The sequence below is a fragment of the Psittacula echo genome, assembly GCF_963264785.1.
Source record: "Psittacula echo genome assembly, chromosome: 14".
Lineage (NCBI taxonomy): Eukaryota > Metazoa > Chordata > Aves > Psittaciformes > Psittacidae > Psittacula > Psittacula echo.
In genome coordinates, this window is record NC_137750.1 from 13,270,628 (window position 1) to 13,342,101 (window position 71,474).

At 50.2% G+C, this 71,474-nt stretch overlaps 2 protein-coding genes across 2 annotated transcripts; both read right to left on the minus strand.

Moving 5' to 3' along the window:
• Window positions 1-995: 995 nt before the first annotated feature.
• Window positions 996-5,709, minus strand: MRPL38 (mitochondrial ribosomal protein L38). Its single transcript, XM_080629448.1, has 9 exons — window positions 5,529-5,709; window positions 5,133-5,312; window positions 4,448-4,576; window positions 4,156-4,364; window positions 3,710-3,782; window positions 3,118-3,163; window positions 2,578-2,736; window positions 1,833-1,969; window positions 996-1,456 (listed from the first exon to the last, which is right to left on the minus strand). The coding sequence occupies exons 1-9, from the start codon at window positions 5,602-5,604 to the stop codon at window positions 1,320-1,322; spliced, it is 1,146 nt and encodes a 381-aa protein (XP_080485574.1). The 5' UTR covers window positions 5,605-5,709; the 3' UTR covers window positions 996-1,319.
• A 649-nt stretch (window positions 5,710-6,358) lies between these two features.
• FBF1 (Fas binding factor 1) lies at window positions 6,359-23,547 on the minus strand (the record flags this gene model as incomplete). The annotated part of the gene is made up of 25 exons (XM_080629268.1): window positions 6,359-6,445; window positions 6,957-7,072; window positions 7,396-7,528; window positions 7,622-7,759; window positions 7,951-8,127; window positions 8,758-8,856; window positions 9,252-9,374; window positions 9,491-9,606; window positions 9,890-10,020; window positions 10,330-10,437; window positions 11,416-11,516; window positions 11,713-11,847; window positions 11,941-11,971; window positions 12,571-12,625; window positions 12,704-12,790; window positions 13,498-13,592; window positions 14,018-14,413; window positions 14,515-14,617; window positions 15,046-15,179; window positions 15,425-15,551; window positions 19,076-19,189; window positions 21,168-21,255; window positions 21,372-21,400; window positions 21,746-22,009; window positions 23,274-23,547. The coding sequence occupies 25 exons, from the start codon at window positions 23,545-23,547 to the stop codon at window positions 6,377-6,379; spliced, it is 3,243 nt and encodes a 1,080-aa protein (XP_080485394.1). The 3' UTR covers window positions 6,359-6,376.
• Window positions 23,548-71,474: the final 47,927 nt, after the last annotated feature.

The following is a 71,474-nucleotide window of genomic DNA, read 5'->3' on the forward strand; positions in this document are numbered from 1 at the left end:
TCTCTGGGCATCCTGTGCCAGCGCCTCAGCACCCTCACAGGGAAGAATTTTTCAGCACAATCTCAGTCGTTTGCTGGAAGCTCTTATTTCCTGATGAAGGGGGAAACTTCAGAAAAAGTTACTGTGAACCAGAGCTGGGAAGAGGCAGTTGCAGCAGCATGTTGGTATTTGAGGGTTTGAACATGTGACTGGAGGATCCAGAAAGAGCCCAGCAGAAAGCAGACCCTCTCCACAGCCTGGTGCTGGAAACATGAATCAGTAAGTAAAAATGCAAAAGCTCAAGGTGGGTGATGAGACCCAGGGTGACTGCAGCAGGCATGGAAACCAGATGAGGTCTGGTGGCTGGTGCTGCTGTGGCAGTGGGGAGCAACATGAAGCAGGGCACATGCTGCACAGCCCTGTTCTTCTGCTTGATATCAATGTTTTGTACACCTGCTACTAAGTACCGGGTCACCCGGTACCAAGAAATAAGCCGTACAACACAATAAGGAATGGAGGGTTTGAACACAGTCCGGCCCCCAGCACTTTGTACAATAATAGTTAACAAGGTATTCCAACTTTGTCCCTAAGTGGGGGGTGAAAATTTGCAACAATATCGCAGGGACAGATGGATGGGTTTGTACTCGTCACCCTCCCCAGAATGGACACCTTTTGGTAGGACTCATGTCCTTGGCTATGCCAAGTGTTTTGACTCAGGAAATTAAGGTTGTCATGCGATCGTATTGTTAGTCCACCCCTCTGAGAGCCTCAGCTCTGTGCCAGCTGGTCAAAATACTAAGCTCTTCCCAATAAAGACATCTCTTGCCAGCCTCACTCAGGGTGTTTAATCAAACTTGTTTCTAAGAGAACTGCACAAACAAAAGCCAAGATAGTCCTAAACTGCAGCGCTTCAAGAGAAGGAAATCCAGGCTGGCCTGGCTCTGTTTGTTCCATGAACAGGCAACAGTGGAACTGTGATCTTTGCAGAGAAGCAAAGCAGGGCATCTCTGGGGGGATTCTACCCTGACACCCATGCTGATCAGATCTCCTATACAACAAGTAGCAAGATTTCAGCCTGGCCATGGATTTGCTTTCATCCATCTTTACTTAAGTAGCCTTTTGATCATGCAGCTGCCAGCACTGCAAGCCCTGTTGCCCCCAGCTGTTCAGTTCCCAGCGCTGCCAGCACAGGGGAACCAGGAGTTGAGGGGCTGAGACTTTGTTGTCTCCCTCCAGAGGTGCAGATACTCCCAGCTGTGTGAATGCAGGAACACTGGCAGCTCCATCTGCCTGGCAGGCATGCAGCTTATGCCCGAGCGCTGCAAGAAGTGTCTGGGTCCCTAGTAAATGCCGTAGGTGGGCTCCTGAGTGCTTCGGTATCTGTCCAGGTACCTCAGAGGCTGGTGGCGCGGGAACTTCAACTGCAGAGGATGGTAAACGGGCGGCCGCACAAATTCAAACACAGGCTCTCTCATATCTAGAAAGGGGTAATGCAGAACGTCAGCAAGATGGCTCAGTCCCAAACCACAGACCTCCCCCTTCACCAGCAAGGGCCCCCATGTGCACACAGGACCAGGGCTGGTCAAGCATGTGCTGGTGAAGGCTCTGTCAGTGTTATTTTAAAATGCTCAATCAAAACGTTCTTTGAGAGGCTGTTTTAGGCTGCTGTTTGTTTGGGGCATGATGGCTCAGTAAGTACCCAGTCTGTGCTGTAACAGACCCTAGACAACTGCCAAGAGCAAGTGTGAGCCTCCAGTCACAGCTCGCTCAGCAATCCTGTGCGCTACTCACAGGACCATGTCTCAGTCCACCAACAGGCTCCCTCCAGCACCTCTGCACACTGCATTGCTTACTGAGAAGTTGATGGAAGACCCCAGTAACGGAGCTGTCCCACTGACACTGGAAAAATGCCAGCCCTGCTGGGGTCATTGCATCCTCGTGCTTTCTGTAGAAGTCAAATGTGCTAAAGGTTCGCATCTTGAGGCTGTGGCTGGAAACAAGACACAAGCACAACATCTGAGGTAAACTTCTTTTCCTGCAGCATCCTGGTAGGCAACTACGTCCCCAGATCACCCCAAAGCCTAAAAACCAGAGGTATATAACCTCTTTTCTTCCCTGTGAGGGTGCTGAGGCACTGGCACATGGTGCCCAGGGAAGCTGTGGCTGCCCCATCCCTGGCAGTGTTCAAGGCCAGGTTGGACACAGGGGCTTGGAGCAAGCTGCTCCAGTGGAAGGTGTCCCTGCCCGTGGCAGGGGTTGGAGCTGGGTGAGCTTTAAGGTCCCTTCCAACCCAACCCTTCTAGGGTTCTATGAAAAGGAAGTCACCAAAAGCAAATCTCATAGCTTCTCCAGCTCCATGCACATTCCTGCCCCATGCAGGACAAACCACTTTCTTAACAGCTTGTTTAAAGCAACAGGACACCACACTGCTTCCAGGGCTGGGATTGTGGCTTCAGGTGACACAAAACCTCAAAACAGCCTCAAACAACCCTGCAGATTGGAAGGAACTGCTCTCCTACAGCAGTAACAACCATGTGATCATAGCACTAATAACCAAGCCAACGGATTGCAAAACTGCCCAGTGAAAGCCTGAATTACCATGGCACTGGCCGAACATCCTCGCTGAAATCTATGGGGCAGTCTTGCTTGAAGAGGAGGAAGATGAAGCGATGGTAGCCAGTTCCCATGGCAGGGAAGGGCGGCAAGTAGTGGCAGATCTCCTTACCTGACTTAAAGTCATTGCCTGGGATATTCGTCCTGAACACAAAGAAGTTTTACTTCAATATACCCTTTCATTTCCCTCCATTAGAACCAGCAGACTCAACCCAGAATTGCAAATCACTCTGTGCTGCGTTTTGACGTGACTGGTGCCCTGTTTGACAAGTGAACAGATAGTAGAGGCTGCTTTCACTGGAAGAAAATTCATACCCAGTGATCTGAATGCCAAACAGCAACAACACCTGGAACTACTGCATGTTTAGCAGAACCCAGGTGCAAAAAAGCTAATGGCAAGAGCACCAAAGCAAGCCACTGCACTGCTGTATTAAATGTTTATTCCCCAGCTCTGCTGGAGGAGTTTCTATCTGCTCTGCCTGGGCTTTCCCTGGGCTAAACAGCACGTGCCTCTGATGTACTCACACCAGCCAGTGGAGGTACTCCGAGTCTGTGTCTCTTAGATGTCCATCTGCAAACACACAAAACAGAGAAAGGTGACTTAGGGACACCCTGGTGTTTGTATCAACCCCGAAGAGTAAATGCTTTGAACGGAGGGGGCAGCTTGAGACCTCCCAGCGTTTCTTTCCTATCACAAAATTAACTCCTTCTAATAGGACTGGGCTTAAAATGAGGAGCAAAAAACTCTACAGATGTAATTCCAAGACTAATAGAACTTCTTGGTCATCTGCTTCACTTCACTGTGCCTTGGTTTCAAACAATGTGAGCTAACCTGCCTCCCAGGCAGACTGCCAAAGGAGAGAGGAGTTTGGGGGTAAACAAAAGATGGGAGCCAGGGAATTGTTTCCTCTATACTGTGACAGAGGTTCTGTTGTGTCACTATTCATCTCTCAGCCAGAGATCTGGGGAGGCTACAGCCTTTTCTGCATATGTAATATGTCCCTGCTTAGCAGGTATCACATCACCTCTGGTTATTTCTCAAATGAAACAGAAGCTAACCAAAAGCAGAATGAAATAACCAGTTTAAACATGTTCTATTAAAGAACTCACTACTCACCTGGATTTGTGAGCAACAAGGTCCAGAGGGAGCCTTTATCTGCCTCATATGACACTTCAGGGGGACCAGAAGCCTAAAAGAACAACATAAAAAGAACATACATTGCTTCAACAGGTTCCATTAAGACCAGATCACAATTTCCAAGGCAAAGAACATGAACTTCTTGTGGGCAAGGCCAGGATGCAACACAGACTAGACACAGCCATGCCACCCAGCTCCACATGGAGAGCCCCCTGGAGCGTTAATAAACATCAGCCTGCTGGTAGACAGTGATCCTGTTGCAAAGCTGTGTCCTTCTCATGTCCAGGAAACAGATTTCCTTCATCACAGAGGAAATACCCTTTTAAAAGAAATCCCCTCAAACAAACAATGCCTGTTAGAAGCATCTGACAGAAACACAGAGGCTTTCCATGGGGTTGAGGTTGCTCCCCGCTCCCCTCACACACCTCTGATGGAGTCACCATGTTCCCATAGTATACTGGCATGATGTACTCATCTTCTTGGCTGTACTCCACCCTCAAGGTAACCCAAGGGATGAAAGTGGCTCCCTTGAACAAGTCACGAAATATCCCGCAGTGCTCTGCTACACGCTGCTTGTGGAATGGGCCACTGCTCTTCTCCCACTCAGCTCTGACTTCGTTGAGGGGAATCAGCACTGCAAGGAGACAGAAACGCTGCAGGAGGCAGCTGGGCACCCAGAGCAGCCAGGGCAGGGAGAGGAGGTGGTACAGCACAGACCAGTCCGGAGCCGGGCTGCTCTTTCCATCTCAGTATTCTGGTGGTTCTCCCTCAGGATCTTTTTTCTTTTCTTGATTTCTTTTGCTCGCAGCAGCTTATCACGCGGCAGACTGATGTCAGTCTTTGGCTCTTCAGAAAAGGATGAAAAAGTCATGTATGTAAAAATGCGAATACCTCAAACCCCCAAACACAAACCCCCTGCAACATGTTAGAGAGCGTGAGAGAGATGCAAACTTCAAGACACAGGGGACTCAATTCTACCACCTTCCCCCTCCATCTCCACACTTTTGCTCCTTCCTTCCCCAACTCATGGCATTCCCAGCCCTATGGGATGCCCAGATGGTGAGCAGGTCCGGTCTCTGGGGCTGCTCAGCAGAGCAGCCGAACTGTGCTACTTGCTGCAGGTCTAAAGCTCTAGGTCCTGGAGTTCCCAGGAATCACTTTGTTACTCTGATCAAAGTCTTCTGGGAGGTGCCCAGCCTTCCTCCTTTCAGAAAACTTAGCTCCTTTCCCCTGAAGACGTTTATGCACTGCAAACTTTGAAACAAAACAAACAAAACCATCAGAACAGGACTAGCCTCGTGCCAAAGCACCTCATCAGCTCTTTACACAGACACCCACAGTTTCCCTGACCTTTAGCAGCAAAACCATGTGGTGCAACTCCCTCCTGGAGTGCAACGAGTACCTGGCTGGGGACTGGTGTGCTGCAGGTACGTCTTCCACCACCGGGGCCTCCTGCTCTCCTTTTCCGCCAATTTGAAGTAGCGAGTGAAACTGCGGTATTTTTCCAGCGCTTCCAAGTTGCTGACGTCGATGTGCTCGTTGGGCATCGGTCCCAACGGGGCTGCCCGCTTGCACAGCGCGGCTGGAAGAGAAAAGAGTTCCCGTTTCTTCCAGAGAACGGGAAACGAGACCGAGGGAGCCCGCGGCGGGCGGAGAGCAGAAGCACGGGCCGGGCCGGTGCCACCCCAACCCCGCTTGGGAAACCAGGCGTCCGCGAGCTCTTCTGTCCCGCCTCCAGCCCCGAGCGGCTCCCGCTGCCCACCCGAACGGAACCGCGGCTCCCCGGCCCGTGTCTCACCGGCCGTGCCAAAGGGCCTTGCACCGCACCGCGCCGCCATCAGCAAGGGCGCCGCCATCAGCAAGGGCGCCGCCATGATGCGAGTCTCCCGCAGTGCAAGGCCCCCGTTACTATAGCGACAGCGGCTCCGCCGCGCAGGGTCTGCCTTGAAGGGCCCCCGCTGCCATAGCAACGGGGCTGTCGTAGCACAGCCTGGCTAGAAACGGCCCCACAGCCGCAGGGCGACGGGCTCTTCCCACCCCAGGGAAGCCCCTCCCCGTCCCCGCCTTTGCTCCTCGGTCCCCAGCGCTGGGACGCTGAGTGGAGTGAAGCGGCCCTGCTCTCATCCAGGGGCGGCTGGGAGGGAAGCAGGAGCCCAGCACAGCAGCCAGGTTTCTTCAGGAAAAGGCTCCCGAAGGAAAAGCTGAATGGCCTCGGGGTGCTGCGGCATGTCATGGAAGCCCCAGGGCAGAGCCACCACACAGCTCTACCTTGCCCAGCCTTGCAGCTCGACCAAACCTCCTCCATCCCCTCTAATAGCTTAGCTGTCACAGCCCGGCCCAAGAGCCAGCAGCACACCGACTGAATCCTGCCCACAAGGGCAATTGCCTCCCAGGCAGTGCCAGTGGCACTGGCCTGTGGGGTGGTGGCCAGACAAAGTGTGTCCTTGCAGCCTCAGGCAGGGATTTCACATTCAGAACATGCCAAGACTGTTTTTAAAGAAAAGGACAGTTCCTCTATGAAAACTGTGATTATTTAATGTTTGTCGTTCCCAGCCCATGGAGAAGGCATTGTGGCCTCCTGCAAGGACAGACACAGCCATCCACAGGGTAGTGCGTAGGGCTGCCACCTCCTCAGTATGACAGGGTTCAAGTTGTGTAGGGTGCTTTCTTCAGGCTGTCCAGGAAGAACTGCTCATTTTCTAAGAAACGGTGGTCCTGAGAAGGATGGATGGGATTGGTATCAGAGTGCCACAGGAACGGGGTCACAGTTCAAGGTGTCATTCATGAGTAAGGGAAGTGTCCCAAACCCTCTTTCATGTGGGCGTATGGTGTATGCCTCTGGGTGTATGCCCCACCTCACAAGCCCATAACTTCACACAGAGGAAGCCTCATAGAGCATCTCTGCCAGGAGAAGGACCCATTAGGGAGCTGACAGGAGAGGACGCGGGTACCACAAAGCCAGAGTCCAGCAGAACTAGCTTCTTCCACCCACGGATAGGGTGAGAAGAGGGGCAACCCCATAAAGTGAAGGATATTCTCCATGAACCCAAGGCAAGCTGTGAGGATCCACCCATCCTTGCTTCTGGTATTGCCCCTCAAGATACCAGCCCAGCAGCTCAGAAATGATCTCAGGAGACCCTCCAGCCTATCATTACCAGGCTTTACCTGGCCTGCTTTAGCCCAGCTGACTGAAGCTCCTTCCACCCGTAGTCTCCCACTACCTCACCTGCTGGGCCCTGTAGTTCAGCAGCAGCAGGTTGATGTAGCGGTCAGTGGGGCTGGCCATGGACAGGGCTTCCTGGATGGGAGGCAGAAAGCCTGGAACATTGTGTAGTGCCTGCGCTGTTAAGGAGACAACAGAGCACCCCTTTTCATTTTTTGCTGCCTGCATGTCCCTGCAGCAGGGTCCTCCCCAGCCTCCCAGTGCAAGCAGGAGGTTTAACCCATCTGCATCTCCCCTCCTTCCCCTTCCAGGGGATGCCCTCACTCAAGAGAGCTCAGCTGAGCTCCTTCAGAGGACAAGGAGGCCAAGCCACATCTGAGGTTTATATACAGGGGAACTAAAACAGCTCTCAGGAACACCTCAAGCCCCCTGAGAAGTGGAATGTAAGTGCAGCTGCCCCCTAGCATGTCCCTTCCCACCAGCAGCATGCAGGAAGCCTTACGCAGTGTGGCAGAAAGGCCTGTTATAGGGGCACCGAGGTCCTTGCCCATAGTCTGCAGCGTCACAGGGTTCCTGGGTAGCACCTCACGTAGCTGTTCAAGCTGTTTCCTCTGGCGAGCCATGCTCAGCCGCTCCTGCCCCATCCCCAAGAGAGAAGCTATTGGGAAAGGTCCAGGCCCCTGGCATGGCAGCCCCAAGCCAAGAAGGGAAGGTTTGGGGGTATTTGCCTGGTGCAGACGCTGTTCCTGCTGCTTTAGCTGCTCCAAGTGCTGCTGCATGACCTGCAGCCTGCTCTGGTGCTCGGACTCTACCCTGCGTGCCTCCCGCAGGGCTCGCTCCCCTTCTTCATACTTCTGGGATGAGAGCTGCAAGACAGAGCAGCTGGGGAGGCTGGGGACAGGGACTCTTGCTGCCCTGAGGCAGGGCTCCTTTGTGCATCCCCTTATCCCCCTCCCAGGACAGGATTAGGATTCACGACTTTGGGAGGGATGGGAAACCCCAGCTTTGTTGCTGGCCCCCGTACAGCTGTGAATTGCAGCGCAGATGCTCCACTTGCCTTGGTCGTGCTTTTAATCTCCTCCTCACGGTTTTGGATGCGCAGCGCGGCCCTGTTCACCTTCTCCTTCTCATGCCTCAGCTCCTGCCAGGCCTCTTCCAGCAGCTCCCTGTCCCTCAACAAGTGATTCTCCTTTGCTTTCAGCTCACGGCTCCAGATCTTCAGCTCTGCCTGCTCCTAGCATGGGCATGGGGAAAACTAGTGCATCACCAGCCCTGTTGAGCTTCTCATGTGTGCCAGTTTTGGGTGCAGAGCAGCGCCACCAGGTACCCAAGCAGTGTCCTCATGCACCCACCTTTGGGGGGCAGGGCTGGCACAGCTTGGTTTGTACAGATACACAAACACACTCCTTCCCCAGAAAGGACAGAGCCCCCCACCATGTTGCATACCCTAAAACATGCTCAAGGCATGGCACTTTGTCAGCAATGGAAATATTCAGCCTTAATGTGGTATTTTTCATCCTTGTAGTCCTTACAAATGCAGCTTTGCCTCAGTGCCTGTGCCACATATCCCCTCTGGACAGCCCCAGCGGGGAGCAGAACTGGCACTGGACACATCCCCATGGTACAGGGAGGTTTTGCTTTATCCAGCACAGGGGTTTCATCTTGCCAGACTTACAACAGGGGCAGCTACACCTGGTCTGGCTGCCCAACCTCCTCACAGGCATAGGGGGACAGAGACTGATGCTTAACTCCATCTCTAAAACAGGCTGGTGTAGCCTGTTCCTGGAACAGCTGGATTCTCAGCACCCTGAGTGAAGTCTTGGTCTTAAACACCAGGCCACAGGAAGGGGCTCTGCTGTGGTACCTTGGCCAGGCTCATGATGGTGCTCTCTCTGTGGGAGGCTGTCTGCAGGGTTCGGTCCACGTCGCGCTCCAGCTTCTGTCGCTCCTCCAGCAATGCACTCTGGAGAGCATCACAAGAGAGGAAAAGCACCAAGTCCCATTTGCCACAGTATTTTTCTCCTTTAACTCATCTCTGCCACCAAACACCACGCAATGTCTACAAGCTTGTTCAAGCCTAAGACTCCTGTCATGAACCCTGCATAGAGAGCTCTGGCCCCACGCTCCTTGAGAACCAGTGTGCATCATGCACACACACAGAAGCCTCTTGCATCTGTGTGCAAGAGAGTTGATCTGATTGCGATTCACTGTGAGACCAGGTGTGGGATTGAGGAGGCAGAGGGCAGAGAAAGGATGCTCCGGCCCAGTACCCAGATCTCTCTTCTACCACGCACTGCAGCCCTGGTCAGGCTCAAGGGACAATGCAGAAAGTATATGGAGATGTCTGCCCCACCTCACCTTCTCCCTCTCCAGCTCTGCTCGCTCCATGGAAAGCTGCTGGGTCATCCCTCGCCGCTGCTCCTCCAGTGAGTGCTGCAGCAATTCCACTTTGGATTGCTCTGCCACCAGCCTCCATCTCTCCTGGGTTCAGACACAGAGGAGAGACAGATGCCACTCACAGGCTTCAGGCTAGGGATCTCCAATGGGCAAGGTGTACACCCCAAAGCCAGACAGGAGGGCTGACCTGGGCAACAGACACAGTGCAGGATCACCTGCTCACTCAGCCTGGACTCCATTCTAGTGATCACCTCCTGGAATCGGCTCCGCTCCTCATCCATGTCCCTCTTCTGTTGTGACAGCCTCTCCTCGAGCACTGGTGAGAAGAAGCAGCAGGGCCATGAGCATCATGAGGTGGGAAGCCCTCCTCTGGCTGCACCACGTTCACAGAAAAGCTGCATGTGTTTATGCTCATCACCTTCTGTACATCCCCAGGACACTGTTTTTGAAAGGGGAGACCCGGAGGTGTCCAATGACCAAAACAGGCCTTGGCCCCCAGCTTCTGGCAGACTTGGGGCAACTGCTCCCTGTTTCCTGGGTGTCCCCAGCCCTGACAGGGATCCTGCAGACATTCTGGCACATAAGAACAGCAGAAGTACCTTTGAGCTGCTTGTCCCACTGCTGTGCCAGTTCCTGGGACGTGGTTTGGTGCATGGCCTCCACCTTGTGTGAGAGGTCATGCAGGTTGCTGGAAAACTTCTCCATCTGCTCAATGATACCATTCAAAGACCTGCAGAGAGGAGGGAGGGGAGGGCCACCCCTGTGGACACACTTGGTCTCACCATGATGGAGAAGGCAATGTGTGGTGGGCCAAAGGCTGGGCAGCCTTGCCCTGAACCTCTCTGGGTCATGACAGAGTGGTAGGAGGACAGAGCTGCTGCTTAGAGTACCAGAGGATTTTAAACAGATCAGCATCCCTGGAGGCAGTGGGTGGGAGAGGGGATGGCACCTCCTGCCATGGTTCCATGCTGGTTTTCCATAGAGCAGGGAACTCCATGGCCAGGGACTCATGTGGGGATATGGCACCAGCTGTCAGTACCTGGTATGTGAGGTGGCACTGGTCACTGCATCAATCTCCAGGTCTTTCAGCCGTTTCAGCCGCTGGAGCTGCTCTTCATAGTCTTTGCGCATCTCCTGGACCAATGTCCTGAGGGACACAGGGAAGGAGCCCACCATGGGCTGTTACAAACCAGTGCTCCCCATGACAGGCACTGTGGAAGAGGCTTGGTTGTGGGGCTGAGAACCAGGCCCCAGGAGCTGAGCTGGCATGGCAGTCTGGTATGGGGCATTCCACTGACAGGCACCCACATTTCGGTGAACCACATTTGGCGCTTATGGGGTTCTCTACCAAAACCTGATTTCTCATTGACCCAAACTATGTGGTCATCAGTGACTCACTGACCAGAATAAAAGTGATCTAGGGGAGGTAAAATGCTGCATTCAGCATCTTTCAAAGTTTAGAGCATTCACTTTAAAATAATGCGCCCAGCCAGATCCCCCATTTCCACCTACAAAGCAAATCCTCATTCCAAAAGCCACTGAGCTGCCCATAACCCAGCGTTTCAGGGCTCTGACTTCTCCATTCACTGTGTTCCCAAACTGCTCCCTGGTTCCTTTGGTAAGACTAGGACTACCAGCCCCACGTGTGCTGCTCATGCTGCTCTAACCCATCATCTTCACCCAGCTCTTGCCCAGTGAGGTCATAGCAAGGAACAAGTGTTACTTTCATGGCAATACCCAGCACCCTCCACCCAAAGTGTACACAGGGATTTAGGAGCAGACCAGCGTCACTGTGTGCCTGGGGAAACATGCAGATACCCTGCAGTCTGAGCCCTGAACCCCCATGCTACTGCCCAGTGTACTGTCCTGGTCGGCGATGTGCTGGCAATGGGACTGGCCCCTCCTTCTTGTCACCCATGGGACAGTGTTGGTGAGAGTGGACCCCCACCTCGGCTCACCCATGGGCTGCTCTCTGCTCCCACCAGGTCCACATCAACATGGTTTTGTGCCTGCACGCCCCAGGGATAGATCTGGGAAGTGCCCCAGCATTCCCAGCCTGGGGAGACTGATGAGGCTGCAGGCAAGGACTTGACAGAAAAGGGGAGCAGAGGTGAGAGCCTGATACCTGTATGTGCTCTCGAGATGAACCATGTCTGCCTGGTGCCGCTGCTGGAGACTCTCCAGCATCAGTTTGTACTGAGTCCGCTCCATCTCCAGCATCTGGACCTGTCGGGCACCCAGAGAAGGTCCTTGTGCTGCCGCAGGGACAGAGATCCATAGCAGCTTTTAGTGACCATAGACGTCCCTGGACAGGGAGGTTTCTCCTCTCTCCTGTCACCCTGATGTTATCTGGAGCAGATACAACCCCTTCTCCTTCCCCTGGGTCTCCTATGGTCCACATCCAGCAGGCTATGGGGTTCACCTGGCTCTCCAGCTCTGCCACATGGGCCTGGGCCCTGAGGAGCTCTGCGTGACAGCCTGATGCATCCTTGTAGAGCTGGGTTGTGGGAGCTCCCAGCCTCCTCTCATGTAGCAAGCCTGGGGCTGCAGAATCTGCCTAAGGAGATGAAGAAAGAAGATTAAGGCTCTTTGGAATCAGTGGCTTTGTGGTGGGGCCATCAGCCCCCAAAGGAAGGCACAAGCCTTTTACCTGCAACTGTGGGGCACTCTGCAGATGTGCCCTGGGTGCAGCAAAATGCAGGGACAGAGGGATGCTCTCAGGGAGGTAAAGCCCTGGGCATCTCCTCCCAGCATCGGAATGGCAATCTACCCCCTGCCTGCTGCTGTGCCTCCTCTACCCTTCTCCAGCCCAAGCCCATTGCTGCCCTTGGCCCTTTCTCTCCAGTTGACACCCAGCAAGCAGCCCCTAGCCCAGACACAAGCATGCTGGGCTCTTCCTTCTCTGGGTAGACACTCAAGGGTACAACCATGAGTCCCCTAGGAGAAGGCGTGTGTTCTGCCACGAGGGCAGGCACAGAGGCCAAGCTAAATGAGAAATGAAGGCTTCAAAGACCAAAACTCTAATTTCCCTTCCATTGTCTAGAAACAACCTCAGAGCATCTTCACCACCATATCGGGAAAAACAGCTGAAGAAAGTCTTCTATCAACTGGAACCTCTGTTGTCTGCTTAACATCCTCTCTATATATATGCCTGGGGAACTATGTAACACTGCTCAGGCGACATAGGGTTGTAAATGCATTGTGATTTACAAAGCATTCACAACACATGTGCTTTGGCCTGATAAACACAACTTGTGGCATCTCAGGGCTCTCCACATACTTTGCTTCCATGAACACAGGCTCCCAGAGAGGCAAAGTGGGGTATATCTTTCCTCCTGTTGAGGGAGCATGGACAGAGCTGGATGACAGCACGTCGGTGGGCAGGGCTCACGATCACTGCCCTGATCCTGCACCTCTTGGGGGCACAGCTCCAGCACCTACCTGAGTGAGCACAGCAGGGCCTGGCATCTTCTGCTCTTGTGGGATCGTGGTTGTAGGGACTGAAAATTGGACAGATCTGTGATTCAGATGTGGCAAAATGAACCATCCCCTCCCAGAAGGACGAGGGCCTCGTGGGCAGAGCAAGAAGGATCCTGCTCCCTCCCTCCAGAGGCTGCTGATGGGGATGGATGCTCAGACAGGCTTGTCCACATTTGCACCCCTACCCCACCTCATGCACAATAATGATGGGACTCTGCTCTGCAGAGTAAGTCTGGAGGCAAAGCATGGCTCCTCCTCCATCTCCATCACCTAGGGAAAAGGCTGGCTCCCCTAAGTCACTTTGAGTGGCCTATGAACTGCTGCACAGCCTCAGTCACAGCAGCAGGGGGTCTCCCAGCACACAGCACTAGTGGGATGAGCATGGTGACAGCAGGAGGGAAAGGGGAGAGACACAGGACAGCACAAACAGCCCACCCATTGCTCAGAGACAGCAAGTCCCTTGTAGCACTCTGAAACCCCAAAGGCAGAACTGCGGAGCTCAGTGTGCTCCAGTACCATGTCCCCACCACGTCACAAAATGGGAATGGTGGGATCCTGCAGCTTGGCAGCCCTCTCTGACAATGGCTGCTCAAAGCCTGGGCAGCATTCACATGGCCATGGGTGATGATGCTGTGGCTCCTGCCTTGTTTTGGGGTGTTTTTTTGCAGGGCAGGGGGAACTCTTCCTGCATACTGCTGCTCAAATTGTACAATCACATGAAACGCACCCAGGGCACTGTTGTCTCTGGTGGGATCCCCCTGCACAGACTCCGACGGGTGAGCTGAGTCTTGTTTTGCAGTGCTGAGCCAGGGGACCGGTTGCCTGCATGGGTACAGAGACACCAGTGATGCACAGCAGTGTCACAGCTCAGGGAGAGGCACATGGACATTATTCTGATTGGTATTTCTAGAAGCTTGAAGCTGGGCTGTCCCACTGTAATCAAACAAGCAAGAGCCTGACAGTCTTTCACAGCTTCCTTCCCACCCAGTGACAGAGTTCCCAGTGACCAAAGCAGGACCCAGGGCAGTGTGTGCAATCTTGGCCACAACTGGAAGGAGAGCCCAGAGGTTTCATGGGACTGCAGGCAGTATCAGCAGAATAAAGCCCTGCATTATTACCTCAAGCCAAGACAAGATAGTGCTTAAAATTACTTTCTTAAATTGGAACCAAGGCTTTCTGAGAGATCCTGGTGGAGCAGCTACATGTGGAGCAGATGTAAGAGCTGTGGCCACAAATCATGACCTTACCTGACAGGAGACAGGGGATCCAGCCCATTGTCTGGAGCTTCTGAGGGCTTGGCATTTCTCTCCTGGGTCTTTGCCTGTGCTTGGGCTTTCTTGCGAGCCAACAGGGCCATCAGCCAGTCCTCCCCCTCCTCTGGTGGGTCAGGTTGAGGCACTGCCTTCTCTGCTGCCAGAAGCTGGCTGGTGGAGTGGTGCTGCCTGGCTGTGGCAGGGCTGAGGTGGCTCACTGTGGGACTGGCTTTCACTGGGGATGACAGCTCTGAATCCATAAAAGCCTCATCTTTCAAACCCAGCCAGTCTCCTCTATTCCTGCTGCCCCACACAGGGTTCTGGCTGGCTGGAGGAGGTTTGTGGCAAGGCTCTGGTTTTGCTTCACTGCTGGTCTCAGCAGAAAACCTGCTGCAAGGACAAGCAGTTGCATACCTGCCTCCCAGGAGATCCCAGGGACTCTGCATGCTCTGTCACAGGGGAAGCAGCCATGCACTCATGGAGCACAATACCTCACAGATTGCCTCCTTCCTAGCTGGCCACGGGGCATTGTGGCCATCGTGGGCCGGTATGCTCCAAAGTCAAAATCCTCCTTGTCCCATCCATCTTCCTTCTCTGTTCAGATAAGCAGCCTTGAATCAGCACCCAGAGGAACAGCCATCTGCAAAGGCACCAGCCCTTTTCTTCCCCTGTAATTTCCACTAGGATTGCTGCCTCCGGGAAAACACAGCTGGAACCATCATCCCCAGGAACCCACGAGCAAGTGCCTCCTCAGTGTGGCTGGGAAAAGCTTCTTTGCTGGAAATCAGCCCATCTCTAAAGGCAATGGAGTTACAGCTACTGCGCAAATGCTCCCAGGCTGCCTCAAGGGCAAAGTACTACGCTTTTGCACTAGCCACCTTACCCTGCACTGCCTGACAGCCCGTTAGCATCCTTGCAAAGAAACGGTATTTCCCCTGCAAGGGCATCAGAAATCAATCTCACTCTCCCAAGCCAATGCTATCACCTCTGCAGACCTTCCCAGCATCCCTGGCTGTGCTCACCTGGCTGGTTTTGGGATTTCTTATCCAGTTTCAACTCCCTGTGCTCTCCCTTGCCTGGCTGTTTCAGGATTTTGTCCATGGAGCCTTGTCCCAGCAATTCATCTATCATGGAGTGGGCTGGCCAGAGCTCCTCTCTGTTAGGGATACAGTGGCAGATTGGTTTCTCTGAGGGGCAGGACTCGTTCTCAGCACACAGCCTTGCCAGAGGGCTCTGGCTCTTCTCTGACAAACAAAGCTGCTCTTGTCCCTTTCTGGAAGCCACAGGCAGAAGCTCCAGCACCCCCTGCCCAGCATGGTGGCACCATCTCAACACACAAGACATCCCCCTACTTTACCACTGCCTCTTCATTGCCCTTACTCTTGTGCCTTATTTCCTTACTTCTCATCTCCTTTTGGGTGACTCTCAAATCCCAGTGCATCCATCAGGTCATCATCATCATCATCTTCAAATGCGAGCTCCCCCCTCTGGACTGGTGCCATGGCGTGCAGGGGTGTTTGAGGTGGCTCTGCGGATGGGATCACACAAGGAAGGAGATTTGATCAGGGCTTTTTTTTTTTTTTTTTTTTGTTTAACAAGAGATCAAAGCATCTCTGACTGCTCTTATCACTCAGGACCATTTAAAAAGTCATTTTTAAATAACTCTTCCAAGTAACCACATCTCATAGTAAGTGACGAAGTGGCTATGTGCTACTGCCTGGTTTGTGGCCATGCATCCACATTGCTGGGTATCACTGGGTTTTCTCCTCTGGCTAACACCAGGGGCTCCTTTACCTTTGCAACTTTCCAATCAGATAATTCCTGCCCCTCGTCACCCAAAATCCTGCTCCATCAAGGTACTTTAGTCCTTGCCTTAACCTACTAGCTGCTACTTATCATAGAATCATAGAATAGTTAAGGTTGGAAAGGACCTTGAGATCATCTAGTTCCAACCCTCCTGCCATGGGCAGGGACACCCCACACTAAACCATGTCGCCCAAGGCCTCATCCAACCTGGCCTTGAACACCACCAAGGATGAAGCATTCACAACCTCCCTGGGCAACCCATTCCAGTGCCTCACCACCCTCTCAGTAAAGAACTTCTTCCTTAGATCCAATCTAAACTTCCCCTGTTTCAGTTTGAACCCGTTACCCCTTGTCCTGTCACTACAGTCCCTGATGAAGAGTCCCTCCCCAGCATCCTTGTAGGCCCCCTTCAGATACTGGAAGGCTGCTCTGAGGTCTCCACGCAGCCTTCTCTTCTCCAGGCTGAACAGCCCCAACTTTCTCAGCCTGTCTCCATACGGGAGGTGCTCCAGTCCCCTGATCATCCTCGTGGCCCTCCTCTGGACTTGTTCCAACAGTTCCACGTCCTTTTTGTGTTGAGGACACCAGAACTGCACACAGTACTCCAAGTGAGGTCTCACGAGAGCAGAGTAGAGGGGCAGGATCACCTCCTTCGACCTGCTGGTCACGCTCCTCTTGATGCAGCCCAGGACACGGTTGCTTTCTGGGCTGCGAGCGCACACTGAAGCCCGCTCATGTTCGTTTTTTCATCGACCAACACCCCCAAGTCCTTCTCTGCAGGGCTGCTCTGAATCTCTTCTCTGCCCAACCTGCAGCTGTGCCTGGGATTGCTCCGACCCAGGTGTAGGACCTTGCACTTGGCATGGTTAAACTTCATAAGGTTGGCATCAGCCCACCTCACAAGTGTGTCGAGGTCCCTCTGGATGGCATCCCTTCCCTCCGGCATATCAACCAAACCACACAGCTTGGTGTCATTGGCAAATTTGCTGAGGGCACACTCAATCCCACTGTCCATGTCACCGACAAAGATGTTGAACAAGACCGGTCCCAACACCGATCCCTGAGGGACACCACTCGTTACCGGTCTCCAGCCGGACATCGAGCCATTGACCACAACTCTTTGCTTGCGGCCATCCAGCCAGTTCTTTATCCACCGAGTGGTCCACCCATCAAATTGATGTCTCTCCAATTTAGAGACAAGGATGTCATGTGGGACAGTGTCAAAGGCTTTGCACAAGTCCAGATAGATGACGTCAACTGCTCTGCCCCTGTCCATCAGTTTCGTAGCCCCATCATAGAAGGCCACCAAATTGGTCAGGCAGGATTTCCCCTTAGTGAAGCCATGCTGGCTGTCACCAACCACCTCCTTGTTTTTCATGTGCCTTAGCATGTCTCTCAGGAGAATCTGCTCCAAGAGTTTGCCAGGCACAGAGGTGAGACTGACTGGTCTGTAATTCCCCAGGTCATCCATTTTCCCCTTCTTGAAAATGGGGGTTATATTTCCCTTTTTCCAGTCATCGGGAACTTCACCTGACTGCCATGATTTTTCAAATATAATGGCCAATGGCTTAGCAACTTCATTCGCCAGCTCCTTCAGGACCCGCGGATGGATTTCGTCAGGTCCCATGGACTTGTGTACGTTTAGGTTTTTAAGATGGTCTCGAACCAGATCCTCTCCTACAGTGGGCCTGGGGTCCTCATTCTCACAGTCCCTGCGTCCGCCTTCCAAGACTTGGGTGGTGCAGTCAGAGACTTTGCCAGTGAAGACTGAGGCAAAGAAGTCATTAAGAACCTCAGCCTTCTCCAAATCCAGGGTAGCCAGTTCTCCCGGTATCTTCCGGAAGGGGCCTACGTTGTCCCTAGTCTGTCTTTTACTCGCTACGTACCTACAGAATCCCTTCCTATTATCCTTAACATCCCTAGCCAAGTTCAATTCTAACTGGGCCTTAGCCTTCCTCACCTGGTCCCTAGCTTCCCGGACAACATCCCTGTATTCTTCCCAGGCCGCCTGTCCCTGCTTCCACCTTATATAAGCCTCTTTTTTCCTTTGAATTTTCCTGAGCAGCTCCTTATCCATCCAAGGAGGTCTCCTGGCCCTCTTGCTGCATTTCCTTCTAGTTGGGATGCAACATTCCTGAGATTGGAGCAGGTGATCCTTGAATAACAACCAAGAGTCTTGGGCCCCCCTGCCCTCTAGGGCTGTGTCCCATGGAACCTTACTAAGCAGGCTCATGAAGAGGCCAAAGTCTGCTCTCTTGAAGTCCAGGGCAGTGAGCTTGCTGCATGCTCTTCTCACTGTCCCAAGGATCTCAAATTCGACCATCTCGTGGTCACTGCAACCAAGGCTGCCCTGGAGGGTCACATATCTAACCAGCCCTTCCCTGTTGGTGAGCACGAGGTCAAGCATGGAACCTCTCCTTGTCGGCTCCTCTATTACTTGCAGAAGGAAGTTGTTTTCCACACAATCGAGGAACCTCCTGGATTGCTTGTGCCGGGCTGTACCTTCCACTACTTGTGTGCAGGGTGGATTTATCAGGGTGAAAGGTGATTTTTAGAGGACTATCAGACTGTTTAAGTTGAAAGAAGGGATATTTAGCTTCAGTATTAGAAAAAAAGTCTTCATTATGAGAGTGGTGAGGCCCTGGCACAGGGTGCCCTGAGAAGCCGTGGCTGCCCCATCCCTGACAGTGTTCCAAGGCCAGGTCGGACAGGGCTTGGAGCAACCTGCTGTAGTAGAAGGTGTCCCTGCCCGTGGCAGGGGGTTGGAACTGGATGAGCTTTAAGGTCCCTCCTAACTGAAAACGTTTTATGATTAGTGTCCCTGTTGCAGGAACAAGAGGGATGAGTGCCAGTAACACAGCCACAGTGCGGATGGATCCCACCAAGAGGTGCACCAACTACGGTTTGGCATGGACCAGTGATGCTCTCAGCAACCCAAATCCTGACCCAGAAAACTTCTTCTCATCTGACAACATGCACAAAAGGCTGGATGAGGTCAAATGTGAGATCTGAACCTCCATTCCCAGAAAGGAAAGGTCATTTCTGAAACCTGTGGCAAACTGAAAATATCAAGCACTCAGTGAGCTGCGTCACAGTTAACCCCATTACCAAGTTGTTCTATAAATGGTTAATAAGAGATGGACTAGGTGGCTTTCAATTCAATTCAATTAGTTTGGACCTCACACAAACCCAGCCAGCTGCTGATTCACTTAATACAAAGAAAATGCATCAAATGACTCTGCTTACCTTTTTCTTTGCTCTGTTCTGTGTTCTTTTCAGAGCTGCTTTTCGTGCCAGCTGAAGATGACTTTTTGGGAGCATCCTGCTCCTCATCAGATAAAAGCCCCGCCAAAAGATCATCTAAATTTGGAAATTATCCCATAGGAAAGGAGAATAATAAGAAAAACAAATAAACCCAATGTTATTTAGAAGAACAGTTCTGTGCTAAGCCAAGCTCTATCCCCTACCATGTGCATATGGGGACAGGAGATCGTATCTGCTCAAAGCCATGAAACGAGGTTCTGCAGGGACCTGGGACACCCTTGAGTCTCCCTGCACTTCACACACTCAAGAGTTACATTTATGTTCAGTTTTTCCATGTTTTCTTTCTCCTAGGAAAAAATAATGCAAACTTTGGGTGCTTTAATGCTTGAACATTGTTTAGGCAAAGCAAAAGGGGAGAAAAAAAGCTCACCTAAATCACCTAAAACCCATCTGTAATTTGAACAGATGCTAATCTTGGTTAAAGCACAGCCTTTGACAACCGGATCTCAGCTGTGCCAGAAAACAATTGCCCCTGTTTGGAAGCTGGACAGAATCCCTCCTGACACAAGGGCTGCATCTTTTTTTTTTCCTTTGGTCATCTCTGTAAGATTAGATTTGCATCAGCATCATAGGAGTGAAGGACTTAAATTTCACTGACCAGCCAGTCCTTCAGTTAACACACTAGGCAAACTATGGTGTCCCGGTTTAAGTAACTCAGAACCACAGAGCCACTCACTCAGAATCACAGAATCCCGAGGGTTGGAAGGGACCTCAAAAGATCATCTAGTCCAACCCCCCTGCAAGAGCAGGGTAACATAGAGTACCTCACACAGGAACTTGTCCAGCCGGGCCTTGAATATTTCCAACGTAGGAGACTCCACAACCCCCCTGGGCAACCTGTTCCAGTGCTCTGTCACTCTCACAGTAAAGAAGTTTTTCCTGATGTTCACATGGAACCTCTTATGCTCCAGTTTACACACAGTGCCCCTTGTCCTGTCACTGGACATCACTGAGAAAAGCCTAGCTCCATCATCCTGACACTCACCCTTTACATCTTTGTAACCATTGATGAGGTCACCCCTCAGTCTCCTCTTCTCCAAGCTAAAGAGACCCAGCTCCCTCAGCCTCTCCTCATAAGGGAGATGTTCCACTCCCTTAATCATATTCGTGGCTCTGCCCTGGACTCTTTCAAGCAATTCCCTGTCCTTCTTGAACTGAGGGGCCCAGAACTGGACACAATAGTCCAGATGTGGCCTCATCAAGGCAGAGTAGAGGGGGAGGAGAACTTCTCTTGATCTACTAACCACACCCTTTCTAATGCACCCTAGGATGCTATTGGCCTTCTTGGCCACAAGGGCACAGTGTTGGCTCATGGTCATCCTCCTATCCACCAGGACCCCCAGGTCCCTTTCCCCTTCACTACTTTCCAGCAGGTCAACCCCCAACCTGTACTGGTACATGGGGTTGTTCCTCCCCAGATGCAAGACTCTACACTTGCCCTTCCTCCCCCTGCTCCCAGAGGGATGGGGAGGAGAATCGGAAGAGCGTAACTCCCACAGGTTGAGATATGAACAATCCAGTAACTAAGGTATAACACAAATCACTGCTGCTACCACCAATAATAATAATAATGATAAGGGAAATAACAAGGGAAGAGAATACAACCGCTCACCACCTGCTGACTGATACCCAGCCCAACCCAAGCAGTGATCTAGCCCTTGTGGGTAACTTCCCCCAGTTTCTATACTGGGCATGACATGCTGTGGTATAGAATACCCCTGTGGCTAGTTTGGGTCAGGTGTCCTGTCTCTGCCTCCTCCTGGCTTCCCCTCCTCCCTGGCAGAGCACAAGACTGAGAAAGTCCTTGGTCAGAGTAAACATTACTGAGCAACAACTAAAACCATCGGTGTTATCAGCGTTGTTCCCAGCTGAAAGGCAAAAACACAGCACCGCACCAGCTACTAAGGAGAAAAATGACTGCTAGTGCTGAACCCAGGATATATGGGCAAAGAGCAAGAGCAGAATCCTCAGCTGCCCCCAAGCATCTATGTGCTGAAGTGAAGAGAGATCCTACCTTCAAAGTTCTTGTGCCACTGGCGAGCACAAGGGGATGAGAGTGCCTTCTTTTCCATAGCAGGCTTTTCTGGAAAGAGAGGCCACAGCTGTTAAGACAAGGTACTGCAGAAACGTCCCTGTTCCACCCTGACTGAAAGTCAGTTTTCTGGTGGCAGCCCCCTAAAAGCAGATGTTGTGACACATAGTTCACCCACAGCCCTACCAGATGGGAATCTTTCTGGAAGGGCCTCCCTGCAAGCAGAGAAGGAAAGGGCCCGGGGAAGAGAAGGACACTTTGGGGATCGGCATATCTTAAATGCAACCACTCTTGCTCTCCTTACACAGAGATTAAACAGATGCCAGCAGGAACACTTTGCAGAGGGAACAGCCAAATGGTGTCTGGTAGGAGGCAGCAGCATGGCTGTTCTTGCTGCTATTAGCGATGTAATCACACCCTGAAGAGGGGCCAGGGATTATCTATGGGACAACAGGTGGCCAGAAAAACACGTCCTCAAAAACGGAACAGGAAAAGGATTTTCGGGAACAAATAATTTTTTTGTTCCCCATACCAGATGAAAATATTCCCTGCTCATTTACAATAGGGCTGTGAAAAGAAAAGCAAAATCTCCTTTTTAACTTTCTCAGGAGTTAGCTGCTTTCCTGTGATTTTTACTCCTCCTCCCAAGGAGTCACATTTCCCAGGACATTGCACAGTTGTCTCCCCTGGTCCAGAACTGGATTTTGGCTTTCCCAGGAGATCAGCTGGCTGGTAAACTTCGGGAAATTTACCAGGAATTCTGTCTGGATGTTGTGGTTTGAACCGAGCTGGCAACTCAGCACCAGGCAGCTGCTTGCTCACCCCTGGGTGGGATGGGGAGGGGAATTGGAACAATGTAAAACCCATGGGTTGAGATAAGAACCGTTCAACAGCTAAAGTATAATATTCTACTACTAATATTACTAATAATAGTAGTAATAATAAGAGAAATAAGAAGGGGAGAGAGTAGGAAGAAGCAAAAGAGGAAATGGAAAAAACACTAACCAGCAGTGATGCACAATTGCTCAGCACCCGCTGACTAATACCCAGTCTGACCCGAGCAGCAATCTAGCCCTTCCAGGTGACTCCCCCCAGTTTATATACTGGGCACGACGTGCTGTGGTACAGAGTATTTCTTTGGCTAGTTTGGGTCTGGTGTCTCTGCTTCCTTCTGGCTTCCTGTGCCCCTTCTCACTGGCAGAGCATGAGACTGAAAAGTCCTTGATCAGGGTAAGTGCTACTGAGCAACTAAACCAGCAGTGTGTTACCAGCATTATTCTCAGCCTAAAGCCAAAACACAGCACTGTACCAGCTACTAAGAAGAAAATTCTCTCTATTCCAGCACACATAGCTGAAACCAGGACACTGGGAAAAAAAAACCAACAGGGAGAGATTAGGATGATAGACATGGGCATATTCCTGAGCTAAGCACTACAAAGGGGGATTTGTCCACCACACCCAGGGAGCACAGAAGCTTTCAGCAAGAGATGAAGTTCACTTGGCCTCCCCAGGCTGATGCCTACCCTATTCAATGGTCTCTGATTCTGGGCAACCCTGCCCTGTGCTCTGCTCCCTGCTGCATCCCCCCTCACAGCTGGAGCCCTCTCACAGATCAATGGCTCTTGTACCAACACCTCCTGCTCGTGGGAGGGGAGGAAGAGGATAAAGATGCTGCCCTTCCAGCTGCAAAGAAGGTCCATTTTACCATTCATCTCAGGAGGACACCAAACACGTCACCAGTGGAGCCCGAAATGAAACAAATTCAAAGTGTTGAGGAGGCAGGAGAGCCCACTCTGCTGCTCAACAGTCCAACTACCATCCGGCAGTGGTTAGATGCCTGAAAAGCGAAGGAAGCGTTAAACTGGAGCCACCTGCACTCGCTGACTTGTCCTGCAGGGCAGCTGCTGTGGAGGAGGCTGGCAAGGTGCAAGAAAAAGACATTCTATGTGCAAGAGCCGAGGAGAAAAAAAAGACAAGAGCCTTTCCCACATACCATGTCCTGACTCACAGGTGAAAGCCTGAGCTGCGGCAGAATTCAGTGGCTTCAGAAGGAGCAAAGACACCTCAAATTATTCATCAGAGCACTACCTGAAGCGAAAAGAGTTCCCGTTTCATACAAAGAACGGGAAACGAGACCGAGGGAGCCCGCGGCGGGCGGAGAGCAGAAGCACGGGCCGGGCCGGTGCCACCCCAACCCCGCTTGGGGAAACCAGGCGTCCGCGAGCTCTCCTGTCCCGCCTCCAGCCCCGAGCGGCTCCCGCTGCCCACCCGAACGGAACCGCGGCTCCCCGGCCCCTGTCTCACCGGCCGTACCAAAGGGCCTTGCACCGCACCGCGCCGCCATCAGCAAGGGCGCCGCCATGATGCGAGTCTCCCGCAGTGCAAGGCCCCCGTTACTATAGCGACAGCGGCTCCGCCGCGCAGGGTCTGCCTTGAAGGGCCCCCGCTGCCATAGCAACGGGGCTGTCGTAGCACAGCCTGGCTAGAAACGGCCCCACAGCCGCAGGGGGACGGGCTCTTCCCACCCCAGGGAAGCCCCTCCCCGTCCCCGCCTTTGCTCCTCGGTCCCCAGCGCTGGGACGCTGAGTGGAGTGAAGCGGCCCTGCTCTCATCCAGGGGCGGCTGGGAGGGAAGCAGGAGCCCAGCACAGCAGCCAGGTTTCTTCAGGAAAAGGCTCCCGAAGGAAAAGCTGAATGGCCTCGGGGTGCTGCGGCATGTCATGGAAGCCCCAGGGCAGAGCCACCACACAGCTCTACCTTGCCCAGCCTTGCAGCCAGACCAGGAGCAGCTGTCTCTCCTGGCTCTTCAGCTATGGGCCTTTTCTCTGCACACAGAGCTCCGCAATGGTGCCACCCGTATTGCTCTCGCTCCTGGCTTTCCCAGTCCAATTGCGTGCAACCTCTCTGGCGCCTGCTCCCGGCCGTCCTGCAGTGGAGAGTGCAGGGTACGAATGTCCGGCGTCTGCTCCCACAGCCGAAGAGCCAGGACAGAAAGCTGCTGCTGGGCCTCTTCTGCAGACACAGACCTTTGCAACGGTGCATACTACTCAGCTATAAAAATTCGAAGAGCCAACTTACGGTGGTACTGTGGAAATAAAAAACCCTAAGGTCTACAGTTCCTCCGAACTGGAAGGGATCCTGCGCAATTGTTCAATTGGCAATGGCATTTCAGAGGGAAACAAACTCCTCAAGGTGTAAAGAGAAGTATTTTAGGAACAGCCTTTGATGAAAGAATCTATATTGATTCAATTGGAGTCCCTTGAGGAGTTCTTGATGAACACAAAGCTAGGAACTTAGGAGCAACAGGGTTTGAATCTTTTGTGTGTGTGTGTTTTGGCAGGTTACAATCAATATAAATATAGATTGGATAAATTATATTTATTATAATCAACAGAAGTTTATATATCATGCCAGGGATGCCATAAAAGGAACTGGAAAACAATTAGATGCAGAATTGCATAGGAAAATAGAATAGGTTTAGATATATTAGCTGAAAAATGAGGAGTATGTGTAATGCTAGGTAATAGGTGTTGCACATTTATTCTAAATAATACAGCACCAAACAGAATCGTGACCAGAGCCTTACAAGGCCTCACTACCTTGGTAGAACAATTGGCTGAGAATTCGAGAATAGATAGTTCATTAACAGGATGGAAAATAGAGAGGAGTAGTGATATCAATTTTTACTTCTCTAATTGTAGTAGCAGTAATATTAATAGCTATATTATGCTACGTAATTCCATATACAGGAAGACTTGTACAACTTCATATTGAAACAACTTTGTCAAAACAAATGCTCATGGGACCACCTACTCTGATAAAATGCATAAAAGAAAAGAAAAGTGAAGATGATTCGGATGACTTATCTTCAGAAGAAAAATGTGAAATTATGTTATCCAGACTGGAAGCAACACACGGGACAATTCTTTAAAGAAGTGCAGAAAACCAGCAATAGTATAAATAAGAGAAAGGGGGAATTGTGAGAGAAACAGTGTTGTTTTCGTATAATTGAGGATGAGGCTTTGTAATATTAGGGCTTTACAATATTAGCACTCTAAGATCAATATTAAGGCTTTGCAATGTTAAGATTATTCAGTATGGATCTGCTGTCCTGGGTTCAGCAGCAGCAGTCAGTTTTTCTCCTTCGTAGTAGCTGGTGCAGCGCTGTGGTTTTGACTTTTGGCCTGGGAATAATACTGATAAAGCCGATGTTTTCAGTTGCTGGTCAGAATGTTTACCCTGACCAAGGACTTTGTGAGTCTCATGCTCTGCCAGGGAGGAGGAGAAGCCGGGAGGAAGCAAGGACAGGACACCTGACCCAAACTAGCCAAAGAGGTATTCCATACCACAGCACGTCATGCCGGGGGATGTAACTGGGAGCTACCCGGAAGGGCACGTCCTCTTTCTGTCGGGCTCGTTTCCGGCGGGCGGTATCGTATTCTCGTCCCTTGTTATTTCTCTTATCATTATTATTATTGGTGGCAGCAGTAGTGATTTGTGTTATACCTTAGTTACTGGCCTGTTTTTATCTCAACCCGTGGGAGTTACATTCTTTCGATTCTCCTCCCCATCCCTCTGGGGGGGGTGGGGGAGGAAGTAGACTGCGTGGTTCTAATTTACGGCCTGGGCTTAAACCACGACAATTGTCTCATTGTATTTTCACAGTATCACAGTATCACAGTATGTTAGAGATTGGAAGGGACCTCAAGAGATCATCTAGTCCAATCCCCCTGCCAGAGCAGGAACACCTAGATAAGGTTACACAGGAATGTGTCCAGGCGGGTTTTGAATGTCTCCAAAGAAGGAGACTCCACAACCTCCCTGGGCAGCCTGTTCCAGTGTTCTGTCACCCTCACTGAGAAGAAGTTTCTTCTCAAGTTTAAGTGGAACCTCTTGTGTTCCAGTTTATACCCATTACCCCTTGTCTTATCATAGTTTGCCATTGAGAAGAGCCTGGCTCCATCCTCATGACACTCCCCCTTTATATATTTATATACACTAATAAGGTCCCCCCGCAGTCTCCTCTTCTCCAAACTATAGAGACCCAGCTCCCTCAGCCTTTCCTCATAAGGGAGATGCTCCACTCCCTTAATCATCTTAGTTGCCCTGCGCTGGACTCTCTCCAGCAGGTCCCTGTCCTTCTTGAACTGAGGGGCCCAGAACTGGACACAATATTCCAGATGCGGTCTCACCAGGGCAGAGTAGAGGGGAAGGAGGACCTCTCTCGACCTACTGACCACCCCCCTTCTAATACACCCCAGGATGCCATTGGCCTTCCTGGCCACAAGGGCACAGTGTTGGCTCATGGTCATCCTGCTGTCCACTAGGACCCCCAGGTCCCTCTCCCCTACACTACTCTCTAACAGGTCGTTCCCCAACCTATACTGGAACCTGGGGTTGTTCCTGCCCAGATGCAGGACTCTACACTTTCCCTTGTTATATTTCATCAAGTTTCTCCCTGCCCAACTCTCCAGCCTGTCCAGGTCCCGCTGGATGGCAGCACAGCCTTCTGGCGTGTCAGCCACTCCTCCCAGCTTAGTGTCATCAGCAAACTTGCTGACAGTACACTCAATTCCCTCATCTAAATCATTGATGAATATATTAAATAATACTGGTCCCAATACTGACCCTTGAGGCACTCCACTAGATACAGGCCTCCAACTGGACTCCGCCCCATAGACTACAACTCTCTGGCTTCTGTCCTTCAGCCAGTTCGCAGTCCATCTCACTACCTGATCATCCAGGCCACACTTCCTCAATTTAGCTATGAGGATGCTGTGGGAGACTGTGTCAAATGCTTTGCTGAAGTCAAGGTAGACCACATCCACTGCTCTGCCATCATCCATCCACAATGTTATTTCCTCATAAAAGGCTAGGAGGTTGGTCAAGCATGACTTCCCCTTGGTAAAGCCATGTTGACTGCCCCTCATAACCCTCTTATCCTTGACATGCCTTAAGATGGCATCAAGGATAAGGTGTTCCATCACTTTCCCAGGGATGGAGGTGAGGCTGACCGGTCTATAGTTACCCGGGTCCTCCTTCTTGCCTTTTTTGAAGACTGGAGTGACATTTGCTTTCCTCCAGTCCTCAGGCACCTCTCCCGTTTCCCAAGACTTGGTAAAGATGATGGAGAGTGGTCTAGCAATGACTTCCGCCAGTTCCCTCAACACCCGCGGGTGCATCCCATCTGGACCCATGGATTTATGGATGTCCAGATTGCTCAACTGGTCCCTAACCCATTCCTCATGGACTAAGGCAAACCGCTCCAGTGACCTGACTTCATCTGAGGTCTCAGGAGTACAGGGTTCTTCAGGACTGCCTCCAACAGAGTAGACTGACACAAAGAAGGCATTCAATAACTCTGCCATCTCTGTATCTTCTGTCACCAGGGCACCCATCCCGTTCACCAGTGGGCCAACCTTGCCTCTGGTATTAGTTTTATCAGCTATGTATTTGAAAAAGCTCTTTCTGTTGTCCTTGACCCCTCTGGCCAGATTTAATTCTAAGGAGGCCTTAGCCATCCTAGCTGCCTTCCTACATCTTCTAGCAGCAGCCTTATATTCCTCCCAAGTGGCCAGCCCCTCCTTCCATGACCTATAAACTCTGCTCTTCCACTTGAGCATACCCAGCAGTTCCTTATTCAGCCACGCAGGTCTCCTGGCCCTCTTCCTTGACTTCCTACGTGTCGGGATGCTCAGCTCTTGAGCTTGGAATAAGCAATTCTTGAATGCCAACCAACTATCTTGGGCCCCTTTACCTTCAAGCAGCCTTGCCCATGGGACTTCCCCTAGCAATTGCTTGAAAAGGCCAAAGTTTGCCCTGCTGAAGTCCAGGGTTGCAATTCTACTTGCTATTGTACTGGTCCTACCACACAAGATCCTGAATTCCACCATCTCGTGGTCGCTGCAACCAAGGCAGCCCTCAACCCTTACTGCTTCGACCAGCCCCTCCTTGTTAGTGAGGATGAGATCCAGCAGCGCTCCTCTCCTGGTTGGCTCATCCACCATTTGCATGAGGAAGTTATCATCCATACACTGGAGGAACCTCCTGGACTGTGGCTGGGTTGCTGAGTAGTCCTTCCAGCAAACATCAGGGAAGTTAAAATCCCCCACGACGACCACGGCCTGTGACTGTGAGGCCGCTCTCAGCTGCTTGTAGAAGGCCTCATCAACTTCCTCACCCTGATCTGGTGGCCTGTAACAGACACCCACAACAGTATCGCCCCTGCCAGCCTGCCCCTTAATTCTCACCCACAGACTCTCAACTCGCTCATCCCCTGTTCCTGGACAGAGCTCAGTACATTGTAGCTGCTCTCGCACATAAAGAGCAACCCCACCACCCCGCCTGGCTGGCCTGTCTTTCCTGAAAAGGACATAGCCCTCCATGAGTATATTCCAGTCATGCGAGCTGTCCCACCACGTCTCTGTAATTGCCACCAGATCATAATCTCCTGACTTAACACAGGTCTCCAACTCCTCCTGCTTATTTCCCATGCTGCACGCATTGGTGTATAGGCATTTCAAGGAGGGAGCTGAGCTCACCAATTTCACCCTAGCATTATAGGAGGCCTCCCGGTCTTCATCAATCCTAGACTGCTGCCCCACTGGGGCAAGCCCAGTTACAACTCCATCCCCCTTCGAATCTAGTTTAAAGCTCTCCAAATGAGCCCTGCTAATTCATGCCCCAGCATCCTTTTGCCTCTGTGAGTTAAACCTTTCCCACATGCCATCATCCAGACTGGAGCCTTATAAAACCAGCTGTTATCAAAGAACCCAAAGCCCTGCCTAAAGCACCAGTCTCGTAGCCAATTGTTTACGGACTGAATTTTCCCATACAATCCCACATCATCACCGGAAGATGGAAGAACTGAGGAGAAGATCACTTGAGCCCCAGACTCTTTCACCATCCGCCCCAAGGCCCTGTAGTCTTTCTTCATCCCCCTCAGACTGCGGGAAGCAGCTTCCCCCCCACCTGTCTGGAAAACCAGCAGCGGGTAGTAGTCTGTCGGGTGCACCAGGCTGGGGAGCACCTTGGTGATATCCCTGATCCGGGCTCCAGGCAGACTACACACTTCCCTATGATGAGGGTCAACTCTGCATATCGGGCCCTCTGTTCCTCTCAGAAGGGAATCGCCTACGACAATGACTTTTCTTTCTTTCTTGTCAGAGGCAGTCTTGAGGTGCGAAGTCGACCGCCTTTTCCTATGTGACCTTGTAGTTTGGCCTTGCACCACATCCTCACTTACCTCTCCATCAAGATCCAGGGCCTCAAACCTATTACTGAGGGGCACCTGGGGAAGCAGGGCAGGAAGGGAGGAAGGTTGCCCACGGTTCCGAACTGGAACTCGCTTCCAGCCCTCATTGTCTTTTTGGTCCCTTACCTCTGCGCAACAGCTACAGAGCAGGGGCTGTCTCGGGTCATCCCCCTCTGTCTGAGAGGACAGGGGGTCCATCCCCTTTTGGGAGGTATCTCCCTGGAACCGTTCCTGCTGACATGCTAGGGAGTTACTCCACCAGTCGATCTCCCTTTCACAGTCCCTGATGGTCCTCAGCGTCTCGACCTCCTCCTTAAGTTCTGCCACCAATCTAAGCAGATCTTCTACCTGCTCACACCTCACACAGGTGGAGTGCTGGCCTCCCTCCCTCGGCAGCAGCAGGCTCTGGCACTCCCTGCAGCCAGAGACCTGAACAGCCACGGTTTGGGACGGGATCTCTGTCTGAGTTGCTACAGTCTCCTTACTGCAAGCTCTCCTTCTGGAGGCGACCATATTGGTCAGCAGTCTGGGACACCAGCAACAGAGTCCACAACACAACCTGCTTGTTCCTCCCTGCGCCCGGTGGGCAGTGACCGGTCGCTGCCCTCCCAAAGGCTCTTTCAAGGCAAGGGGCAGGGGTGCGGTCGCCGTTACCGCGGGAACGCCCCCTGCCACGTCAGCCGCTCTCTCGCAAGGGCTGCTGGGGCTTCGGGGATCGGGAGATGTCGGGAATCGCGATGTCTCTGCGCTGTCCCCTCTGATTTTCCTAATCTCTTCTGACCCTCGTAGTCTCTGAAGCGTGCCGGCTCCGGCTCTAGCTGTGCTAGCTCCGATCAGCTGACTGATTTTGTGGTAATGACTTGTAATACAATAGAATCATTGATCATGAAACTGATCTGGCTTATGTTCCCAGTGTGGTCACCACCTTTATACTTTGGGAAGTATATAATACAAGTGCTTAGCAATTACACATCATTTTTCTCCTTCCCGGGTGGTCAACCTGTGAAGGAGACATTCTCTTACCCTCCCAGTACCCCCCCCCCCAAGACCGTTTACAGCATCGTTTGAGAGTTTTGAAGTTTTTGAATGGCCTTTTAATACTGTTGAGACCTGTTTGCTGATTGTGATGGGGATCACCATGTTGGCACGCATACAGAGTGTGTTTTGTCCACAACCATTACGTCTGACCTCAAGAGTTAAGAAGAGTCAGGTTTGGGTCTTGTCTGGGGTTAGATGATGATATAGGGGAACCAAGAGATTTTCCCCGAGGCTGGACAGCCATGAGTGTCAGGGTGTGTGGGATAGTATGGATGACTATCTAGTCCACTGGGTCCCTCCTGTGCTTTGGAAGCTTCGGAGATAGAAGGCAGCTGTATGGAGTCCCCAGTGACAAGTTGCAGAAACTGCTGAAGGGGAGGGTGAATTATTTTGAGCCTGATGGGCCCGTGACACTTCAGGCTGTTAGTGCAGAGATGCAACACAGAGATGGACTCATGATCGAAGGGTGGACTTAGCAATAGACACTATGGCCCAAGTTATTCACGAGTGTGAACACTGCACACAGCCTCTCCTGCTCTGAAAGACTGTTACAAGAGATGGAGCCCAACATCATGGACTGAATGGACTCAGAAGCTTTATAGGGATTGGTCTGTGCACTAAGATAACAGTGCACTGAGATGAGAGTGAGGGTATATGGAAAATTTGGGATCTGAACATGATGTGAATGGTATGGAATAAGGGGTGGATACTGTCCTGGGTCCAGCAGCAGCAGTCAGGTTTCTCCTTCTTAGTAGATGGTGCAGTGCTGTGGTTTTGACTTTCGGCCTGGGAATAATACTGATAAAGCTGATGTTGTCAGTTGCTGGTCAGAATGTTTACCCTGACCAAGGACTTTGTGAGTCTCATGCTCTGCCAGGGAGGAGGAGAAGCCGGGAGGAAGCAAGGACAGGACACCTGACCCAAACTAGCCAAAGAGGTATTCCATACCACAGCACGTCATACCGGGGGATGTAACTGGGAGTTTCCTGGAATGCCACATTCTCTGCTCTGTCGGGCTCGTTTCCGGCGAGCGGTATTGTATTCTCGTCTCTTGTTATTTCTCTTATCATTATTATTATTGGTGGTAGCAGTAGTGATTTGTGTTATACCTTAGTTATTGGACTGTTTTTATCTCAACCCGTGGGAGTTACATTCTTTTGATTCTCCTCCCCATCCCTCGGGGGGAGCTGGGGGAAGGGGAGTAGAAAATGCGTGGCTGACTTGCCAACTGGCTTAAACGACAACAATCACCACTGTTTCCAGGCCAAAAGTCAAAAACACAGCGCTGCACCAGCTACTAAGGAGAAAAAATGACTGCTACTACTGAACCCAGGACAGCAGATCCATGCGGAGCTGGAAGAGCTGGGGGGGCTGGAGGCCATCGTCATGGAGCCTCCCAGTGTCGTGGTTTAAGCCCAGGCCGTAAATCAGAACCACGAAGTCCACTCCCCCCCCCCCCCCCTTTCTTCCCTCTGCTTCTGGAGGGACGGGGAGGAGAATCAAAAGAATGCAACTCCCACGGGTTGAGATAAGAACAGTTTAATAACTAAGGTATAACACAAATCACTACTGCTACCACCAATACTAATAATGATAAAGGAAATAACAAGCAAGAGAATACAACCGCTCACCAACTGGTACCTCGCCCCCACCCCGCAGCGATCCAGCCCTTCCGGGAACCCTCAGTTCTACATCCTGGGCATGACGTGCTGTGGTATGGAATACCTCTTTGGCTAGTTTGGGTCAGGTGTCCTGTCCCTGCTTCCTCCCGGCTTCTCCTCCTCCCTGGCAGAGCATGAGACTCACAAAGTCCTTGGTCAGTCTAAACATCTGTGTTATCAGCTCCGTTCCCAGGCTGAAAGTCAAAAACACAGTGCTGCAACAGCTACTAAGAAGAAGAAAAAATTACTGCTGCTGCTGAACCCAGGACAGCATCCACCCCTTATTCCATACCATTCACGTCATGCTCAGATCCCACATTTTCAATATACCATCACTTTCATCTCAGTGCACTCTTATCTTAGTGCATGGACCAATCCCTATAAAGCTGCTGAGTCCATTCGGTCCATGATGGTGGGCTCCATCCCTTGTAACAGTCTTTCAGAGCAGGAGAGGCCCATTGCAAAGTCCACCCCTCGATCATGAGTCCATCTCTATGTTGCATCTCTGCCCTGATGGCCTGAAGTGTCATGGGCCCATCAGGCTCAAAATAATTCACCCTCCCCTCCAGCAGTCTCTGCAACTTGTCGCTGGGGACTCCACACAGCTGCCTTCCATCTCCGATGCTTCCAAAGCACTGGAGGGGCCCAGTGGATTAGATACTCGCCCATACTGTCCCACACACCGTGACACTCACGACTGTCCAGCCTTGGGGAAAACCTCTTGGTCCCCCTGTATTGTCTAAACCCAGACAAGACCCAAACCTGACTCTGCTTAACTCTCGGGATCAGACAAAATGGCCGTGGGTAAAACACACTCTGTGTGTGTGCCAACATGGTGATCCCCATCACAATCAGCAGGCAGGTCCCAAGGGTACCCAAAGGCCATTCAAAACCTTCAGAACTCTCAAATGATGCTGCTGTGCTTGAAGGCTCTCTCACCACCAGCTTCACTTTTTCTGAGTCCAGATCTTCCTCCTCTGCCTTGCTGGAAAGTGCTGCGGGGTCTCCTGCATCCTCCTGCGGCTCAGGCTCATGGGGCTCGGCAGACGGCTGCTGGGGGATGCTCTCGGCCGCCGCGGGGCTGGGCTCGGCCGCGGGGCTCGGCTCCTCCGCCACCTCCTCCCGCTGCTCGGCAGCCGCCTCCTTCCCGGCCTCCGGCCCCGCTCCCGCCGCCGCTTGGTCCCCGGGGCCGCCCTCCCGGGCCGCTTTGGCTGCCGATGGATCCCGGGGCCGCTCCCCCTCGGCTCCCCGCAGCCTCACAAAGATGGAGGCGAGGACGAGGGCCAGGACAGCGAAGAGCAGCGGGACGGCCAGGTACAAGTCCACAGCCATGTCCATCCTGCCCTGCTGCCGGAGCCCGCCCGTATTACAAGCCATTACCATAAAGTACAATGAAACAAGAACCTTAGCCCAAGGCCCACACTTGATAAACACTAACACAGCAAATACCTGCTCTAAGTAAGCTACAGCACACTGAAACTGTGACATCAAGAGAAACAACTTTGAGAGCCCATAAATCAGCATTGTGCCTTGGTCAGATCTGTTGTTATCTCAACCCTTCAAGCCCCACGTTGGGCGCCAAAAGAACTGTCGTGGTTTAAGCCCAGGCCGTAAATCAGAACCACGAAGTCCACTTCCCCCCCCCCCCCTTTCTTCCCTCTGCTTCTGGAGGGACGGGGAGGAGAATCAAAAGAATGCAACTCCCACGGGTTGAGATAAGAACAGTTTAATAACTAAGGTATAACACAAATCACTACTGCTACCACCAATACTAATAATGATAAAGGAAATAACAAGCAAGAGAATACAACCGCTCACCAACTGGTACCTCGCCCCCACCCCGCAGCGATCCAGCCCTTCCGGGAACCCTCAGTTCTACATCCTGGGCATGACGTGCTATGGTATGGAATACCTCTTTGGCTAGTTTGGGTCAGGTGTCCTGTCTCTGCTTCCTCCTGGCTTCTCCTCCTCCCTGGCAGAGCATGAGACTCACAAAGTCCTTGGTCAGTCTAAACATCTGTGTTATCAGCTCCGTTTCCAGGCTGAAAGTCAAAAACACAGCGCTGCAACAGCTACTAAGAAGAATTAAAAATTACTGCTGCTGCTGAACCCAGGACACCCAGGTAGCCCATGAGCGATGACACTGTCCTGCACCTTGCCACCACCGAGGGGCTGGCCACGGTTAGGGGGGAGCATCCCAAAGGTATGGGGGTGGGGGGAACGGGAGAGCCAAAGAGGGGGCCCCAAATAGGGTTAAGCAGGAGATGGTGTCCTAAGGGATGGGGTACACAAATGGGGTCACCAAGGATGGGGTCCCAAAGGATGGCATCACCACGGGATGAGAGTCACAAGGGATGGGGTCCCCCAGGAATGAGGTACCCAAATGGGGTCACCAGGAGACAGGGTCCCAATTAATGGGGTCCTAAGGGATGAGGTCACCAGGAGATGGGGTACTCAAATGGGGTGACCAAGGGCTGGGGTCGCAAGGGATAGGGTCACCAGGGGATGGGGTCCCAAGGAAAGGAGTCCACAAGGGATGGGGTCCCAAAGGATTGGGTACCCAAGGGATGGGGTACCCAGGGATGGGGTACCCAAAGGGAGTCCCCAAATGCAGTTAAGTAGGAGATGGGGTCCCAAGGGATGGGATGCACAAGGGATGGGGTACCCAAAGATAGGGTACAAAGAGATGGGTTCCCATGGGATGGGGTACCCAAAGATGGGGTACAAAGAGATGGGTTCCCATGGGATGGGGTACGGGTACAAAGAGATGGGGTCCCAAGGGATGGGGTTCCCAGTGGATGAGGGTACCCAAATGGGGTCCTCAAGGGATGGGATGCACAAGGGATGGGGTCCCCAGGAGAGGGGGTCCCAAGGGAAGGGGTTCCCAAAGATGGGGTCCAAAGGGATGGGGTCACAAGAGATTGGGTCAAAAGAAGATGGAGTACCCAAATGGGGTTAAGTAGGGATGGGGTCCCAAGGGTTGGGGTAACCAAAGATGGGGTCCCCAGGAAATGGGGTCCACAAGGGATGGGGTCCCAAGGGGATGGGGTACCAAAATGGGGTTCTCAAGGGATGGGAGGGACAGGGGATGGCGTACTCAAGGGATGAGGTCCGCAGGAGATGGGGTCCACAAGGGATGGGGTCACAAGGAACGGGGTCCGCAGGAGATGGGGTCACAAGGGATGGGGTCCCCAGGAGATGGGGTCCCAAGGGATGGGGGTCACAAGAGATGAGGTCCCCAAGGATCGGGTACCCAATGATGGGGTCCAAAGGGATGAGGTCTCCAATGGATGGGGTCACCAGAAGATGGGGTACCCAAGGGATGCGGTCCCAAGGATGGGGTCAGCAGGGGGTGGGGTCTCAAGGGATGGGTTCCCTAAAGATGGGTCCCAAAGGATGGGGTTCCCAGGGGATGGGGTACCCAAATGGGGTCCTCAAGGGATGGAACGCACAGGGGATGGGGTACTCAAGGGATGGGGTCCCCAAGGGATGGGCTCCCAAGGGATGGGACACCAAGGGATGGTGTCCCCAGGAGATGAGGTCCCAAGGGATGGGGTCACCAGAAGATGGCGTACCCAAGGGATGGTGTCCCAAGGAATGAGGTCACCAGGAGATGGGGTACCCAAATGGAGTGACCAAGGGATGTTGTTGGAAGGAGATGTGGTCCCAAGAGAAGGGGTCCACAAGAGGTGGGGTCCCAAAGGATTGGGTACCCAAGAGATGGGGTCCCCAAAAATGGGGTCCCCAGGAGATGGGGTCCCAAGGGATGGGATACCCAAAGATGGGATCTGCAAGGGGTGGGATGCACAAGGGATGGGGTCCCCAGGAGATGAGGTCTCAAGGGATGGGGTCCCAAATGATTGGGTACCCAAGGGATGGGGTCCCAACAGATGGGGTCCCCAAGGATGGGGTCACCAGGAGATGAGGTCCGAAGGGATGGGGTACCCAAAGATGGGGTCCCAAGGGATGGGGTCACCAGGGGATGAGGGTACCCAAATGGGGTCCTCAAGGGATGGGATGCACAAGGGATGGGGTCCCCAGGAGGTGGGGTCCCAAGGGGTGGGGTCACAAGAGATGGGGTCACCAGAAGATGGGGTACCCAAATGGGGTTCCCAAATGGGGTTAAGTAGGAGATGGGGTCCCAAGGGATGGGATGCACAAGGGATGGGGTACCCAAAGATGGGGTACAAAGAGAAGGGTTCCCATGGGATGGGGTACCCAAGGGATGGGGTGCCCAAGGATGGGATCCCAAGAGATGGGGTAACAAGGGACAGGGTACCCAAATGGGGTTAAGCAGGAGATGAGGTCCCAATGGATGGGGTCCCCAGGAGAGGGGGTCCCAAGGGATAGTGTCCACAAGGGATGGGGTCACAAGGGATGGGGTCCCCAAGGCCCACGGCCCCACCACCCTCGAGGAGCAGGTACGGACCCCCCTCATCATGGCCCCCACCCCATATACATAACCCCCCCCCGTCATGGGCCCCCGTCCCCATATCGTTGACATCCCCATCATGGGGACCCCACATATCCCTGTCCCCACTCATCATGGAGACCTCCCCATATCTCTGACCCCCCCCCCACCATAGGGACCCCCCATATCCCTGACCACTCCCTCATGGGGAGCTCCCATATCTCTGACACCCCCATCATAAGGACCCCCCCATATCCCTGACACCCTGATGTGAAGGGTTAACCGATTTACAGGGGAGTTAGGATTAAGCCGCTTGCTTAACATGTTACTGCTTACTCATGCCTACTCAACAAATGCGTGCTCAACACTTACTGTGCTTGCTGGAACAGGGTGGGAGGACCAAGGCTATTGATAAGAGGAAGGAACAGTAACTCGTTCCTGTTCTCTGGACCCCTAAACCAGCTGAAATCAGCTTTGAGGTTTGGACAGTGGCTAAATCACCAGGGAACATGATCAATGACTAGAGGTGAAAAGTTCAAGGAAGACTCGGTTCCTTCATCTTGAGACCCTCGCCCATGACCACCAGGAGACACTATGCAAGCAAGGACCTTTTACCTCATCAGAGTACGAGAGGCGATAGGTCATGAATACGTATAAGTGTGTTGTGTAACCTCATGAACATGTGTAAATATGAAGGAGAACAACGCTGAGGCACTCATGCCTCTGGAGGAGTGATCCCCCATGTGCCTCAGTTCTGAATAAAGCATACCTACTTTACAACTTTAACGAGTTGTGGAGTCTACCCGCGTATCAATTTGGTGAGCCAGACCTCTGTTCGGCTGCAGGATCGGCTGAGGGGTGGACATCTGGGGTGTCCCAGGCTGTTTGCCTGGAGACCTCCGCTTCCCATCCACTCACTGCGGGGGCAGACAACAACCTGTGCCAGCTGCAGAAAAGGTGTGCTTGTAATTTAGGGGGCCTATAAATCGTACGTTTGGCCGGGGCTGCTGGTAAGCCGCGCAGAGACGTCTGGCACACAACGTAGTTCCCCTGGGAAGGTAGGGCTTGCAAGCAGTAGGCTGGGGACTCGTCAACCGATAGAGCGGCCGCTAGAGATCCTGGAGGTGGATTGGGCGAGTCTGGCTTGGGGACTCACCGACCGATAGGGCGACCGTTAGCAATCCTCAAGGTGGATCGGGTGAGTCCAGGGACTCATCGGCCGACACAGCAGCCGTGGACCAGGTGAGTCTGGGGTCTCCGCTGCATCCCAGGTTTTGGGAGCCAGGATGGACCTGCTAATGACTGTGTAGGAAGCAGGAGAAGGGTAAGCGGAACCATCGTGTGAGTGTGTCTGTGGGATCCCGTGTGGGGGTGAAAGTGTTTTGTGTGGCTGAGACCTGGCATAGCTACGAAGTGAGTGTGGAGTCCTGATCCGCGGTTCCGTGTTCTCTGCGAGGAGAGTGGCCAGAGACGGATGAAGCCTATTTGTTTTGTGTTGTGCCTAGTGTTTTGTGAGACTGAGACGTGGCATAGCTACAAAGCGTACTTGTGTTGTGTCTGTTTGTTCTTGTGTATATGTCTGTCGTTAGTGTTAAAGATTACAGTGTTTAAGCGGGGGGGGGGGGAGTAGACAAAAGTAAACTGTGGCTAATCGGGGGGTTAAGGAGAGTTCCCTCTCTGCACCCCAGGGGCTGTATAAGAGAAGTATAACCTCTAATATATGTGGTTCTGTCCTTGAGACCTGGACTTTACACTCAGAGAATCCTAGCCTCACATATGGGTGCATAATAACTTTTGAACAGTGGAACCTGCCGTGGAGACTAGGACAGTGTAAATTTTGTTGGAACCGAAACTATTACCTAACAGCAGAGGAGTTGATCTGTAGAACTCAGAGATATTTTTTTACTGAACCCTCTGAGAATATCATAAAACTTGTGTGTAGGGGCTCTCATATTATTTTTATAATTGCATCCAGGAGCTCTGGGAGAGAGAGGCTATAGAGATTTGTAAAAGATTGTTTGAAATGGGAACCAATCAAAGCAAGGAAATGTTGAAGAAGATCAGCTGAAGTCAAGAAAACACTCAATTTGAGTTGCATATCTTGCTTGCTTTATTGCTCGAAGCACCTATATTTATATAGATAGTTACAGTCCACGCGTACTTAGCTGTCTTTTCATTGGTTACATAGATCTGTTCACGCGCCTATCTATACACTGCCATTGGCTAAGCTAGTATCTTCAGGCAAGTCTTTGCATCAGCGGGGCACATTCCTTGTGGTAAGCAGTTTCTTCTACTTCACGCTTTTTGTTGCAAAGTTCCTAGCTTTATGTTGCAAAGTTCTTCCTTTATGCTGCATCAGGGATAGTTCACGGTTATTCAGCCATCTCCCGTCCTGGGTTGTGCAGCCTTTCATAAGACACAAGGCCTATATTGTTCAGTCTCTGATATTCCTCGTATCCACGTTCAGCTAACCACTGTTCCACAATTCCCCCTTTTTTCTTTTGCACAACCCAGGCCTCTTGTTGTGCAATCAAAATCTTGCTCATTGATCTATTAATCAAGCACTGTAAACATTGCAACAGTCAAGGCACAAGCAATAAAAATAAAACAAAAGCGATTAATCCATATATACATGTTTTAATCAAGCTACGTACCCATCTGGTTAGTCCCCAACCACCTAAGAGACCCTCTAACCAATCGCCAACGACATTTTCACTTTGCTTCAGAGCATGTAATCCCTCTTTCAATTGTTGTAGTTTTTTGTGAATAGATTCAGAATGGTCTGATAAATTCATGCAACACATTCCCTCAAAATCTTCACAGCCGTGACCTTGCGCTAGTAATAAAAAATCAATAGCTGCTCTATTCTGCAAAACGGCATGACGAACACTATCAACATCTGCTGATAAATCATCTAACATCTGTGATGTCAAATTTAACTCTTTACGGGCCCAACAAGCTAGTAGTCGCAATGATTTTAAGCTTTTAGCGGCAGCTACCCCAGGTGAAAAAAATGATGCTAGCCATATTGTGCCTTTGTTCCAAAAGGTAGGCTGCTGGTTTGGTGGGCATTCTAGCTTGTGAACACTTTGACGAGCTCTGTTGTAATTCTTCGCATGATTGGTAAGATTTAACCATTGATAAAGAGTAGGGTGAAAAAGGGTCAGTTTGCCTAAATAACACGGTCCCCCATGTGGACTTGCTGGAACTCCGTTCCATGCTCGGTCCCCACAAATCAAAAAGGTGCCATTGGGCAATTTTCGGGGTGGTTTCCCTGTTTCGTTAACTTTAGAATATATTTTAAAAGGGTCAGTTGCGAAGTTACTATGTGGGTCTACTGTGACCCATCTTTTGGAATTTTTATTAGGGTCATCAATGGTGGGGGGTTCAAACGTAATCCATCCTCCTGAGGTGTTAGTAGAGCCTAGCAAATCTAATTCTTCCGGAGGCCCTATTGTAACATTAAGTGCATGTATAACCTTTCCTTGCCAACAAGCATCCCATTGCTCCAGTTTTGTAGCAAAAGTAGTATTACTTTTTATACTGCATCAGGGATAGTTCACAGTTATTCAGCCATCTCCCGTCCTGGGTTGTGCAGCCTTTCATAAGACAAGGCCTATATTGTTCAGTCTCTGATATTCCTCGTGTCCACGTTTGGCTAACCACTGTTCCACAAGGAAATTCTGAAGAAAAGCCCATTGGGTTGCATTTTAGCACATTGGAAAGAACTGGGAGGGCCTCCTGGGAGCTCCGTAAACAAGAAAACAGTGGTAAAATATTTTCTTTTTTTTTTGGGGGGGTGGGGTGGGGTGGGGCTGGTAAGGGGTGCTTGCTTTTTTGGGGGGTTTGTTTTCTGTTTTCCTGACAATCCCCCTGAAACACCCTGCGGCTGGTGCTGGGGACCAGGCAGGCAGAGGTGGTGGGCTGGGTCCCAGCGCTCGCCAGAACTTTTTGTTCCGTGGGGGCTTGGAGTTTTCATTGTTTTTTTGGTTTCGCATGTCCGTCTTGATACGCGGTTTGACTCCACAACTCGCTGAAGTTGTAAAGTAGGTATGCTTTTGTTCAGCGCTGAGGTGCATCGGGATCGCTCCTCCAAAGTATGCACACCTCAGTGTCGTTTCCCTCTACATTTATCCTCTAATGTTACACGCCTATACATATTCATGACCTATCCCTGCTTCGTACTATAATGAGCTAAAAGGTCCTTTGTGCATGCACAGTGTCCCTCCCGTGGTCATGGGCGAGGGTCTCAGGATGAAGTAAACGAGTGTTCCTCTTCTTAAACTTTTCACCTTTGGCACAGTTGGACACCCCAGTAGTCACACAATTAGCTGAAACCAGGCATATCTGTAATTCTTCTGTTAACTAGCAAAGATTTAGAACAGGGTGACCTTCCTGCAAAATTTATTGCAGGATGGGCAGGCAAGGAGTATCCCAAGGTAGCAGATGTTTGGGAGGCTCTGTCTTTGAACTAACCAATAAGTGGAAGGATGGTGTGAAATGTTATGCTTTAGAAGGCTAGTGTGAAACAATTAACTCATGTTTAGTGGGGCCCCTAAATTCCACAGATTTATAACATAGTTTTCTTTCTACAACTTAAGTTAAGCTAAAAAGTACTTTAACTCTATATTTTCCAGGCACTAGCATTTCTTATATCAAGCCCCCTGTATCAGTCCCCCCTTTTTTATAAAGTGAGTAAATTCTTTTACTATTCTATGATTATTATTTATGACAGAGCTATCCATGTTCCTTCTATCGATTTATGAAATAGTTTCGATATATATTGTATTACACAAGGTACAATCATTGAAATGAGTAGTACTTTCACTAAGATTAGAAGGCCTTGTTTAAGTATGTCCCTGAACCATCCAGTAATTCCTAGGCTATTTAGCCATTTGTCCAATCCACCTCCAACAATTCTCAATGTTTCGTTTGTCTCTGCGGAGGCTGCCTTTTATGTCTTGGACTAAATATCTTTTGGAGGTTGCAAATAGGGACAATTTACCTAGATAACATGGTCCTCCAAAAGGTTTGGAAGGAATTCCTGGCCATGCACGGTCTCCACATATCAAGAAATATCCTGGGGGTAGAGCTTTGGGTATCTTATCATTGTATCGTAACACTGGAGATGATCCTGAGCAGTAAGCGGTTATATTATGATGCCATGTCTTCCCGCTAGTTACCTTAGTCTCAGGGACTTTGTTTGACCATATACTAAAAGTTACGCAGCTGTGATTGGTTCTGTCAGATCCCAGGAGTTGGAATTCTTGCATCGCGATAGTGGAATGGTTTCCACCCATTTGGGCTGATGCAATTATCCAACTGGTTCCTCGAGCCCTCTTGACCATTTCGGTCACTGTGGTAAAATTTAGAACCGAGTCGTTCCTTACCTATCTCTGAAAATCAAAGGGGCTCAAGTATGGTATACCAATTAAGCACGTTTGAAAAGGATTTCCCACCCGTGCCAAGGTCAAACAGAAATCACTAACCCCAGCCTTGTTTGCCCATGTGAGCCAGATATTAGTGTTAGACCCCAGTATTGATGCTGCTTTTTCTATGGCTTGGACCATGGTATAGATATAAGGGGTTAATATAAATAGCAGTTTCAATTTAACTAGCTATGTTACTTATATATAAGTCTATAATAATTGGGTCAAGCTTCGTGCAATATGTGCAGCACTTGCACTACCTTTATCTCATATCCAGGTAGTAAGTGATACCTGGACGTGTATTCTGATTACAACTGTAACATTGTGTTAACATCCATGGAATACTCTATCTTTCGCGAGCTAGTTTTAATTTCAGTCCGTTATTACCGCTTGATGTGATTTTCCAGGGAGCCTTTGGAGCCTTCTTGAGTCGAGTATGATGAATCCAGGCATTTTGTTCTCTAATTTTGATAGCTGTGAAAGCTGTGAGTAGTACTTGGAATGGCCCTTTCCACCTTGGTTCGAGATCTTCTTCTTTTCCTGTGGGTCTGAAAGATTTTATATACACATAATCTCCAGGTTGTATATTACGTATGGGACTATCCAGTCCTCTGCTTCGAGTTCCAGCCACGTTTTCAATTTTTCTGAGTTGTTTTCCTAACTCTATTATCATAGTTTCTTCTCCCACTTGGGGAGACGTTCCTTGCTGGATCCCATATGGTCTTCCATACAGAATTTCGAAAGGACTCGACCCTTCTCGAGTTCTTGGTTTAGTTCAAATTCTCAACAGAGCTAATGAAAGTGCCTGGGGCCAAGGTAGACTGGTCTCCTGACCCAATTTCACTATTTGTTGTTTAATTAAATGGTTCATTTTCTCCACCTGACCACTTGACTGAGGGTGGTAAGGAGTATGAAGTTGCCAAGCCTAAATGTTTGTTAATTTGTTGTACCACATTTGAAATAAAATATGGTCCTCTGACTGAAGATATAGTGGCTGGAACTCCGTATCGTGGTATTATCTCCTGTAACAATATCTTCATTACCTTCCGGGCCTTTGCACTTGCAGTTGGAAAGGCTTCTGGCCAACCTGAAAAGGTGTCTGTTAGGACTAACAAATGTCTATACCCCCCTTTTCTTGGCAGTTCCGTGAAGTCAATCTGCCATTGTTGGCCTGGTCCATTACCTCTTCCAATTTGGCCTATTTTAAGTTTGGGAGTATTTTGGGGGTTTGTTTGAAGGCACTTGTTGAATGGTACTTATGTAAGGCATCCACTCCCCAGTGTGTTTTCTGATGCTCATTTCTTACTAGGGCCCATAACAAAGAGGAGGGGACAATTATTTTCCCTTGCATTGTGTGAGCCCACCCCTCGTTATTTAGTATTCCATCCTGATCTGTAATTAGTTTCTGATCTTCCTTATTGTAATTTGGCTTACCTTCCAAAGGAATGTTCCCATCAGAAATTAGGGCTCCTTCAATAATTACCTCTCCTTTTGCTGCTTCTTTTGCCTCTCTGTTCGCCAGCTCATTTCCTTCTTTCTGCTTTAAACTCACTCTCTGGTGTGCCTTAATGTGCATAATTGCTACCTTTTCAGGTAGTTGGACTGCTTCCAACAATCTCACTACCTCTTGTGCATGTTTGATGTTTTTTCCTTGCAAATTCAATAGTCCTCTTTCTTTCCAGATGGCACCATGTGCATGCACAACTCCAAACGCATATCTTGAGTCTGTATAGATGTTTATATCTTTTCCCTTTGCTAGTTCCAGAGCTCTAGTTAGTGCGATCAGTTCCGCCTTCTGTGCGGAAGTGTTTGTTGGTAGTGGTCCAGATTCTATTACTTCTCTGCAAGTGGTGATCGCATATCCAGCATGTTGTTTTCCACTGATGACATAGCTGCTTCCATCAGTAAACCAGGTTTCTGCGTTGTCCAAAGGGGTATCTTTCAGGTCTGGACGGCTGGAGTATGTGTCCTCACTGGTTTTCAGGCTCTCTTTCATTTCCGCTGAGGACAGAAGCTGGATTGGCAATGTTAATTGTTACTATTTCTATATCATCTTGTTCCACCATGATGGCTTGATATCTCGGGAACCTCTGATGGGAAAGCCAATGTCCACCTTTTACTTCCAGTACTGTGGACATTGTATGGGACACTAGCACTGTTATTTTCTGGCCCAGAGTGAATTTGCATGCTTCTTGAATATTCAGCATGACTGCCGCCACGGCTCTAAGGCACCCAGGCCATCCTTTAGCCGTGGAGTCCAATTGCGTAGAAAAATAAGCAACTGCTCGCCGATATGGGCCCAAGTCCTGAGCTAATGTTCCCAAGGCAATCCCCTGTTTCTCATGAGGAAACAAAAAGAATGGTTTACTCATGTCTGGAAGTCCTAGGGCCGGAGCTGACATGAGAGCATTCTTTAGTTGGTTGAAGGCTTGAGTAGCCTCTTTTGTCCACTGAAGATCTCTGCTTCCATCAGCAATGAGTGCATATAGAGGCTTTACACGCAACCCATCATTGTAAATCCACAGCCTACACCATCCTGTCATTCCCAGGACGGTTCGTAGTTGTCTGAGGCTTTGGGGTTTGGCATATTGCCTCTTTACAGCTCCGTACCAAAGTTCGTTGTCTGGCACTTGTCTCATAGCCCAAGTAAATTACTTTTTGTTTCACTATTTGGGCCTTTTTCTTGGATACTCTGTATCCCTGAAGTCCCAAAAAGTTTAAAAGGCTTACAGTCCAGGCTACACAAGCTTCTTCTGTCTGGGTAGCGATTAAGATGTCATCTACGTACTGCAATAGTTTTCCTTCTTCAGGTGGGGCCTCTCAGGATTCTAAATCTTTTGCCAGTTGTTCTCCAAACTGGGTGGGACTGGTTTTGAATCCCTGAGGCAGCACCGTCCATGTGAGATGAGTTCTGCGTCCACTCCTAGGGTTTTCTCATTCAAATGCAAAGATTTTCTGGCTGGCTTCGTGGAGAGGGAGGCAAAAGAAGGCATCTTTCAAATCTAAAACAGTAAACCAAGTTAGCTCTGGTGTTAGGCATGTTATCAGGGTATATGGATTTGCTACCACAGGGTAGAGATCCTCAGTTACTTTGTTGACAGCTCCTGAGTCCTGTACTATCCGATATGTCCTGTCAGGTTTACGGACTGGTAAAATAGGGGTGTTAAAATCAGACTGGCACTCCTTTAATAGCCCTAACTGCAAGAAGTTTCCAATTATCGGGCAGATTCCTTCTCTGTCTTCCTAGTTCAAAGGGTATTGTTTGACCCTGACTGACTGTTTTCCTTCCTTGAGCTTGATCTGTATCGGGGGTGCACTTTTGGCTTTTCCGGGTATATCTGTAGCCCATACTCCTGGAAATATTTGGTCTAATACATCCTCTCTAATCTTTTCCCCTGTTTGGTGTGTGATTAAAATTAAACTTAGCACTTCTATGTATTGCTGGTCATTTACCTTTAAGGTGATCTCGCCTTCATTGAAGGTGATGACTGCCCCCAATTGTTCTAATAAATCCCTTCACAAGAGGGCCTTTGGGGAGTTGGGCATATATAAAAATTTGTGAACATCCCATTGGTTCCCTAATTGGTATTTTAATGGTTTACAAAAATATGCCTTTTCACCTTGGCCAGTTGCTCGTTTTACAGTAATATATTCATCCCCTAAAGGTATCAGGGCTTTATTTAAAACTGAATATGTTGTGCCCATGTCGACCAAAAATTCCACTTCCTCTTTATCCCCTAGCTTCATTATAACCAGTGAATCTGCTAGGAAAGGTTCCCCTGGTCCCCGTCAGTCTAGTTCCAATTCAGTCACCCGAGCCACCCCATGGCACTTCCCCCCAGGGCAGTCTCACTTCCAACGTCCGAACTCCCCGATCCCGTTCCACAGAAAAAGAGCCCGCTCCCCCACTTCCGCCTGACCCAGCACTCATCCTAGGCTTAAACACAGGAGCTCTCTGAGCTCCCCTCCTTTCTCCCTTTGCTTTCTTTTTTTTTTTTTTTCTTTCTCACAGTTGCTCACCCTGCTTTGCAGGGGCTCCAGATGCCTGCCTCTGCAACAGCACTTCTGGTTTAACCCCTTCTTAACTCTGAATGTGAATCTGCTGCTTGTTGCCAGTGACAGCAATCTCTTCCTCCTTATCAATATCTGATAGGACAGATACAGAGGCTGCTCCTCTTGGAGGTACTTATGATACATAATTTTCCTATCTATCTACCTGATTACTGATTTTTAACTTTAAACATCATTCCCCCAGTATCACAACCTGAACAACATCTCTCCATCTTAACTTTCCATTTCTCCCTGTCGTTTTCCAAAGCCCAATTTAAGGGATCTGGCAGAGCTATATTAATTTTGCATTGCATCTGTCACTCCGGGTGGTTTCTTAAAGTGAAAAACATATCTGCATACTTCATACTTCATCCCACTTCCCTTCCCTTCTTAAAAATAACATTAGTTGTAAAATAGTATTATAATCCAATGTCCCATTAAGCGGCCACTTCGCCCCATCTTTTAATTTATAGAGAGGCCACCATTGATTACAGTACTTAATCAGGGTTCTCTTGTTTTCTGTGCCCCCGGGTCCTGTAATTTCTTTCCAGTGTACGAAAATACACCCTAAGGGGCTCTTTCTTAATATTTCTTTACGTTGGTTTGTTCCCATTTTATTTTCTTCTTTGTAATCATGTCTCCTCAAATTTTCTTTGATACTTTTTACAAACCCTTTCCCAGTTTTCCTTTCTAACTTCCTGGAGGTCCTCCTGGACTTTGTGGCTTTCCCCACAAAGTAATCATTTTATTTCTGGTCCCAGAGAATAACCGATTGGGAGACTATAATTTCTTGCCCGCCAGTGTTTCGTAAGACACCCCGAGCAATATCTGGCCCCCACTGGTACCCTGAGTGGCTGTAAAAGTGCAATCTACACCGAGAGCACTGCCACAATATCCACGCGAAATGCCACCCGTAATATACAGTTACACTCCCACAGGGCACACAGGGAATCCCCTCGTCCTTGTATCTAGATGCACATTCTGCGCATCTTATTAAGGGCTCGAGTGCTGCTATTTGGCGTAAAGCAATCCACTGCAGGAGGGGTAGCTGGACCCCCACTTTCTATGCCATTTAATGATTCCACACAGACAAGACACACAGGGCAGCTTCGGTAGCTCTGGCCTATGCTGACACACAGGGTAGCTCCGGCAGCTCCAGCTGCTATGCTGCTTACAGGACTGACACAGATAAGACACACAGGACAGAAAAACATAGACGCTTCGTCCGTCTCCGGCCACTCTCCTCGCGGAGACATGGAACTGCGGATTAGGACTCCACACTTGCTTCCTAGCTATGCTACGTCTCAATCACACACAAACACTTACACACGGGATCCTACACACTCACACTGTGGTTCCGCTTACCCTTCTGCTTCTATGGTAGCAGGTCCGTCCTGGCTCCCAGAATTTGAGATGCAGCGGAGACCTGGTGGATTCGCCTACCCTTCACCTGCTTCCCTTAGCAGGTCCGTCCTGGCTCCCAAAACTTGGGATGCAGCGAAAACCCGGACTCGCCCGATCCGCTCTCAGGATCGCCAGCAGCCGCTCTATCGGTCGACGCCCCTTGCTTGCAAGCCCTACCTGCCAAGGAGAACTTCGCTGTGCACCAGACGCCTCTGCACGCCTTACCAGCAGCCCTGGGCCACGCGTACGACTTATAGGCCCCCAAATTATGACCTATAGGCCCCAAAATTACAGATTCTAAGCATACTGTTTTCCGCAGCCTGCACAGGTTGTTGTCTGTTCCTGCAGTGAGCGGGCAAGAAGCGGAGCTTCTCCAGGCAAGTGGCCTTGGGCGCCTAGGATATCTGCCCCTCAACCGATCCTGCAGTCGAACAGACGATCTCCTGGCTGGCTCACCAAATTGATACGCGGTTTGACTCCACAACTCGTTGAAGTTGTAAAGTAGGTATGCTTTTATTCAACGCTGAGGTGCATCGGGATTGCTCCTCCAAAGTATGCACACCTCAGTGTTGTTTCCCGCTACATTTATCCTCCAAAGTTACAGCCTATACATATTCATGATCTATCCCTGCTTCGTACTATAATGAGCTAAAAGGTCCTTTGTGCATGCACAGTGTCCCTCCCGTGGTCATGGGCGAGGGTCTCAGGATGAAGTAAACGAATCTTCCTCTTCTTAAACTTTTCACCTTTGGCACAGTTGGACGCCCCAGTAGTCACACAATTAGCTGAAACCAGGCATATCTGTAATTCTTCTGTTAACTAGCAAAGATTTAGAACAGGGTGACCTTCCTGCAAAATTTATTGCAGGATGGGCAGGCAAGGAGTATCCCAAGGTAGCAGATGTTTGGGAGGCTCTGTCTTTGAACTAACCAATAAGTAGAAGGATGGTGTGAAATGTTATACTTTAGAAGGCTAGTGTGAAACAATTAACTCATGTTTAGTGGGGCCCCTAAATTCCACAGATTTATAACATAGTTTTCTTTCTACAACTTAAGTTAAGCTAAAAAGTACTTTATATTTTCCAGGCACTAGCGTTTCTTATATAAAGCCCCCTGTATCAGTCTGCTGACACAAGCCCACCACCCCCTCCCACTGCGAAACACGTCTCTGGCTGGTGAAGGGGGACCAGCACTGCACTGGCTACTCAGAAAAACGACTGTGACTGCTGAACCCAGGACGCGCTGAAATACACCAGCCAATGCACCCGGGGTTCTGAAGATGCCGCGGCGGCCCCCCCCCCCCGTCACCGCCCGTGCCCGTAGTAAAATTAAGACTGTCCTGCAAGCCCCTCTTAGGGAAGTAATGGGACCGGAGGGACGTACCAGGATAAAAGTGAATTTCTCCTCAGGAGATTTGGATAATTGGAAGCAGATTGCAAAAAATTATGGAAATGACCCTATAGGGGGTAGCTAAGAAATTTGAGATACTGGTAAAAAGTCAGGAGTGGTAATGGGAAAGGTAGCGGTGTAATAGCGGATGCATGAACAGAGACAGAAAAACAGTTGGCAATAAAACCTGTTTGTGCTCAAGCCAATGCTCAGATTACTGCAGGGACGATGGCAGGGAGGATTGAAGATCACATTCCCCTTACAAGCTCCCGTGTTTGAGCGTTGGATACACTCAAATACACTAGCTGACGCACCTGGGGTTCTGCAGACGCCACGGGCCCCGCCGCCTCCGCGGCGCCTCCTCCTCCGACCCCCCCCCGCGGTGCATACACACAGACACAGAGAGACAGAGAGAGCCCCGTGTGCGAACTACCCCCCCCGCCCCGGTCCGGACCCGCCGGGCGCTGGGTGCGGCCTCAGTCAGCGGACAGCGGCACCGCCCCGGAGCAGCTGGGCGGAAGGGCAGGGCTCGGCAGCCTGAACGCTCTGCGCAGGCAGGCGGGCAGGAGACAATGGTCGGTGAAGCAGGCGGGGAGCCTGGCGGACCCAGAGGTGGGCTGGGGATGGGGGTGATAGGCGGATAGACTCCACAACTCGTTGAAGTTGGAAGGTAGGTATGCTTTATTCAGCGCTGAGACGCATGGGGGATAGCTCCTCCAAAAGCATGCGTGCCTCAGTGTTATTTATCCTGTTTAGGAGTCCGGAGAACAGGAACCAGTTACTGTTCCTTCCTCTTATCAATAGCCTTGGTCCTCCCACCCTGTTCCATCAAGCACAGTAAGTGTTGCGCCCGCATTTGTTGAGTAATGCTTCCTCATGACATGCACCACAGTACCCACTGTGATAGCACCCACCGTGACACCCACCACAGCACCCATTGTGACAGCACCAACTGTAACACCCACCTCAGCACCTATTGTGGCGGCACCCACTGTGACACCCACCACAGCACCCACTGTGATAGCACCCACCGTGACACCCACCACAGCAGCCATTGTGACAGAACCCACTGTGACAACCACCACAGCTCCCATTTTGACAGCACTCAATGAGACACCCACAACAGCTCCCATTGTGACAGCACTCACTGCAACACCCACCATAGCACCCATTGTCACTGTGCGCACTGTGACACCCGAAACAGCACAAACTCTTACAGCACCCACTGTGATACCCACCACAGCACCCAGTGTGACAGCACCCACTGTGACACCCACCACAGCACCCACTGTGACAGCTGACACTCACTACAGCACCTATAATGACAGCAACCACTGTGACAGCCACCACTGCATCCATTATAATGGAACTGCTGGGGATGCTCAAGTGGAAGAGGAGAGTTTACAGGTCATGGAAGGAGGGGCTGGCCACTCGGGAGGAATATAAGGCTGCTGCTAGAGGATGTAGGAAGGCAGCTAGGATGGCTAAGGCCTCCTTAGAATTAAATCTGGCAAGAGGGGTCAAGGACAACAGAAAGAGCTTTTTCAAATACATAGCTGATAAAACTAACACCAGAGGCAAGGTTGGCCCACTGGTGAATGGGATGGGTGCCCTGGTGACAGAAGATACAGAGATGGCAGAGTTATTGAATGCCTTCTTTGTGTCAGTCTACTCTGCCGGAGGCAGTCCTGAAGAACCCTGTACTCCTGAGACCTCAGATGAAGTCAGGTCAAGGGAGCAGTTTGCCTTAGTCGACGAGGAATGGGTTAGGGACCAGTTGAGCAATCTGGACATCCATAAATCCATGCGTCCACATGGGATGCACCCACGGGTGCTGAGGGAACTGGTGGAAGTCATTGCTAGACCACTCTCCATCATCTTTACCAAGTCTTGGGAAACGGGAGAGGTGCCTGAGGACTGGAGGAAAGCAAATGTCACTCCAGTCTTCAAAAAGGGCAAGAAGGAGGACCCGGGTAACTATAGACCGGTCAGCCTCACCTCCATCCCTGGGAAAGTGATGGAACACCTTATCCTTGATGCCATCTTAAGGCATGTCAGGGATAAGAGAGTTATGAGGGGCAGTCAACATGGCTTTACCAAGGGGAAGTCATGCTTGACCAACCTCATAGCCTTTTATGAGGAAATAACATTGTGGATGGATGATGGCAGAGCGGTGGACGTGGTCTACCTTGACTTCAGCAAAGCATTTGGCACAGTCTCCCACACCATCCTCATAGCTAAATTGAGGAAGTGTGGCCTGGATGATCAGGTAGTGAGGTGGACTGCGAACTGGCTGAAGGAGAGAAGCCAGAGAGTTGTAGTCTATGGGGCGGAGTCCAGTTGGAGGCCTGTATCTAGTGGAGTGCCTCAAGGGTCAGTATTGGGACCAGTATTATTTAATATATTCATCAATGATTTAGATGAGGGAATTGAGTGTACTGTCAGCAAGTTTGCTGATGACACTAAGCTGGGAGGAGTGGCTGACACGCCAGAAGGCTGTGCTGCCATCCAGCGGGACCTGGATAGGCTGGAGAGTTGGGCAGGGAGAAACTTGATGAAATATAACAAGGGAAAGTGTAGAGTCCTGCATCTGGGCAGGAACAACCCCAGATTCCAGTATAGGTTGGGGAACGACCTGTTAGAGAGTAGTGTAGGGGAGAGGGACCTGGGGGTCCTAGTGGATGGCAGGATGACCATGAGCCAACACTGTGCCCTTGTGGCCAAGAAGGCCAATGGCATCCTAGGGTGTATTAGAAGGGGGGTGGTCAGTAGGTCGAGAGAGGTCCTCCTTCCCCTCTACTCTGCCCTGGTGAGACCGCATCTGGAATATTGTGTCCAGTTCTGGGCCCCTCAGTTCAAGAAGGACAGGGACCTGCTGGAGAGAGTCCAGCGCAGGGCAACTAAGATGATGAAGGGAGTGGAGCATCTCCCTTATGAGGAAAGGCTGAGGGAGCTGGGTCTCTATAGTTTGGAGAAGAGGAGACTGCGGGGGGACCTTATTAGTGTATATAAATATATAAAGGGGGAGTGTCATGAGGATGGAGCCAGGCTCTTCTCAGTGGCAAACAATGATAGGACAAGGGGTAATGGGTATAAACTGGAACACAAGAGGTTCCACTTAAACTTGAGAAGAAACTTCTTCTCAGTGAGGGTGACAGAACACTGGAACAGGCTGCCCAGGGAGGTTGTGGAGTCTCCTTCTCTGGAGACATTCAAAACCCGCCTGGACACATTCCTATGTAACCTTATTTAGGTGTTCCTGCTCTGGCAGGGGGATTGGACTAGATGATCTTTTGAGGTCCCTTCCAATCTCTAACATACTGTGATACTGTGATAATAGCACCCACTGTGACACCCATCACAGCACCCATTGTGATAGCACCCCTGGTGACAGCCACCACAGCAATCATTGTGACAGCACCCACTGTGACACCCATCACAGCACCCATTGTGATAGCACCCCTGGTGACACCCACCACAGCAATCATTGTGACAGCATCCACTGTGACAACCACCAGAGCACCCACTGCAACAGCACCCACTTTGACAACCACCACAGTACCCACTGTGACACCCACAACAGCACTCATTGTGACATCATCCACTGTAACACGCACCACAGCACCTGTTATGATAGCACCCACTGTGACATAAACCACAGCACCCATTGTGACAGCACCCATCATGACAAACACCACAGCACCCACTGTGACACCCTGCACAGCCCCAAGTCTGACAGCACCCACTGTGAAACCCACCACAGCACCCACTGTGACAACACCCACTGTGAAAACCTCCACAGCAAGCACTGTGACACCCACCACAGCACTCAGTGTGACAGTATCCACTGTGACAACCATCACAGCACCCACTATGACACCCACCACAGCACCCGTTGTAACATCACCCACCACGACACCCACCACAGCACCCACTGTGACAGGACCCACCATGACACCCACCACAACAGCCATTGTGACAGCACCCAATGTGACATCCACCACAGCACCCATTGTGACAGCACCCACTGTGACACCCACCAGAGCACCCATAGTAAAAGCACCCACCGTGACACCCACCACAAAACCCATCGTAACAGTACCCCCGGTGACACCCACCAGAGCACCCATTGTAACAGCACGCACTGTGACATCCACCACAGCACTCACTGAAACAGCTCCCATTGGGACACCCACCGCATCACCCATTGTGTCAGCATCCACTGTGACACCCACCACAGCACCCAGTGTGACAGCACCAACTGTGACACCCTCCACAGCACACACTGAGACAGTATCAACCGTGACAACCACCACAGCACCCGTTGTGACAGCACCCACTGTGACACCCATCATAGCATCCACACTGACAGCACACACAGTGACAACCACCACATCACCCACTGTGACAGAACCCACTGTGACACCCACCATAGCATCCACTGTGACACCTACCACAGCACTGTGGGTGCTGTCACAGTGGATGCTGTGGTGGGTGTCACGGTGGGTGCAGTTACAGTGCATTCTGTGGTGGGTGTCACGGTGGGTGTCACGGTGGGTGCTGTAACTGTGGGTGCTGTTGTTTGTGTAATAAACTTAAATGTTTAATTTGCTGATCGAGTAAAGTTTGTGTATTATATGGGTATAGGTTTTGTAATATTGATATTGAGTGAATGAATTTAAGTTTTGTGTAAGTGTCAAACTGATAAAGAGGGCTTGATATAAGAAACGCTAGTGCCTGGGAGAAATAGAGTTAAAGTACTTTAAGTCTGTGAAATTTAGGGCCCCCCCTAAATGTGAGTTAATTGTTTTTCTAAAGTATAGCGTTTCACACCATCCTTTCTACTTATCAGACAGAGCCTTCCAAACGTTTGCTACCTTGAGATACTCCTTGCCTGCCCTTTCCTGCAATAAATTTTGCAGGAAGGTCACTCTGTCCTAAATCTTTGTTAGTTAACAGAAGAATTATAGATATGGCTGGTTTCAGCTAATTGTGTAACCACTGGGGTGTCCAACTGTGCCAAAGGTGAAAAGTTTAAGAAGAGGAAGACTCGTTTACTTCATCTTGAAGACCCCTACTCACAAGAGGAAGACTCATTTACTTCATCCTGAGACCCTCTCCCATGACCACGGGGGGGGGGGGCACTGCACATGTGCAAAGGACCTTTTAGCTCATAATACGAAGTAGGGATAGATCATGAATATGTATAGGCATGTAACTTTAGAAGATAAATGTCGCGGGAAACAACACTGAGGTGTGCGTCTTTGGTGGAGTGGAGACTCCCCTGCGCACCCAGCGCTGCTTGCTTATTGCCTCTTACCCTTAAACAATCTAAATAAAATATTTGGAAATCAGTCGTGCCTAAGACTGAATTATTATAACATTTGTGTCAGGGCGGGTGCTGTGACAATGGGTGCTGTGGTGGGTGCCAGGTGAGAGCTGTCACAGTGGGTTTGGTGGTGGGTGTCACGGGGAGTGCTGTCACATTCAGAGGGTTGATGGGTTTCATGGTGGGTGCTGTCACAGTGGGTGCTTGTGGTGGGTGTCACAGTGGATGCTGACACAATGGGTGCTGTGGTGGGTGTCACATTGTGTACTGTCACAGTGGATGCTGTGGTGGGTCTCACGGTGGTTGCTGTGACAGAAGGTGCTGTGGTGTGTGTCACAGTGGGTGTTGACACAGTGGGTGCTGTGGTGGTTACCACTGTGCATGCTGTCACAATGGGTGCTGTGGTGGGTGTCACGGTGAGTGCTGTGGTGGGTGTCATGGTGGGTGCTCTCACAGTGGGTGCTGTGGTGCGTGTCAGAGGAGACTACGCTGTGTGCCAGACGTCTCTGCGCGGCTTACCAGCAGCCCCGGCCAAACGTACGATTTATAGGCCCCCTAAATTACAAGCACACCTTTTCTGCAGCTGGCACAGGTTGTTGTCTGCCCCCGCAGTGAGTGGATGGGAAGCGGAGGTCTCCAGGCAAACAGCCTGGGACACCCCAGATGTCCACCCCTCAGCCGATCCTGCAGCCGAACAGAGGTCTGGCTCACCAAATTGATACGCGGGTAGACTCCACAACTCGTTAAAGTTGTAAAGTAGGTATGCTTTATTCAGAACTGAGGCACATGGGGGATCACTCCTCCAGAGGCATGAGTGCCTCAGCGTTGTTCTCCTTCATATTTACACATGTTCATGAGGTTACACAACACACTTATACGTATTCATGACCTATCGCCTCTCGTACTCTGATGAGGTAAAAGGTCCTTGCTTGCATAGTGTCTCCTGGTGGTCATGGGCGAGGGTCTCAAGATGAAGGAACCGAGTCTTCCTTGAACTTTTCACCTCTAGTCATTGATCATGTTCCCTGGTGATTTAGCCACTGTCCAAACCTCAAAGCTGATTTCAGCTGGTTTAGGGGTCCAGAGAACAGGAACGAGTTACTGTTCCTTCCTCTTATCAATAGCCTTGGTCCTCCCACCCTGTTCCAGCAAGCACAGTAAGTGTTGAGCACGCATTTGTTGAGTAGGCATGAGTAAGCAGTAACATGTTAAGCAAGCGGCTTAATCCTAACTCCCCTGTAAATCGGTTAACCCTTCACATCAGGGTGTCAGGGATATGGGGGGGTCCTTATGATGGGGGTGTCAGAGATATGGGAGCTCCCCATGAGGGAGTGGTCAGGGATATGGGGGGTCCCTATGGTGGGGGGGGGGTCAGAGATATGGGGAGGTCTCCATGATGAGTGGGGACAGGGATATGTGGGGTCCCCATGATGGGGATGTCAACGATATGGGGACGGGGGCCCATGACGGGGGGGGGTTATGTATATGGGGTGGGGGCCATGATGAGGGGGGTCCGTACCTGCTCCTCGAGGGTGGTGGGGCCGTGGGCCTTGGGGACCCCATCCCTTGTGACCCCATCCCGTGTGGACACCATCCCTTGGGACCCCCTCTCCTGCGGACTGTGGATGATTTTCTGGCAAAGAACGGCCATGTGCCCAGATCAGCAAGTGCCTACGTGGAGTTCGACATGAACCAAGGAACAACAAAAGGTGAAGGAGGATGGGAGCGAGACACTGGGAGTGAGAATCCCAGCAAGATAAGAAAGAGCTGGAATTTACTGAGTTGCTAAATTGAGGACTGTTGGAAAACTTTGAAGGTCAGGTTCTCACACCTGTGCTTAACCAATTATATGTTAGTTGTTAAGGGCCTCACAGATATGTATCCAATCACAATGTGCCAAGTTAGTGAAAACAACTTTAAGAAATAGTATATAAAGAGTTAGTTTTCTAGAATAAATGGCTTTGTCTGATCACATTGATCTCCGACTGAGTCCATTTCCATGACAGCGGACCCCATCCACTGGGACCTCATCTTGTGCTTAACCCCATTTGGGTACCCTATCCCTTGTGACCCCATTCCTTGGGTAACCCATCCCTTGGGACCCCATCCTTGGGGACCCCATCCCATGGGAACCCTTCTCTTTGTACCCCATCTTTGGGTACCCCATCCCTTGTGCATCCCATCCCTTGGGACTCCATCTCCTACTTAACTCCATTTGGGGACTCCATTTGGGTACCCCATCTTCTGGTGACCCCATCCCCTGGTGACCCCATCCCTTGGGATGCCATCTCCTGGGGATCCCATCCCTTGTGCATCCCATCCCTTGAGGACCCCATTTGTGTACCCTCGTCTCCTGGTGACCCCATCCTTGGCAACCCCATCTTTGAGTAACCCATCCCTTCGGACTTCATCTCCTGTTGACCCCATCCTTGGGGACCCCATCTGTTGGGACCCCATCCCTTGGGTACCCAATCATTTGGGACCCCATCCCTTGTGGACCCCATCCCTTGTAACCTCATCTCCTGGGGACCCCATCCCTTGAGGATCCCATCTTTGGGTACCCCATCCCTTGGGTACCCAATCCTTTGGGACCCCATCCCTTGCGACCCCATCTTTGGGTATCCCATCCCTTGGTACCCCATCTCCTGGGGACCCCATCCTTGGGCACCCCATCCCTTGGGTACCCAATCCTTTGGGACCCCATCCCTTGTGGACCCCTTCTCTTGGGACCCCATCTGCTTGCAACCCCATCCCTTGGTCACCCCATTTGGGTACCAGATCTCCTCGTGACCTCATCCCTTGGGACCCCATCCCTTGAGACCCCATACCCTGGTGACCCCATCCTTGGGACACCATCCCTTGGGTACCCCATCTTCTGGTGACCCGATCCCTTGGGAGCCCATCCCTTGGGACCCCATCCCTTGAGTACCCCATCCCCTGTGCATTCCATCCGTTGAGGACCCCATTTGGGTACCCCATCCCCTGGGAACCCCATCCTTTGGGACCCCATCTTTAGGGAACCCATGCCTTGGGGACCACACGCCCGGGAGGTAACGGAGAGTTCCCGGAAGGGCTAGTTCACTGCTGGGTGGGGCTGAGTTATCAGCTGGCGGGTGCTGAGGTGTTGTATTCTCTTCCCTTGTTATTTCCTTTATCATTATTATTATTGGTGGTAGCAGTAGTGATTTGTGTTATACCTTAGTTACTAAACTGTTCTTATCTCAAACCATGGGAGTTACATTCTTTTGATTCTCCTCCCCATCTCTCCGGGGGTGGGGGGAGAAAGGGGGGGAGTGAGTGAACGAGCTGTGTGGCTGGGTTTAAACCACTACATCTGTGCTCCCGAGGTGCAGTATTCCCAGCACCCCCCCCCGTACCCCAGCGCGTTCCCCATCCCACTCAGGGCACCCTAATGAGGGAGGGAGGGGGGAAGAGGGGGTTTGGGGGGGGTACCAGCAATGGGACCCCCCCCCCCATGGGACACTCACTTCTCCATAGCAGCTGGGGATGCCCATCAGGATGGGGGCAAGGAGCCAGGAGCGCTTAAGGAGGAGGAGGAGATCTCATAGGATCCTGATGGGATCCATCCCAAAGGGACTTGGGGGGCAGCAAGGGGGGGGGCATGGAAGGAATATGGAGGGGGTGAGGGCGAAGGTGGATGGGAGGCACAAAGGGATGGGGAGGAGTGGGGGGGGGGCACCCAATGGGGTAATTCCAAAGGGGAATGGAAGGGATGGATGGGGGTACCCAAAGGAGCACGAAAACACGTGAGGGGCACCCAAAGGGACCTGAGGGGTACCCAAAAGTCAATGGAAGCAAAGGGGGGGCACCCAAAGATGGTTGGAGGGACCCAAAGGGCAATGGAAGCAAATGGGTGCACCCAAAGGTGGATGAGGGGACCCCCAAAGGGCAATGGAAGCAGATGGGTGGCACCTAAAGGTGGATGGGGGGACCCCAAAGGGCAATGGAAGCAGATGGGTGGCACCTAAAGGTGGATGGGGGGACCCCAAAGGGCAATGGAAGCAGATGGGGGGGCACTCAAAGGCTCAAACAGGCACATGGGAGCCCCCCAAAAGGACCAGGAAGGTGCCCAAGGAACCACAAGGATGGGGATGCAGGCAGCAGAAGCAGCATCCCCATGGAGCAAGGTCCCTGGTGAGGATTATCTCACATTGATCCCAAAACCGCTGCTTTTTGCCCCTCAAAAGCACCCAGAATCCTGGGTTTTGGTGGGCAAGGAGTGGTGAAGGGATCATGCTTAAATCCCAGAGCCTGGAAGTGGGACCCAGCAGCAGGAGCCTTTGCACAGGTCTGGATCCAAGGACAGGGCTGCTACCCCAGAAGCAGCTTCCCAGCCTCTGCTTTTGGACAAAAAGAGGTGGAATGGGGCCCAGGCTGTTGTTAAAAGCCAGTTTTTGGGGGGGTTGGGAGTTGAAATGGTGCCAAATCCATGGAATTCGGGTGGGGGGTTTGGGGAAAAGAATGGATTGGAAAGGGATTGGGGCAGAAGGAATGGGGTTTGTGGGGTGTTCCTGGAGGCAGGCATGGTTGGATGGGGCTTGGAGCATCCTGCTCTATGGAAGGTGCCCTTGCCCATGGCAGAGGTTGGAGCTGGATGAGCTTTAAGGTGCCTTCAACCCAACCCATTCCATGATTCCATGACTCCATGACTCCGTGATCCCACACCTCCGTACTGCAGTGTGTATGTTCCCTGTTGTAGGGATCTTAGTATGGAGCTGGTGGCACAAGGGAGCTCCAGAGCATTCCAAAAGCAAAGCATTCCATAGGGGTTCAGAGTGTTAGAGGAAGGTGAAATTTTCTGAAACCATTCTAGCAGTGATTATATTTGGAAAGTTTGCAGTTTGAGAAGAAAGCCTTTGTATATATGTCAAAATTTTGTAACTTTGCTGTTCTGTATTTTAGACACTATTCCAGTAGGTGATTGTGTTTAGAAATCATAAATCAATAGAGAAGCTTCATACACTGAATGCTGCAATTGTGCTGGTTTGTATCCTAGCTACTTTATAACTAAACACTACAATGGTGACTTTAGGAATAGAAACAAATATAACCTTGTAAAATAAAGGGAACGTAGAAAAGAATATACTGAGAAACTCCAACTTAGCAGAACCAAAGATTAAGCCTGAACCACATACCAAGGGAAGATAAAAGAATGCTGTATCCACATAATGGTTGGGACTTGTCCAAAGAACAGAAAGGTAAAAAGAGGACAGAGTGAGGAAGACTCCTTACTTCATCAGGACGACCACCAGACGACCACCAGAGGGGGCCGCGCAAGCGCAGGAGAGGCTGATGTCGTAAAGGACTGATGAAGCAATCCGTGATACCTATTGCGAAACTTCTAACTTATAAATTGCGAACGCGATGTGACGGGGTTAGAACCAGATTTGGGTGCGTACCCCTGGTTCTCGGCGCCTTAATAAAGCACCTCATATAACCATTCCGGTGGTTATGTGTTTGTCCTGACGCTAACATTTTGGTGACCCAGATGGCACCTCGCGGGCATTGCTGAGGCGGATCGCGTCTCGATCCTGCTCCAGGCGCCACCGAGGGATTCTCAAGGAGACATCGACCGCGACCGACCTCTGCTGCTCACGACGGACCTCTGATACGGTAAGAAAGGTGCTTTTAATTTGGTTACGGTACCGATTGTGGTATGGCATGGTAAATCCTGCCTGTTAGACGTGGCGAAAGCTGCGCTTGGTTGGGCTAAGGAGCTCTAGGGGTAAAAGCCTAGGCGCCATCCGTCAGACAGTGGCGAAAGCCCTGCAGGTTCGGCAAATTTGGTGTGGTAGTGGTTTACGCCGCAGGGGTTTGAATTTGAATAAGTGGCGTAATTTAGTGGTGTAAAGGAAACTTGATTCCTTTAGAACTTTCTTTGTACTCACAAAATGCTGTCGATTCCCAAATCATCCCCACTGGGCTGTCTTTTAAGCCATTGGAAGGAGGGGGGGTTTGGGCAGAGGGGTTTTGGACAAAAAAAAAAAAAAAAAAAAGGAGAAAAAAAGAAAGAAAAATATGCGGAAAAATAAGCTGATTGATTATTGTAAAGCTTGGTGGGCACAATATGAATTGGAAGGTCAGGAAAAATGGCCTGAAAATGGAACTTTACAGTATAATACTAGATTGCAATTAATGTTGTTTTGTAAAAGGGAAGGAAAATGGGATGAAGTGCCATATGTAGATCTTTTCTTTACTTTAAGAGATAAGAAGGAATGGCAAAAATTTGTGGAATTATGGTTGTTAAAACAAATGCAAATGAACAATGTAAGGGATGTGTTACTGAGAAAAAGTGTATTGCGTGTCTTGCTTTAGAAAACAGTTTGCAGCACCAGAAGGATGATGAAAATCTTTATTTGGTTGTAGCCCCATCAGCCCCGCCGGTAATAGAGGAAAGGGGGGGGGGAGGATGATAGTGAAAGTGATCTTGAGAGTGAGAGTGACAATGAATGCAAGGGGGATCAGAAGGTAGAACTCCCCGTTACTCCGTTCTCACATCGAACTCCTCAAAGGGAAGGACGGGGGAGAAAAGTGCAGGCTCAGACGCTTGGTGCAGTGCTTGCTCCTTTAAGACAGGGAGTCGGAACAAAAGTACCCTTCTCGCCTGGGGATTTAGTTATCTGGAAACAATCAGCAGGAACGTATAGAGAAAACCCTGATAAAGTAGCTCGTGTAATGAAAATGATTATGAAAACCCAAAATCCAGATTGGGATGATATACAGGTGCTTTTAGACACCCTCATGGATTCAACAGAGAAAGAAATGGTATTGCGAACTGCAAGAGAAAGAGTTCGGGAGGATTTAAGACAGGGATTGGTTGAGGGGAATGTAGATCAGAACTTCCCTATGGAAGATCCGATGTGGGACCCCTTGTGAAAATACAATTGGGAGGAAAAGAAGTGAAATTTCTGGTAGATACAGGGGCTACCTATTCAGTTTTAAATGACTTACACGGGAGGCTAGGAAAGAAAACTACGACAGTTATAGGAGCCACAGGGAAGGAGGAGACACGGCTGTTCCTGCAGACCCTAGACCTGCGATTTAGAGGGAAAGAATTGATACACGAATTTCTGTATGTACCTGAATGCCCTATTCCCCTTTTAGGACGAGATTCATTAGCTAAATTGGATGCAATGATTATCTTTGAAAATGGTGACTTAACAATGCAAATACCTGAATCAAAAACAGGACAAGTTTTGATTCTCAAAGATAAGCCCATTGCTCGGATCCCAGTAGAGGTAGAGCAGGCTGTGACACCGACAGTTTGGGAACAGAAATTCCGGGAAAATCAAAAACGGCTCAGCCAGTGATAGTGGAACTAAAAGATGGAGCTAGGCCAGTAAGAGTTAAACAATATCCCCTGAAATTAGAAGCAAGATATGGGATTATAAAAACAATTGATAAGTTTTTAAAATATCAAATCTTGGAAGAATGTGAATCAGAATATAACACACCAATTTTCCCTGTGAAGAAACCAAATGGTGAGTATAGGTTAGTACAGGATTTGAGGGCCATAAATGAAATAACAAAAGATATCCACCCAGTGGTAGCAAACCCCTATACATTGTTAACATCTGTGAAGGAAAAGTATAAATGGTTTACAGTGATTGATTTAAAAGATGCCTTCTTTTGCATTCCTCTTGACAAAAGTAGCAGGAAACTGTTTGCATTTGAATGGGAAAACCCACAGAATGGACGAAAGACACAGCTTACATGGACAGACTTCCACAAGGATTTAAGAACAGCCCAACTCTCTTTGGGAACCAGATAGCCAAGGAACTGGAAATATGGACTACCCAAGGAAAGGTACAGGTACCGAGGTCACAGTACCTCTTATTGCAATATGTAGATGACATCTTTATTGCAACAGAACAAGAGTCATTGTGTATAAAAGTAACTATTGAAATCTTGAACCAGCTAGGCCTGAATGGCTACAAGGTCTCGAAGGAAAAGGCCCAAATTGCATGCACAACTGTGTTGTATTTAGGATGTGAGATTTCGCAAGGGCAACGGAAGCTGGGGATAAATCGCATAGAGGAATTTTGTGCCATTTCAGAACCACGGAACCTACAGGAGCTAAGAACATTTTGGGTATGGCAGGGTGGTGCAGACTGTGGATAATGGACTATGGACTCATTGCTAAACCCCTGTATGAAGCCCAAAAATCACCTGCTTTTATTTGGGATAAACCACAGAAAGAGGCCTTTAGGAAACTGAAGGAGGCATTAATGAACTCCCCAGCATTGGGACTCCCAGATCTAACAAAAGACTTTCAGTTATTTGTCCATGAGAGACAGAGATTAGTGCTGAGAGTGTTAACTCAGAAGCTTGGAAGCTGGAAAAGACCAGTGGGATATTTTTCAAAACAACTGGATCCGGTAAGTGCAGGATGGCCTTCATGTTTAAGAGCAGTGGCAGCAACTATTGTTCTGATACAGGAGGCCAGAAAATTGACTCTGGGAAAACACATTGAAGTTTTTGTGCCACATATGGTAACAACTGTTTTGGAACAGAAAGGGGGGTATTGGTTATCCCCTAGCAGAATGATGAAGTATCAAGCAATTTTGACAGAACAAGATGATTTGAGTTTAAAAACTACTAACCTGTTGAATCCAGCAGCTTTCCTAGGAACGAACCCAGAGGAAGGAACTAGAACATAACTGCGTAGAGGTCATTGAGCATACATATGCAACCAGAACAGATTTGAAAGATGTACCTCTTGAACAACCTGATTGGGAACTTTTCACAGATGGAAGCAGCTTTGTGGAAAATGGGACACGGTATGCAGGATATGCTGTAACAACACAGCAAGAGGTAATTGAAGCAAAAGCATTATCTCCTGGGACATCAGCTCAATGGGCAGAACTGATAGCTCTTACAAGAGAGCTGGAACTGAGTGATGACAAAAAGGTAAATGTGTGGACAGATTCAAAGTATGCGTTTGGTGTAGTACATATACACGGAGCATTATGGAAGGAACGAGGACTGTTATCCTCACAAGGGACTCATATAAAATATCAAAAAGAGATCTTGGAATTAATAGTTGCTGTGCAAAAGCCTAAACAGGTGGCCATTATGCATTGCAAAGTGCACCAAGGAGGAACTTCAAAGATATCTGAAGGAAATACATTGGCAGACCAGACAGCTCGACAAGTAGCCCGGAAGGTATGGAACATGGTGGCTTTGATACCTCTTAAGGTAAGCCCACTTCATACCTATCTCTCACAAGAACCAAATTATTCAAAAGAAGATGAGAAATTGGCAGGACTCTTAAAAGCTCAAAAGAATTCTGAAGGGTGGTACATAACAACGACTGGACAAGTAATAGTGCCGCCAGCAAAAATGCGGAAAATTCTACAGACTGAACATCAGAAGTGTCGTTGGGGTGCAGAAACATTGGTAACCTATTTAAAACGAGGAATAATTTCCACACAGATGTTAACCATGGCGAAAACAGTAGGGTCAAAATGCGAAATTTGTTTGAAAAATAACCCAGTAGTAAGAAGACAAGTTGAGATGGGGAGAATCAGAGTAGGGGTAGAGCCAGGAGACTATTGGCAGGTTGACTTTGTGGAATTACCAAAGGTACAAGGGTACAAGTATCTACTGGTGGGGGTTGACACTTTTTCTGGATGGCCGGAGGCCCTTCCCTGTCGCACCAATCAGGCAAAGGAGACAGTAAAGTGGTTGCTTAAAGAAATCATTCCATGATTTGGAGTCCCTTTAGGAATATCATCGAATAGGGGCCCACATTTTGTTGCAGCTATAGTACAGGAAGTTAGTAAACTGTTAGGAATATCATGGAACTTACATACTCCCTGGAGACCCCAATCCAGTGGACAGGTAGAAAAAATGAATCAAACAATAAAAGGACAAATCAGTAAAATATGTCAGGAAGCCAAAATAAAATGGCCACAAGCTCTACCCTTAGCTCTACTACGAATCAGAATAAAGCCCAGAAGTGGGATGTCAGTAAGCCCCTATGAGATCCTCTATGGAAAACCATATGAGGCACCAGACCCCAAGCCTAATACCCACATTAAAGGGAATCAGGATGTTTATAATTATGTGCTGTCTCTTGGCAGAGCTTTAGCTCAACTTCGGAGCACTCTGGAGTGGAACAGACCACTACCCTTGGAAAATCCAGTACATGACATCCAACCAGGAGATCAAGTATATATCCGAAATTGGAATGAAGAACCATTGAAAGAACGGTGGGATGGGCCTTATCAAGTGCTGTTAACAACATTCACTGCAGTAAAGGTAGAAGGGGTGGATTCTTGGATACATTATACAAGAGTGAAAAAGGTCCCAAAGATCTGGGAAACACAGGTACTGAGTCCCACAAAACTTAAGCTGAAATGTAAGATGTTTGGGTTAGTTTATTAAACTTTCATTGTTGTCTGGTCATTGATACCATTGATGGTTGTTCCCTGTCTTGAAATTCCACAGAAAAGAGATACTTTGACATAATTTGTCGGACAGGATGCCACTCTGATTTGCAGGTTCACTAATACCATTCCAGTAAGATTAATGCCAATAAGGGTCATTTGGGAAAAGGTAAATGATCCTTTCAAAAACCCAGACCTTATCTTTGACAACAAATATGAGGCTCAATTGCAAGGCAAATGGAAGTTGAAAGGTAGACTTGAGAATAGATTCTGTGAACAAAACCAGAATGAAGGAAAAACAGAACTAAAACTATCAAACTTAACTTTTCAAGATCAGGGCAGGTACCGATGCATTGTAGAAATAAATGGAAGCACAGATTATGCAGAAAGAACATTATTTATCAAATCTGCTATCGGTTACAATGAAATCAAAGTTACAGGAAAGAGAGTTAAAAGATCGATTGATCCAACACAGACAGTCCAATTATATCGCCAAAATCCTGAGGAAAACTTAATGATAGGCCTAATCAAGGATTTTGCAAAAATGAAAAATACAAGCAGAATAACGACATGCTTGCCGATTCCAAAAGCAGCAGGAGAATCAATTGAATGGGGAATAATAACACTTTCACTTCCAGAAATTAACAAAACATTTGCTGGTCAAGAAAAAGAGGTGATGAAAAACGTAACAGTGACAGAATACCAGGAAGAAGGTGTTTATGGAGACCTTGCAGTTTTGGTATCAGAATCACTATGTAAAAAGAAACCAAATTCTCAGTTTACTCCGACAGGAGGGGCAGAGGGATGGGGAAAATGTATTTATAATAAAACAGTTAAGGTGGACAGACAAGAAAAAAACAAAATATGGAAATGCGAAAAGGTAAATAGTTGGGACACAGTCTGGTCAATGAGTATTCTGCAAAAGTTCCAATACATTGGAAACACATCTTGGTGTTTTAGATGGGCAGGAAAACAAAATATCTCAGGCAACATGAATGCTTTATTATCTAAAAATAAAGTTAGCTGAGAGATTGTTAAAAATGTTCCTTGGTGGAACTGCACAAAGATTTTAGACTGTGATACTGACCCTGGAGAAATTACAGTACTTCCAGTATAGATCGCTCTAATGGCCGGATGTGCGTGTCGGGGACTAAAAGTTAAAGGAAGAACGATTAATACCCCAGATGATCACATGGGCTGCAAATATCCTACAATTCATAGTATGGGACACTTTGTTTGGGCAACTAGTGATGGAACTTGGACTACCCATTTAGCCGTGGAAGGTCCAGTTAAAGAAATTACCTTAGGACTACCCACCCTTTGCCCAATTTAAGAAAAGTCTCCATTCAGAGACAAATTAGAGACCCTACAAATTCGAATGAAAAGGAATATAAATAATAATGATAGCGATGATGAAGACACTTGGCAGGAACCTTCTACAGGAGTCAAATTAGGGTGGGCTTTAGAATCCTTATTTTTTGCCCAGGTAACAACATATCAAAATAGAGAAATGGTTGATAAATTAATAGGACAAACAAAAAGGTTAGCTAGAATAACAAGGGATTCAGAGATTTAAATTTACAATTACAAGTGACAACCAAAATGACTTTGAAGAATAGAATAGCATTAGACATATTATTACTTAAGGAACATGGTGTCTATGGATATTTGAAAGATAGGGTGGATCATTGTTGTGTTCACATTCCCAATGTGACTGTAGACATAGAGCACGATATTTCTCAGTTGACCAAAATTGAACAAGAAACAGAAAAAGAAAGGAAAGAAATTGAACAAAATTGGATTGGGGCATTATTTGACAATTTGGGCTTTCATCTTACTGGATGGATTCATTCTCTCATACAAACTGTAATCACGATACTAATTGTGTTTTTAATGATATATCTGATGTATTTTTGCATTCGAAAGGAAATAACCCGCAATAAAGCATGGACTCATCGAATAATAGGAGCAGTGAAAAGAGAACATTCAGCTTATCCAACACCCCCACCTACATATCAGGAAACGACCACTTAAACTGAAAAGTGAAAATACTTGCTAAGATGAAGTATTTTCAAAGGGGGGAAATGTTAGAGGAAGGTGAAATTTTCTGAAACCATTCTAGCAGTGATTATATTTGAAAAGTTTGCAGTTTGCAAAGAAAGCCTTTGTATATATGTCAAAATTTTGTAACTTTGCTGTTCTGTATTTTAGACACTATTCCAGTAGGTGATTGTGTTTAGAAATCATAAATCAATAGAGAAGCTTCATACACTGAATGCTGCAATTGTGCTGGTTTGTATCCTAGCTACTTTATAACTAAACACTACAATGGTGACTTTAGGAATAGAAACAAATATAACCTTGTAAAATAAAGGGAACGTAGAAAAGAATATACTGAGAAACTCCAACTTAGCAGAACCAAAGATTAAGCCTGAACCACATACCAAGGGAAGATAAAAGAATGCTGTATCCACATAATGGTTGGGACTTGTCCAAAGAACAGAAAGGTAAAAAGAGGACAGAGTGAGGAAGACTCCTTACTTCATCAGGACGACCACCAGACGACCACCAGAGGGGGCCGCGCAAGCGCAGGAGAGGCTGATGTCGTAAAGGACTGATGAAGCAATCCCTGATACCTATTGCAAAACTTCTAACGTATAAATTGCGAACGCGATGTGACGGGGTTAGAACCAGATTTGGGTGCGTACCCCTGGTTCTCGGCGCCTTAATAAAGCACTTCATATAACCATTCCGATGGTTATGTGTTTGTCCTGATGCTAAGAGTGGTGAGCTCCATGGTTGGTGCTGTCACAATGGGTGGAGTGGTGGTTGTCACGGTGGGTGATGTCACAGTGTGTGCTATGGTGGGTGTCACACTGAGTGCTGCCACAATGGGTTCTGTACTGTGTTTCATAGTGGGTATTGTCACAGTGGGTGCTGTGGTGGGTGTCACAGTGGGTGCTGTCACAGTGGGTGCTGTGGAGGGTGCCATGGTGGGTGCTTTCGCTGTGTCTTCTGTGGTGGGAGTCACAGTGAGTCCTGTCAAAATGGGTGCTTTGGTGGGTGTCACAGTGGGTGCTGTGGATGGCGTCGCTGTGTGTGCTGTCAGAATCGGTGCTGTGGAGGGTGCCATGGTGAGTGCTGTCACTGTGGCTTCTGTGGTGGGTGTCAAGGTGGGTGCTGTCACAGTAGGTGCTCTGGTGGGTGTACTGGTGTCTGCTGTCAGAATGGGCGTGGAAGATGGTGTCATGGAGAGTGCTGTCACAATGGATGCTGTGGTGGGTCTCACAGTGGATGCTGTCCTAATGGGTACTGTTGTGAGTTTCAAGGGGGGGTTCTGTCAAAAAGAGTGCTGTGGTGGATGTCATGATGGGTGCTGTGGTGGGTGTCCAGTGGATGCTGTCACAATGGGGTCCTACTGGGACACCCATCACAGCACAAATTGTGAAAGCATCCACTGTGACACCCACCACAGCACCCACTGTGACAGAACCCATTGTGACACCCACCACAGAAGCCACAGTGACAGCACCCAAAGTGACACCCTCCACAGCACACACTGTGACTTCACCCACTGTGACACCCACCAAAGCATCCATTGTGAAAGTACCCACTTTGACACCCATCACAGCACCCACCACGGCACCCACCACGGCACCCACCACATCGCATATTTTTACAGCACCCACCGTGATACCCACAACAGCAACAATTTTGAAAGCAACCACTGCTACACCCACCTCCACACCCACTGTGACAGTGCCCCCTGTGACCTCACCCACTTTTACATCCAGCAAAACACCCATTGTGGCAGTACCCACTGTGACACCCAGCACCCCACTCATTGTGACAGCAACCACTGTGACAGCCATCACAGAATCCACTGTGACAGCACTCACTGTGACATCGCCCACTGTTACACCTGGCAAAACACTCATTGTGACAGCACCCACCGTAACACCCACCACAGCACCCATAGTGACAGCACCCACCATGATGACCACCACCCCACCCATCGTGACAGCACCCATGGAGAGTCCCTCCACAGCAGCCATTGTGACAGCACCCACTGTGACAACTGCCACAATACCAACTGTGACAGCACCCAACTGTAACACCCACCACAGCAATCACTGTGACATCTCCCACTGTGACACACACCACAGCACCCATTATGACAGCACCAACCATGGCACTCACCACAGCACTTACCACAGCACCCACTTTTACGGCACCCGCTGTGACACCCAGCACAGCAAGAATTGTGACAGCACCCACTGTGAGACCCACCACAGCACCCACTGTCACAGCACACTCTGTGACACACACCACAGAACCCACAGTGACAGCACCCTCCATGGCACCCACCACAGCACTCATTTTGACAGCAGCCACCATGATACCCACCACAGTACACATTGTGACAGCACCCACTGAGACACACACCACAGTACCCACTGTGACAGCTCCAACTGTGACACCCAACAAAACGCCTATGATGACAGCAAACACTCTGACACCCACCACAGCCCTGGTGGGGCCGGTAGTGAGGCAAACACACCCTCACACCCCCACCCCCCCCCCAAGGTTCCAGGACACCCATAGGCAGGGTCACCCCCTGGATCCTCAATAGGGGAGGGAAAAGGGGACACCCCCCCAACATGGAACCTCCCAAGTGGGGGGAACGTCACCCCATAGGCACGCCATGGGGTATAATGGGGATCCCCAACACCACCCCTGAACACCCCCATACAGCCCAAGGCTTAGAACAGGGGTCTCCAAAACGCGCCCCCTGGCATCCACTCGTTAGCCCAGGGATGCTCCAACCCCATCTCAGAACCACAGGGAGGCTGCGGTACAATAGGAGACTCATCTCTTGGGACCCCATCCCTTGGGACCCCATCCCTTGGGACCCCATTCCTTGGGACCCCATCCGTTTGGAACCCCATCCCTTGGGGACCCCATCCCTTGGGACCCCATCTCCTGGAGACCCCAACCCTTGTGAACCCATTCCTTGGGACCCCATCCTTGGGGAGCCCATCACTTGAGGGCCCTATTTGGGTACACCAACCCTTGGGGACCCCATCCCTTGTGACCCTCATCCACTGGGGACCCCATCCCTTGTGACCCTCATCCCCTTGGGACCCCATCCCATGGGAACCCATCTCTTTTTACCCCATCTTTTGATACCCCATCTCTTGGAACACCATCTCCTACTTAACCCCATTTGGGGACCCCTTTTATGTACCCCAACCCCTGGTAACCCCCATCCCATGGGACGCCATCTTTGGTTACCCCATCGCTTGGGCCCCCATCACCTCGTGACCCCATCTCTTGGTCACCCCATTTGGGTACCCCATGTCCTGGTGACCTCATCCCTTGGGACCCCATCCCTTGGGACCCCATCTCCTGGTGACCTCGTTTGAGTACCGCACTCCTTGGGGACCCTATCTCTTGTGACCCTCATCTCCTGGTGACCCCCATCCCCTGGTGACCCCATCTTTTAGGACCCCATCATTGATGACCCCATTTGGGTACACCATCCCTTACGACCCCATCCCTTAGGCCCCAATCTTCTGCTTAACTCCAATTGGCCCCCCCCTTTGGCTCCCTCATTGCCCCCCTCATATCTTTGGGGTGCTCCCCTCTACCTTTGGCCAGCCCCTCAGCTGTGGTGAGGTGCAGGACAGTGTCATTGCCTTGGTATCCTTTGAGATGCCCCCAAGGGTCCCCATATCCCCCTATATCCCTCCTTGATGCCCATTGACCATCTCCATTCCCATCCCATTGCCCTGGCACACTCTGATACGAGGATACACACATCCCCCTTTGCCCCCCCCAATAGCACTCTCCCTTTCCCCATAGCACCCACTGACCTTCTCCATCCCCATCCCATTGCCCTGGTACCCTCTGAGACACCCCCAAGGCTCTCCATGTCCCTCTATATCCCTCCTTGATGATCATTGACCATCTCCATCCCCATCCCATTGCCCTGGCACACTCTGAGACACCCCCAAGGCTCCCCATGTCCCTCTATATCCCTCCTTGATCATCATTGACCATCTCCATCCCCATCCCATTGCCCTGGCACACTCTGATACAAGGATACACACATCCCCCTATGCCCCCCCAATAGCACCCATTGATGTTCTCCATACCCTCCCCGTCCCCATCCTGATGTCCCCATTCCGATGTCCCCATCCCCTCCCCGTCCCTATACCCTCCCCGTCCCCATCCCCTCCCTGTCCCCATCCCATCCCCTCCCCGTCCCCGTCCCCATCCCCTCCCCTTCCCCATCCTCCCCCTGTCCCCATCTCTCCCTTTCCCCATCCCTCCCTGCCCCACCTGAAGCCCTATGGCAAGGCTGTGCGTGGCGGCTCTGCATGCGGTACCTGTGGGTTTGAAGGGGATGCGGTAGCCCCCGTGGACCTGCGGCTGCAACTGAGACATGAATGGGTGGGTGAGGGGCAGAGGGGTTAGACCCCCAGCCATGACAATCCCAGACCCCCCCATGACATCCCCATGCCCACCTATGACCCCCCCTCTTCCCCACCGACCCCTTTATGACCCCTCCATGCCCCTATTACCTCCACCCAACCCCCCCATGACATCCTCATGTCCCCCCCCATCCCCCCCAGGACCCCCCTACCCCTTTATGAACCCCCTGACCCCCCATGAGGTCCCCAGACTCCCCCATGACCCTCCCAAACCCCCCATGAACCCCTTACCCCCTCCAATTCCTTCATGGACCCCCACCCTCATTACCCCCATTACCCTTCCAGCCCCACGCCGACACCCCCATGGCCCCCCTCACTCAGGATGCTCGTAGGTCCCGGTTTTCATCCCTCCATGTCCCCCATTGCGGCCACGTAGCTTCGGGCCAGCTCCTGCAGCAGCACTTCCCCCTGCAGCCC

Bases quoted from the DNA above. Each gene is read 5' to 3' on its own strand.
- MRPL38 (XM_080629448.1), bottom strand. From the start codon at position 5,604: ATGGCGGCGCCCTTGCTGATGGCGGCGCCCTTGCTGATGGCGGCGCGG. The intron at 5,313-5,528 runs GTGAGACACGGG...TTTCTCTTCCAG, and splicing joins AAGGCCCTTTGGCACGGCCG to CCGCGCTGTGCAAGCGGGCA. The intron at 3,783-4,155 runs GTGTGTGAGGGG...TTGTTCTTTTAG, and splicing joins ACATGGTGACTCCATCAGAG to GCTTCTGGTCCCCCTGAAGT.